Source organism: Fundulus heteroclitus, chromosome 4 (genome assembly GCF_011125445.2).
Source record: "Fundulus heteroclitus isolate FHET01 chromosome 4, MU-UCD_Fhet_4.1, whole genome shotgun sequence".
In the NCBI taxonomy this organism is placed as follows: domain Eukaryota; kingdom Metazoa; phylum Chordata; class Actinopteri; order Cyprinodontiformes; family Fundulidae; genus Fundulus; species Fundulus heteroclitus.
In genome coordinates this window covers 7,728,475-7,800,563 of record NC_046364.1, presented here as the reverse complement: position 1 = coordinate 7,800,563, position 72,089 = coordinate 7,728,475, and the positions used below count along the sequence as shown (strand labels likewise).

General features: G+C 38.1%; 1 protein-coding gene across 1 annotated transcript; it reads right to left on the bottom strand.

Moving 5' to 3' along the window:
• Positions 1-12,903: 12,903 nt before the first annotated feature.
• Positions 12,904-69,414, bottom strand: lrrc4cb (leucine rich repeat containing 4C, genome duplicate b). Its single transcript, XM_036135976.1, has 2 exons — positions 68,260-69,414; positions 12,904-17,906 (listed from the first exon to the last, which is right to left on the bottom strand). The coding sequence occupies exon 2, from the start codon at positions 17,877-17,879 to the stop codon at positions 15,984-15,986; it is 1,896 nt and encodes a 631-aa protein (XP_035991869.1). The 5' UTR covers positions 17,880-17,906; positions 68,260-69,414; the 3' UTR covers positions 12,904-15,983.
• Between the last annotated feature and the right edge of the window lie 2,675 nt (positions 69,415-72,089).

Sequence of the window (72,089 nt, the reverse complement as noted above, 5' to 3'; positions counted from 1 at the left end):
CATAGCAGGGAAAAATTATTAGTTCTCTCAAAATTGGGAGTAACTCTCAGTTTGTCAAGACATTTAATGAATGCTTTGTGTGCATGAGTCTTGTTGCTATGTGCCAGACTCTCTAGAGGACATCTTTGTGTAGCCTGATCTTAAAGCTGTAGTTGGTAATACTGTTGAGAAACACTTTTTGTTATACTGGGTAAAACCGTCCTTCCATCCTGAAAGTAGTCAATAAATTATGCATTCAGAAAATGGAGGTTAAAAAATAAATCTCTGTAGGAGCTGCAGGCCTGTAAAAACTGTGACCAATCCCTGCCATTCGGTCCGAAGAGCAGGGATTTGTCAGAGTTTTGGTCCTGCTCTCACCCATAGATGTTATATAATCACCCCCCTCTGTCCCTCTAGCAGTGTTGCCAACTCCTCAGTAAGGAAAGTAGCTATTGGCTGGTCTAAAAGTCGCTAGAAGTCGCTGAATGACGTCATCACCTAATTTGCATAATCTGCCATATAATGTGATGTGCAAGTTATTGCCGCTGTGGGAGAAATAACGTTGTTAGAGAGAGACAAAAAGTGAGTAAAAACATATATAGAGCTACTTTTTTCTGTCCATTAATGTTTTATTATTATTATTATTATTATTTATTTTTTTTTTTTTTTCTATTAATGTTTAATTTATTGCAATACTAACCCTCCTCCTTTACCCGGGTTTGAGACCGGCAAAATGAACCATTAAGAGACACTATGGCGGAGTTACAATCTTTTTTTAAACTTTTTTTTAACGTTTTCTTTTTTCCCTTGTGGTCCACCAAGGAGCCTACAAATCCCGGTAAAACATGAACATGTGGCTGTGTGAATCAAACGCCGTTATTTATTTAAGATAAAATATTTCAAATTCAGTTATTTATGATCAACCTGTGCCGTCAATCCCGGCGCATGCGCGCTTCATTTGCAGTTTGGACGCTGAGGGTAAACATGCTGTGGCTCTGACTGCAGCGCTGTGAGGGACTCCTGCGGTAGCGGGAGAACGGGGTTGGGAGGGGGAGGCGCCCCACGGCAGCAGCTGCCGCTGGAGGACAAGAATATGAACGATACGTGCTTTCACGTAAGAGTCTCCAAAAGTCGCTAGATTTGTCGCTAGTCGCTTTTTTGAAAAAGAGTCGCTGGAGGGGTCTGAAAAGTCGCTAAATATAGCGACAAAGTCGCTGAGTTGGCAACACTGCCCTCTAGTTCTGGGGGTATCACCTTATCTATTGGTTGTCCCACATGCCAATCATTCTGACGCGCTCATGTAACGCCAGTGTGTGTACGTTCCTTGTCAGTTTCCTTCTAGTGTTTATGTATCCAGTTAGCATAGTGGCTAGCTTAGCAGTTAGCCGTTCATTGTAGTTCCGCATGCTTTTTACTATATACTTTTAACATCGCTGAGAGTCGCAAGTAGCAAATTGCGTGCAAGTTCATGAGAAGAAGAGGAAGGTCTCAGTAGACAGAGATAGGACCAGAGTGGATTTTGGAGATTTTTTTCACATGATCCTCCTGAAGGGAGGAAGAGGAAGGTAAGACGGTTTTGCGCATGAGCAGTCATTCAAAAAGGGACTTTTTGGAAAAAAGAGTTGTCTGTTTTTGTTCACCCTTTATTTCTATTGCTGAGCTCCTGTTGTTGGGGTGTTATAACTAGTACCTATATGGTGTTCTTCAGTCAAGCATTTTCAAGCCACTGAAAATATTTGTTGATTTCGGCCACTTCTTCAATCTGGTGGTGATACATGCCGTGCAGGAGCTTTACCTCTAACAATAATAAAAAAAAAAAAACTCCTACAAAATTCTGATGTTCCTTAGGGCCTTAATTGTTTTCTGTTGCATGGTAGCTGTGATGTTACTGTGTCCTAGGCCTCCTTCCTTCTGCTGGCTGTACAGTGTTAGGGTTTTAGACCTCTGCGCATTGTAAGGACCTTAGCAATCTTAAAATCAACAGCTTCATTCTCCTCCTTTGTCCAGGATGTTATCCTTAATGTGGGTTTATGATGACTGGCCAGGCATGTATCCTTTCCCACGCTTTGTACTTGTAAATAATAAATTATTCCTAATCTGATCTGCGTGATTAAATGAAGGGTACATAAGAAAATAACACGAATACATTCAGATGGCTTATTCCAGGAGGTCTGTAACAGCCCCCTGCAGCTCCAAAGCCACAAGATGCTCTTAAGACCTTCTACTGCGGTTCTTAATGATTTTGGCCAAAAATTACAAAGAATTGATCAGCATTTTGAAAATTAAACGTTATAAATTAATTAAAGCTTTATATAATTTTTTTCCATCTTGGCTACAAACTGTGTGCTTTTCTGACATAACTGTCAATAAAAATCAAATGTTCTATGAACAAAAATGTATAAATTAATTTTCATGCAAAAGTTTGATAAGTTTTAAAAGCAAAACCAAAATAGTTTTTCTTTGATAAAAAAAATCTAAAGAGATTTTCTAAAGAAAAATGTAGGTTACAGTATGTGAAAACAATATACAACATCTTAGGCTTCTTTGTGGCTATAAAAAAAATTAGTCTTTAGCTAGGCCTAAGACAAAACTGGCTTTTTAGGTTATGAAGGTTGCCAATTTTTGACACAGAATTTATTCCTACCATTCAGTATCTTTCCAAGACCTGCCTTTCTCTCAATACATACGTGTGTGTGGCTGGCTTTCTAGCAAACTCTTCATGGTTAAACGGTTGCATTATAAATTTTACTACTTATAATGACATTCTAAATTCTGGTTGAAAAGTCGCTTTTTAAGAAATTGTAAAAAAAGATCTGTCCCTTAGTCTCCTTTAAGGTCCTACCTGCTATTGGTGTTCATTTGCTGTATGTTCCAAAGAAAAGGCTGTATTTAATATTCCATGTATTCCTCCACCACTATTTAAACATTCTGTCCGACGTCTGTCCTCCCACCACTTGTCTGTCTTCCTTTACTTACAGCAGCTGTTGCTAGGCAACAGCTCGTGGCTGCATTACAATATTAATATATACATAAAAATGGTATCAAGCAGTTGGCAAATGGTTATTAGATGTAAATTGCATCATGGGGTAATTCACCAGAGTTTGTATGTTATGTGCAGACAAGGACATCTCCCCTTGTTAGTTGGAGATAGTGCAGTCCTCATCAGTACTCTTCTGCTTTGCTGTTTGTCTGTGGGAAAAAAAAAAGCAGCAGATGAATTACATCCCCACACAATTATTTTTCTTCCTCTGTTCAACATGATCTAATATGTTGCAACTCTGTTATGGTGCAGATATTTGGTGTAATGTGGACGTGTGTGCCCGGTTTTACCTCCAACGAATCTTGATAAAACAAAATATATATATATATATTTAGCACCCATGTTTATTTTTGGTATTTGCAATGTTTGACATCCAGTGTGCCGGTGGCTTCCTGTCATATTCTTTGTTTTTATTCCTTTAATCCGCCAGTCCTCCATCGCACCTGCTGTGACATAGCTACAGATTTGGAAGAGTTCATATCACAGCTCATCTGAATACCAGCTGCCTGCCGGGTTTTGAACAGGATTTTTGCAATTTTAAATATTCTATTTGTCTTGCAACCGGCAGAAGTGTTTTCGAGTGTGTCGATTCTTTTTGAGGAGAGGGTTCTGAGAATGTCAGACAGGGTCAAGTTAGATACTTTGAAACATTACAGAAACTAAAGTTGGTATTTTAAAGTCTTGCTATTTTCTATTAATTTAATGATATTTTATTTCATTAGAATTATTCTTTTCCTGTCGTATCTTACTGGATGTCCTTTTTATCACAATCCGTAATCACTTTCATGCCAGGTTAAGATTGCCCTATAGCCTCCATGGTGCTGCTGTACACATAGTACCTCGCTGCTATTCCTACCATTCTAACACCAAGCAACAACCAAGGCTATTACGTCTGCATTAGGCTGTTCCCTCACAATCTGCACAATTTCCCAATATGTGTGAAAGATTTTTGCAGCCCCACCGTCAGATACGCCACTGACATTTGCTGACACGCCGTGCCCTCACTGAAACATGTCACATTGATGGTAAAACATCACAACCAGAGATTAGCCTAGTCATATTACAAGTGTCAGGCTCAAAAGGCAACTGGTCACTTGAACAACTGAACAGTAAGCTTGTCTGCTGCCAGCCCATCAAAGCTTGGAAAGGGCAGGTAATGTCAGTGGCACTGCCAGCCATCTCTGCCAACACAGGTAACCACCTGTTTAGTATCAGACACTTCTGGTGCATCCAAGCCCACGGCAGTCGCCACTGAAGCAATACACTCATTCCTCAACCACCTGTTCAGGACTCTCAATCACACAATCATGTAGTCACCCCCATTTATCCAGGCCTGCAAGGAACAGCTGTTAATGAATTCTCAAAATGTCAGGCTTTGTCTTCAGTGTCCCACAAAAATCACCTGGGAGTAAACAGATTGCCTATTTCTACCTGACCAGCGCTGGGTTACTTCAGTGTTCAGTTGGCACGGATACAGAGAAGATAAAAGCTCCCAATTCTGTTTGAATTAATTGATAAATTTTCTCGGTCTCTCTAAATTGGCCTTAGGTGGGAGTGTGCATTCCTACAATAAATCATTTAAAAGTGATTTATTGTTGGTTCTTTGGCGCGTTTCTGCTATCCTAACTAACAATGCATTATACACTAGCATAGCGTACTTCAGTCTTCAGTGAATTTTGGCAGGACTACACACTTTGATATGCTGCGTGAGAGCTTAAATTGGCAGGTCCTGCAACAGTTTGTCCTCCACCATATGTGTCAAACTTCTTATGTTAAACTCAATTCTAATTTCTCAGCATCAGTTAAACTAAAAACTTGTTTTATCTGCTTCCTCACAAAACAAACTGAGCTGCTCAAACTTGTCAAAAAACAAGCTTGTACAATGACAGGAAAAAAGTAAAATGTAGGTAAGTCACTGTCTGTGCTTTTAGTGCCATATTTTAAACGTCTACGCGCCAGTTGTCCAGACGAAAAAAAGTCAAATTTAACACATGACAACTAGAAAACATTTCTCTAACTACATGATTGCTACAGTCATTTGACAGCATATATAGTCAAATCATGCAGGAATGCTACTTGGATATAATAAAATGAAGTAAAATAAAACCTTTGTGTGGTGGTGTCCTTTTGGTGCTCTTCAGAGCAAGGATCAGTTTCAACTGGTAAAGAACAGTAAACTGAGGCACTGAAAAAGTGCTGATTCTTCTAAAAAAAGCCTTTATTTAAACATGGCTAAATGGTTAAAAAAGGCCAAGGCATTTCAGATCTTAGGCCTTCATCAGGGTAAACTCGAGCTGGCAGCCAGGGATCTGTATTTAAACTTGTCTGTAAGTCACATGTTCAGACGGGGGCTGGCCAAGTGTCACCTGGTGATATAACCTGGATATTGTGTTGCTTTACAGGTGGAAATCCTTCTCCAGAGATAATCTTTTTGGGTTTACACCCTCAAAGCAACACAATATCCAGTTCTGAATGGAAAACTGGACTTTTCCCCTTTTCTTTGAGGATTATAAATTATTTAACACTTTTGAAAATGGTTGTAAGTTATCAATGTAAAGTTATGAATGCCTCATTGTAATGTTTTACCTACTTTTCTTATGTATATTTTTCATAATAATAATAACAATACATCAGACTTTTTTGGACACTCAACGCTTTTTTGGACACTCAAAGACGATGAACAGAACAGCATATTAACTTAAGTATATTCCTGTTGTATTTTATCAGACACAGGTTATATCACCAGGTGACACTGGGCCAACCCCCTCTGAACATCTGAGTTAGCAACAGGTTTAAATTTCTCTCCCTGGTCCCTGGCAGCCATCTCAAGGCCTAAGAGCTGAACCACATTGTCATTTTTTAACCATTTAGCTATGTTTAAATAAAGTTTTTTTTTTAGAAGAATTGTCACTTTTTGAGTTCCTCAGTTTACTATTCTTTACCAGTTGACAGTGTATGCTTATATTTTCTTGACATTATTGAAATAATTCTCTATGCGCTAGTACCAATGTCTTTTTATCTTCTTTCCTTGTTCAGTCTCAATTATTGGAGACAGAAAACTCCTCTGACATCAGCAGCGACATCTGGATTTTGACGTACGGAAATTTGAATTGTTTGCAGTGTCTTTTTTGCCCTATTTCTGCTCCTCTGTATAATCACCTACCAAACAGACACTTTATTTTTTGAATATATGAAATGTATCTTGAACAGAATGCACACAGTGGTAAGCACTGAGACCACATGGATATTTTCCTCTTCATTTTATACCCATAAAATACAAGACATTTGGCTCCTTTTCTTATCCAGTCATTGCAGGCAAAATGTTTGAAGCTACTTTAAGCACAAAAGCTGCCAAAACTGCCAAGAGATGCCAAAATGCAGAAAGAGGAAGCCATCTGAGCCTGGGACTGTAATTTAAAGTCTTGGCCTACAGCTGTTTTAAACTGGCTCTCCATAATGTTAACTGTAGCAACTCAGCTTTATGATCCCACTTTTGACAGAATTTGTTGAAATATTTGGGGGGGTTGTGGATCAATGACGTAGAAAAAAAAGCTAATGCAAAAACAAATGAGCATTGTGTGTGTGTTTTTTTTCCCCAAGTGAAGTGATTCATCATATTCCACTATTGTCCTAAGATTGTCATTCAGTGTGGGTGTGCAAAATTATCTTAAACTGGCTATGATTCCTTCCACTCTTTAACACATACCGAGTAGTTGCTGCATGGGGACTTTACCATTTTACAGTACCAAGCAAAAGTTTATATTCCACTTCAACATTTCCTCAATTTGTCACATCACAAGCTCAATCGAGTAATTCAGTGAGACTTTTTGTTATAGGCCAACAGGTAATGCACGATTGTGATGAAATAGATGAATGGATGGGCTTCAACTTTCTAACAATGAAAATAAAATCTGAAACAAGCATTATGCATTTGTATTCAGTACCCTTTACTCAGTTCCCCTAAACAAAATGCAGTGGAACCACTTACCATCAAAAGGTATAGATATGGTATATATGTGCATATAGAAAGTAATTCTCAGTAGTAACACTAATAGGAAACATAGGGGGAGCAGAATTGTGCTGTGAGGATTGTTCACCAGAACAAGGTAGCTGCACAGAGTTGATGAGAAGAAGCTAAACTCCGCATCATTGGAAGAAAACCTGTCAGAAGCTGTGTGGATGAGAGGAAATAAGAGGCACACAAAAATCTCTTCTGAAATAAATATCAACAAAGATGACTCAGGCAACACTCCTTGTCGAGCTTACAGTAGAGATCTCTGCAGCGTATGGAAAGTCCTGCGCCAATCAAGAAGTTCCATACATCGAGATCCGTCAAAGTATTGAATACATCAGTAGGGTGTATTTATATTATTCTAAACAATGTGTCTTGAGTAGGGCTGGACGGTATAGAAAAAAACATATCAATAAAATAGAAATGATATTGATCGATGTCGATAATTATAAATAAGTTCAAAACATATATTTTAAGTGCAGCCCTGATCATTTTATGCTGTTGCTTAGCGACCTATTTTTAGATACAGAACACACAAACACTGACTTCAAACTCAAACCTTTATTCAACCAACTTTTTAAAAAAAAAAACTACAAGTTTTAAGACAAGAAAAAAAAAGAATGCGTGCTCTCTGAACTCTTTGAAGGAGGGGGAGCTTGGTCCCTGGGTCTGCGTTTGTATCTGGTTGGGAGGATGTAATGACTGTAATATTAACCTGCATGGCTACAATGTAAAAGGAAGGAAAATATATTCTATTGAACTTTTTATTGACCCTTTTTTCTGCCATCACTATAGTCTATTGGTATTGTTACTGAATTATCGTCCAGCCCTATTCATGAGTATGTGAACATCCTGAACAATCATGAACCAGTCCATGTTTGGTGTCAATCCTTGGCTCGAGTAGTTGTTTTTCTGGCAATCTCCAGCTGTTTTCCACAAGCCTTTAATAGAGGTATTTTCCTACAGCCAGCGTGACACAAAAAGAAACATGTTATCTATCAAATACAGAGTCGACATTACAGAAACGTGGCAAAACCTTCAGCATTTCCAAACTCCACTTCTGGAAAGGTCTACTTGCTGATTTGAAATAACAAGACCATTCATTTCTAAGCTGTTCCTGAACTGGACTTTGTTTGCTACTGAGCTATCAATCCTTCCTTATTCCGAGAACAATCCTTATCAGATTATTCTATGGAAATAACAACAATTACTTTGCTAATTATTTATCTTCAACAGCTGCAAAGGGCTTCAGACTGGAGCAAAAGTTTACCGTCCAGCAGGAAAACAACACCAAACATAACACCAGAGCTACAACAGACTGATTGAGCATGAGCTGTTTTGGCCTCAAATGTGCAAAGCTGACAGAGACATAAGCCTATAGACAGCCTTAATTGTAGTGTGAGGTGGTTCTACAAAATATTAGCTAAGGACGGCTGTGTATAAGATTTAAATTTTTAAAAATGAAAGCCATCATTTAGCATTCTCTTTACAATTATACACCACTTTATGTTGGTATAATGCGTAAAACCCCAATAGAATATGCTGAGGTTTCTATTTTTTATATGATAAAACTAGAAAAAAATTCAAAAGGTGTTAATACTTTAAAAAGGTACTATAAATGTCCACCTCACTTATTTATCTAATTAATCTAGAGTGCTTAAATAAGGCTACACCCAGGCTCCTTAAATGCTACGATGTAGCTCTGCAGAATGTCTCTAAACAGCTGTCTTCAGCAAGGAAAATTCATGTGGAGCTGAAAAGGGAAACAGTTTGAACTTTAAATATGGCTGTGATTGCTCACCATTTAGACTTCTGTTCTTGCTGGCTCCGAGTAACAGTGTTACAATATGTTCAAAGACTGAGATTGGGGACCTTTGCAGCTAGCACAGCCTTAATATCTGCCAAGTTACCAGAAGGGTGCCTGTTTCTTTGCTAACAGTTATCAGTAGATTAATTAGCATTTAGCTAATGATCTATGCATGCATTGAGTTCATTCATGCATACACTATTTTGTCAGTTTATATCAGCAAACATGGATGTCCTGAACAAAGCCCCCCTAAATTCCTATTTTACTAATTGACCTAGTTTTTGCCTAATGTGTTCTGTGAATAATCCACATATTAAATCAGCCTCCTCCACCCTGGATATCCCTCCACGAAATCTAAGTCAATTGTTGTTAAAATAGAATCTGAATTTAGTGTGGGTCTTTCTGAGAGTATCTACAATAGACCCAATTACATCGGTAATGTTGAGTCACCACAAAGAGGTTCTCATTTACTCCCTTATTTAGACTTTTCTATTACTAAAAGAAAAACGCATCACATGGACTTGTGGCAGCGATTGCAAGGAGTCGTGTCTTACAGATTTGCCAAACTTTTTTATTTTTGCATCCTGAGAGCTCAAGGTTGTTCAGTTTTGCTATTAAGTTGTGTAGCTGATGCTCACTAAACTTTAAGATTTCTCATGTGGGAGTTTTAAAAAATAGCCTAGGGCCTGCAGTGCTGCTCACTGCTACCTCATCTCTAACTTAGAGTCAATTATGCTGCATTTTATGAACAGAACTACAGCTGCTAGTATTCTGAGAATTGAGTAATTCCAAAATGCAAGTGATCTATAACCCAGTAATGCAACCGTTTGTTTCCCGATGTTTGTATATGATGAGGAACTGAGCTGCAGCTGCTCCTCTAAAAAAATTTTTTTTCCAAGCATCCCCCCTGTGCCAACATGGCAACTCAGCATCCAAAGACGATAACTACAGTTGTGCCCCGCGTACCTCACTCGCATTCCTCCGGCTGTGCATGCCACTGGTGGGCAGCCTCACCTCTTCCCAATCCATCAACCTTTCACATGTGTAACAGGTGTTGCTAGATGCAAGATTGTGGACAACAACAGTCTGAAGCCATCTGTTTCACAGCTTACTGGTGACCTGTTCACCCTGCCTGTCTTTCACTGAGAACTCGGCTCAGTCAACAAAGCTTGTCTTTCGGGATATTCTTAAGCTTCTTACTAAACAGGCCTTATGAGAGGTGAAATTAGAGTGATAATTATCATGTGCATTTTAAATTGTTGTCAAACAAACTGCCACAATATTAACAAAAGACATGTTATTGATACTGATTAACACTTTGAAATTAAACAGTGGTAAAGATGAACCAAAATAACCAAAAAAGATTTTAACCAAAGGAACAGCATTTTTTCTTTTAAAACAAACAAAGACTGTCACATGTGCACATATCATAGCACATCTTCAACAATCATCTTTAACGTTTATGAAAATGACAAACAAAAGAGAACAGAGATCCAGATTAAAACAGCTACTTCATGTTTGGTCCCAGAAATCAGGGATTTTGATTAAATGTCACCCTATTCCTCAAAGACACACATGGAGCGTGCCTTTGAGCAATATTTAACTTAAATATAGTATTTGTCTATTTTTTCTCATGTTTTACCCGTTCAGTCAGCACAGCCGTAGCATTTACAAACACGTACGAAAGTGGAAATAACAAACCAGTCAGGCAGAAAAGCTGCAGAAAAGTCATCCGGACTGAAGGTGAGGGTATTTATAGAGCAAGCCGGATTACAGCTGCACAGACTCAGTGCTGTAAATTATTCTTTTCAGATTTATTTTGATTTTTTCTCTTTGTGAAACTTAAATGCTTAGCATCACAAACAAAGCAAATGTTAATATCAGCTAAAAATAACTTGAGTAAATATAAAAGGTAATTTAGGAATTATGATTATTTATTAGTGGGGTAGAGCTATCCAAACCAACCTGGAGTCATGTGATGAAGTATTTTTGGCCCATTCTTAAATCCTTAATTAACTGTGATTAACCACAATTTTAGAAAATGTTTTATTTTCTATAGTCAAAACCCAGTTTTATTTTCTTAAAGACCAGTGGACTCTGTAAGTATCTGCAATCACCCCAGATTTTGTGACTGCTGACTGTGCATCCCAAAAGAGACAATAATATCACCATTCAAAGGGTGGCACCAAACACACAATAAAGGTCATTCTAAAGAGCAGAAGAAAAACAAGAATGATACTTTATTTTAAGAAACAAAGAGTGGGGAAATGTGCTGTGTTCTCCAACTAGATAATTTATCTTTATGGGATCCCATGGACACAAAAAAGGGATTGATTTCCAGGGAAGAAATACATGTATCTGTTTTTTTTTTTTTACCATTTTTTCAGTGTTTCTTTTACTATTTTTGCCCCGTGCAACTGTAATAAATAGAACTGTGGCTCTGGATCGAATGTGGGCTTTTTGTCGAGGTCCAAACAGTACACTTTCAGATCTTTGTGTATCCTGCTGCAGATCAGCAGACTCAGGAGTTATTCATACTGACAAATCAAAAGTGAATATACTTGTTTTATTTTTATATTGTACCACTAGTGCCCTTCATTTGACAGTAGACTCACAGGAAATAGGGTTGAGAGAGAAAGAGGGGGAAGACATGCGGCAAAAGTTGGATGTCTGCGTCAAGGACTGAGGCCTCCGAACATGGATCGCATGCTCTACAGCTGCCCGATAATATTGATTCCATTGAATAACAAAATGATAACATAGATGTTGCTTTAAGGTGAAATCAAACTGTAAGCCCCAGAGCGCCACTAATTGTGTAACACAGTTAACTCAAACAGGTATAACATTTCAGTTTGTTTTCCTTTTGCTCCTGCTCTGAGCAGCCATTAGGTCGGCTTCCTGAAGACAATCTCCTCTTATTCTTCAATTTATGATCGCACTGATCGTTGTCTTGCTGCTGCTAAGACACTGACCTCTTAATAGTCCTCCGTAAACCCCACCGAATGAAAGATAATTCTGACAGTGGAGAGATCAGTAAAACTGTTGTGGGTCATCTGGGGGTGATGACAGACCAAGTATGAACCGCCATGTACAATGTTGTTAATTAATGAACCTCGATTGGAATTTTGTTAACAGTTTTTTCGACTGAGCTGTTCTTTGTAGACACATTTATACAGTCAAGGGACAAGCTGTGTTTGTCCGTGATGGGATTTATTTTTTCTATAATACCTGTTTCCTTTCATCTGCAGGCTGCTTTGTGTGTTGCTGGCATTTGATGTGTAGTTGTGTGTTTGCTGTTCTGTATGTTCCACAGCCGCTCCAGTATCTAAAATTTCACGAGGAAAGGCCAAATCATAATATTTGTACTGACAAACATCATCAATATTACATTAATAAGGTTGCACCCCAAGTTTTTGTTAAACCTACACCGAGCCAATAAATAAATAATGTATTTCTAGCATTTCATTTGTGCAAAAACAAAACAAACCAATTTTTCCCATTCATTTAAGAGTTACTTTTCCATTTTTTATTGGCTCTGACATACTTCTGTTTAGCCTTAATGAATCTATTACTTAGCTAATCAGTGTTGGAATTGTCCTTGTGCAGGTCCAACCTTTTATCTCTGTAGCATCTGAATGAAGCCAACTCGATTTGCTCCATTTTGCTGGGCAACTGTTTTGCAAGTAACATTCCCAATGTGACAGCAATGCAACAGTTTCAAAGGCATTTGTGACCGTGAGCAATTTTCTGCCATTTTGGGTGGTGGTCCTGTCAAAATGAAATGCATGGTCTTTGCTATGTTTTTTTAGAATGCCTTTTTGCTTTCAGTGGAAACTGATTAATTTTGTCCAGAAATGTTTCAAAATAATCCTGTGCGCGGGGAGAAAATGAATTTCCCTTTCCTTATGGACAGATTTACTTGCCTTCACAAACTCCTTTTATAGTGAGTCCTATTTTCCTGTTTAGCTTTCTCAGAGCTTCTTCGGATATTCATACGTGTATGAAACACACACAGCAAAATCTTCCACTGTCTTCTCTGTTAATGATCCATTCCAACTCTATAGGAAAAAAGAGAATTGCCATTTTTTTATTTGTATTCATGTACAGTATGAACTACAATCTCAGGTATCAATATTGAACATCATCCTTAGTGAAATTATTTGGACTCCATACAAGCACTCTTTTTTTTTCTTGTTTTTGTTTTTCTTTTTGTCTTTTTTTAACAAGTTGGAGCACATGTAAAATTATGATCTGAAGATATTTTTTTTTTGCATTATGTTTTGAAAATACTTTTTTTCTGTAGAAATTTAGCCATGTGATGATGTTCCTCTCCAAAAAATGAGAGAATGTCCTCACATATGATAACCCTCCCCATATATGGACAGTTGGCAGAATAACACACAATAAATTGATCACCTTGGCCGGGGGTTTGCACAAAAAACTCAGTCTGCTGGTATGTCGAGTCCAACATTCTGCTCGACAGTCTTCCTTCAAATACATCCCAGCTATCAAATGTCTTTCTAAATAAGCCACCCTGCCAAAAGTAACTACCAATACACAGATATCCCATTCATTCTGAAAAAACTCACAAGCTCCAAATATATATAAAAAATCTGAACCTTTTTTTTTTTTTTACTGTAGCCAGCATCAACATTGAATCATTATCCACCAAAAGCATTGTAAAGGAATTGAGCATTGGAAAAAGGAAAATAGTGAAAAGGGAAAGAATGGTTTACTCAGTGTCCTTAGTATTAGGAGCACTACTCATGTCATCCAAAGTGAAGAGCTGCGGTGAGTACTTCCTGGTTCAGCTGCTCTAGCCGGATTTGCATTTTCATCTGTCTGAATTCATTTATTTCTTTCGTTAAAAAAATGCTACACTCCACAGAAATTAAATGGAAAACCTTTGTTGGCACTCAAAAAATTAAAAGCCCTTTAATAACAGCTGACCAGCTATTTGCATGTCTCCACTGGTGTTTTTGATGGTTCATGTTTTGTGATGAGCTCCATGTCTTTGAGCTTTAAAATCCTCCTTGCCATTATCAGATTACAACAGGGACTCCAGTTGGATCAGTTCAAATTACTTATTACTTCCAGTCTCAAGATGGAGGTTGGTCTGGTTCAAGATTATTTTGAATCTAACTCTGCCAATGGTATGAATTAATTTGAGCCTAACTGCACATTTTTGGAAACAACCTCTGGAAAAAAAAGGGTTTTAGTGTTGCCTGACCTAAATATTTTTTTTATCTATTCTTTGGTGATTTGTTTAGAAATATTATAATAATAAAATAAAACATGACAAATTTTGTTTGTAAATGCAATGTTCTGTGTGAGTCAAATCCCACCAAACCCATCTGTAAACAGACATTCCATTAAGCCAGTTTGGTTAATAATTGGCTCAAATTGCGAATTTGCCAGTGGGAAATTAAAATATGCTTGTTGCACAGAGACCAAAGCAAAAGGCATGTCTACCTCTTCTTACGTTCCACATAAGGTCACTGTTTCCATGGCGACGGGCTGATGGCTAGTTTGCCTCCTTATTTCTTATCTATTTTTCTACTTCTCCCACATCACATGTGCAATTTCTGTGTTTGAAGACCTTTCATGACCACTGTTGATATGGACCCCCCACCCCTCCAGACTGCTCCACTCTCGCCTCTACCCCAAACACTGCTCTTCTCTTTTCACTCATACTATCCTCTTCCTTAAGCCTCCTCTTTTTTTTCTAAGACTAAATGAAAACCGCAGCATGTAAATAGACAGGAGGAGAGACAATGTTTTGATGGTCTATAAATGGCGCAACATCAAAGTGTCTTAGTTTTTTTTTTTCTCTCTGCCAAAAATGAGACTGAGCAGGGGTCGTGTCAATATCAAAGCCCACTACCCTCTGAAAGATGTCAGGCACAAAGTCTCATGCTGCTTTCTTATCAGCTTTTCTCTATTAGTCTGGAAATGAACTGCTGGTGCAGATTGATAAGCTATAACTTCTCCTAGTTTGTTGCATGTTCCTAGCTGCTTCACTGACTATGCTAGGCCTGTTTGTTTGACAGGGTCACACTACATTACAAACCCGACTCATTTGCCTTTTTATCCGAACCAACAGATGGACTATCACCGCCTGAGCTCACGTGGCCCTGGGGTGACGGCAAGGTGGCGCGACACCGAGTGGACGTAGATCATTACCAGGTTAACAGGGAGGCTGCAGAGCACAACCTTATGCTACCCTTCATTTTCCTAAGAAACATTTTGCCGCTGTGCAGCACACGTACTCAGACAAAGCAAGACAAATGAGAGACGAGAACGAGTGAAGAACGTGCTTGAGCTCAATGACAAAAAGGCAATCACACAAACAAGTAGAGCGAAAGCAGGGCAGACGTTGACTGGGAAAATGGATAATTCTGAGATAAAAGAAGAGAGGAGGAACAGAAGAAAAATGATTAAGGGTAAGAAGTCTAGAGAAATGTGAGGAGGGAGAGTGGGAGCCAGACCTTAATCTTAATTAAAGCAAAGGATGTATGTCTGTTGTTTAGGAGCCACAGGGGAAATGCACATTTACTCATTTGGCAGCTTTGCTCCACAGGCATGCTGGTTCCACGGTGATATAAACCAGAGCTGTGTCATTAAAAGATCTAATCTCATCGTGAGTGACAGCTGGAATATGATGGTTAGGAAAATAACACCGCAGTTGTCTTGTTTGACGTGTCGTAAGCTTCCTCCATTTTGGACACAGCGATGTCCTTCAACAAATTAACAGGTTAATGGAATCACAAACATTTGAGCGCGAGGTCGAAACCCGCTGTGGTTTTTCACAAGCTGCGTTTTATACAGTTCAGATTCACCTGCAATAAACCATTCTTTCCCTTGAGCAGTATTACACAGAGTGAAAGAGAGAAAAAAATGAGCTAAAAAGCTATCACAAATTGTTTTTTTTTTTTCAGTTAGCCACTAGACATTTTTAATAAATAACTTTTGTTTTTGTAAAGACCCTTTTCAAAGTTTTAAGTTGTCCCTTTGCCAAACATTGATTAAGTGCCGTCAAGATCAACTGTCAAGTCAACGGCATTTTATTCATTTTATTTTTATGTTTTGGTCCGTTGTATTCCAGCCGTAGACTGGTAATACTGGATATGTGGTCAATCTTAAGATCAGATTTGGGTTTCTTGGACGTTGTCTTTTGAACAAGCTTGAATCAGTAAAGGTTCCTGTGTGGCCGAGCTGTGTATGGTACTGAGCATAGGAGGATGATGATAAGTGTTCTTGTAGGTGTTGTAGTGGTTGTAGTGCTCCAACGGGGGAAGCGACAGATGTCTCTCCATAGCAGCAACACCTGCAAGCTCTTCTTCAACAGTAATGACTTCCATGGAGGAGGCAGGGCCATCAGGGTCCTGCTGGTTATGCTGCTTCCTCATCTTGTAGAAAATAACCAGCAGAACAGCAGCCATAAGTGTAATGGCTACAAAACAGCCAATGATAATCTTGGTGGTTTTCATCACCTCGTCAAGACCATTGAGGGCTCCTTCTCCATCAACGTCAAGGACTGGTATGGTATAAGTCCGCTCTGTGGTCCTTGTTAAAACAGGCATACCCTTTGTAGTTGAAGATGGTACCCAGCCAAATGGGGGGAGTGGTGTTTGGCTGTCATCCACAATGGTCTCAATGGTCTCCACAGTGACTGTGGTAAAATAGGTAACTCCACTGTTTTCCACAGAAGTGACATTAAGGACTGCAGAAGCAGTAATGTTTCCTGCTGTGTTACTAACCATACAGGTGTAAGTCCCGGTGTCCTGCATTGTTACGCTGGTAAAATTTAGCGTCCCATCATTGAGTACAGACAACCGTACCTTATAAGCCCCATGTGTTATCAAAGAGCCATTTGGTGTGAGCCAGCTGATGGATGTTAACGAGCTTGTACGACACTTAAGTTCAGCACCCATGCCTTCTGTGACATTCAGATCGCTGGGTGGCTCCACAATAACAGGAACGTCACACTGGAAGTAGCTGTGGTCCAGTTCCCCAATATAACGACCTTTAAAGGCTGAAGGAGAATGACAGCGAGCACAGCAACTGGTATTGGCAGGCACTGTTTCCTTAAGCCACCAGCTGAGCCACAAAATATCACAGTTGCAGTTCCAAGGGTTGTGATGGAGGTGCACTCTTTCCAGGTGATGCAATGGTGTAAAGAGGTCATGTGGCAGAAAGGTCAGGTTGTTGTGAGCCAGGTTGAGTTCCACCATTGACTGAAGATCATCAAAGGAATTTCTCTCTATAGTTTGGATCTGGGCATGCATCATCCACAGCTTTTGAAGGTTCACTAAACCTGTAAATGAGCTGGGTTTGATGACAGACAGCTGGTTTCCTGACATTTCTAGCTCTTCAAGCCTGACCAAAGGTAATATGTTAGGGATCTCTTTGAGGTTGCACATTCCCAAATTCAGATAGCGCAAGTTGGTCAAGTCCTTGAAAGCTCCATCAGAAATGTAGGAGAGACGCTTGAGCTCCCCTAGATCTAACCTTCGAAGTGAAGGAACCCGGTTGAAGGCATAAGATGGTATACTTTCAATGGGGTTGTTCCGTAGCCACAGTTCTTTAAGTTTGGACAAGTACTCAAATGCTCCATTGGGAATTGTCGTGAGACGATTATCAAAGAGCTCTAATGTATTAAGACTGGCCAGCCCATTGAAAGCACCAATTTCAATGCTGCGGATATGATTCTTGCTCAGTTGCAAAATCTCCAAATGGCGTAGATGTTTGAAACTGTCCACCTTGATTACCTGAATTAGGTTATCCTGAAGGTTCAGGTAACGGGTATTGGTAGAAATGCCATCTGGGACATCCCGTAGACCCCGCCGTGTGCATATAACTTTGCTGAACTGGTTGCTGCATGAGCAGACGGACGGACAGGTCTGAGCACGAACGAGCCCAGCCACCACCAGTATCTGAAGAGCCAAAAGTACCACAAAAAGGGGGTTGGACAGTGCCCCCTTCAGCCTACGACCTCTCATTGTCTGGCGTTGGAGGGAGTAGATCATTGTGTTCCGCATTCATAGTTCATTTGGTGCTAGGCTTCCCTGTAAAAATAAAAAAGAGAAAAAATAGTGATCAGTAAAGGTTAATAAAAGGTTAGTGCTGGTGTAGTATTTAATCAAAAATATTAATACAAATGTATTATCATCTGAATGTCTTTGCACTTTTTCCATATTTGATTATATATATGCGTCTTTTTACATCTTTATTGTTTACTTGAATGTTAGATGTGTCTGGTTTTGACTACATTAAATGGTAGAATATGTCTTGTCTTCACCGTGGGATGGTGAGAATCAAAATTTTGATTTCTTTATGTGTCTGCTACATGTGAATAATTGACAATAAAGCTGACTTTCACAAATAATTATCCTTTTTGAGCTCAGTCAAATACAGTTCCTTGTTTAAGTATGTTTTATTTGCATAACAATTTAACAGAACTATCCTAAAATGTAAAGTGGAGTATTTGAAAATCATTGAAATTTTTCTTTTGTTGTTAAACTTGAGCTGTTATTCTATCAACGAACTGCTATAATGCAACACAATCAATAGTAATTGAATAATAATAATAATAATAATACATTTTATTTAAAAGGCGCCTTTCTGGACACTCAAGGTCACCGTACAATAAATGGGAAGTAATAAATCATCATATATGAAAATAAATACATACAAGACCAGCATAAGCCAATCACTTTTTTAAACCATCAATTCACCAAAAATAATGCAACATGGTGTTAAAAATGAATTTTACAAACTGTAGAACTTTGTCATTTGCTTTTGTGTAGTTACTTATTTAGTTAAATATCACCACTGATAAATCACTGAATCCCAAAAAGCAATTTATCCATGCTTAAAAAATAATTTACAATCATTAGTGGTTCAGGAGAAAAATGAATTTCAACTATTAAAGGCTGAAATGCAACATAAGCAAAGATAGCATAAAATATGCAGTTTTTGAATGAGGTTCTTTTAATTGTCAGCTTGTTGCCTTTTTGGTTTCTACATTGATTGATTGTGAGTATTTTTTTTTTCATTAAAAAACTCCACCTGTACATAGATGCGGGTTTATTTTGCAAGAAATCTACAACAAATGACTTGATTTTTAATCATCTTAAAAACATCGGATATTAATTCCACCTAATCAAGTGAAATTAGGATTGATGAGTGAATTCAACCAACAGGTCCAGGAGTATGCCTGAAAATGCTTATGATAAAAATAAACCCAGAGAATCACACACGTAGAGTACAGCCTGTACCTCCCACTTACATTCTGCAGTGCTGATGTGCTGCTACCGCTGCTTATTTTCTCTATGCTTAAAGATGACAACTTATGAATAAATCTATAAGTTCCTTATACCAAACATGTATAAGTGCTAAAAGCATAAAATGTGACAAGACTCTATCAAAATGCGCTGTTAAGTAATTCACACTCTGCAGTGCAGTCCCTGTTTTTGCCAAGATCAGGGCACACTCTATATCACAGCGTAAATGTATTATTTAAAAATAAACATCATGTACTGGGTCCTTCTTGGTTTTCCTGTTATCGGTTAATCATCTCTTTCTGTCAGCCCACAAGCAGAGAAAAAACTGTGTATTATGACAGGTGTTTTCTAAACTGTAAAAATTGTTAACTGAGATGGAAATGCTCACCACTGAGGGTGAGGGGCTGACTTAATCAGAAGAAATGAGTCTAGATGCCTTGATTTTGCTCCAACAAGGCTGCCACAATACTCGTGATGGAACGAGGCTGCAGAGAGAAAAGCCACTGCAGGGGAATCAGATCGAATAAGACCTCCCACTGGCTGGAGCTCATTTTGTCTGGCTGGAATTACAACAAACCCTGCACTGCCACCGAAGAGAAGAAAATGTCAGACATGGCAAACACACTGACAGTGATTATCTGCTGCCAATAAAACATATCAGTTTGCAAATCCACTGGAATGCTAAAAGGGATGAGCCTTGCAAACACTCCAAGAGTAATTTTAGCTTTGGCCACATGCCGTATTCATAATGCATTTAATGCCTCATTACATACGGAAATGGGATATATATCGTAGAAGAAAAAAAAAATCCTCCCCCCCCTTTGTTGGTGCAACACTGCATGGATTAATTTCCATCTAGCTGTGCTCAACATGTGTTCAGAGCCACATCAAGTAGCACATGTAGCTGCTTACATCTAAAACCCTGCCAGTAACATTAAAACACATCCACCCTCACGTTTCAGCTGCTGCACCAACAGCACTGGCTTCATGTCTGTCAGTGGTGAGATTTGCCAAATTCATTGGTTTAATTAGTTTGTTGGGGAAGTGCAAGGAAACACGTTTCAATCAAGGTGAAAAAGGTGGCTGTAAGATGGAGTGATTCAGCTCTTTTAAATTATAATGTCAAATGATCAGAACCTTGTCACTGCTTAGCCCTTAAAAGAGCAACGTTTCGTTTTCAACTAGCAAGATGTGCTAACTTGGACATTCCCACACACCACTGAAGCCAGCTTGGCACAAAAGCATGTAAATGTCCTCCTTTGAGGAACGGAGGAGCCTAACACAGAGAAAGTAAAAAAAAAATCTGTTTCATGTTCTCATTGTATAAATATGAGATAAGGTATTCTAAATCTGTTCTGCACAAATCCAGCTTGTGAAGATAATAAATCTTTTAGGATGAAACAAAAAGCACAAAACGATGCATTATGTATTACTTGCTATGCAGTCACATTTTGATTTTGATATTTTTGCAAACTTGTTGGCATGTTTAGCATTTTCCCTCAGGGTACTAAGGGGCTTTTGGAATCTTTTATGTGCAACAGGATTAGACCAACCCAGTGACAAACACAAGCTTTTGAATTTGCATTTGTAAAATCTGACAAAATAGTTTCCTTTTTTAGAGAATGCATTCTCAAAAACTAATGGTATTGTTATCGAAATAACTCCTTTTCACTACCAGTTATATACAGTGCATATCCCTTCTCCTAAAATATATTTAGTTTTTAATTGGTTCCTTTATGATTGGGGCATTAGAAGAGAAAATAACCTAATGCAAGAAATTAAAAAAGGTTGGGTTGTTGATTAGACAATTACAGATAATTTTCAGTTAATCATATGAATATAAAATTGAAAGAGCGCTGAAATGAAGTGGTATGGAATCTGGCAAGACCTACAATGAAAGAGAAATAAGTCTGTGGCTACTGAGAGGCTGTCTGATGAGCTGAGTATCATCTTGCTAATTGATTCAACACATTACTGATTCATTACATTTGCATACGCTTATTGCATGTCTGCTTTTCAACCCCGTTTGTGCTGATGTTGTAACCTCACAGGCCATCTGGGTCTTTGGAGACCTGGCTGCAGACAATGCAGCCCGCAGACATACGGATAGATGACAATCCTGATGCATCAGTGTTCAAAATCATCATAAATCTTGACTGATTTCAACATGTTTGCATATATATATATGAACATGATATATATATATACATATATAGATCATGTTCATCTTAAGAATTACTAAAATGTGTTAATCTTTTTTACATTCATGCTGAAAACGTCAAGCATAAAGTAAAATTTAATCTGTATATTTGCATTGGACTCTAAAGGCTTTGTGTTAAAGAAGGTCATAACTGTGTTTCTAATTGCAGCATGTCTACATTTTTTTTTTTTTTAAACTGCGCATCCTTGCATGATTGCATCTCAGAAGGTGTATACGGGGGGACGGGGCCTTTTAAAATCTGGCACTGAGGCGAGGTCATGACAGGCGACCATCACAGACACCAGGACTGGCTGTGCTTCTCTCTCCACCCTGCGGTTCTTCTTCATATTGGCCACAGTGCTCTGAGTGCTCGGGTGTGTGGGAAATAAATCTACCACAAGAAGCTGCTGGGTGTTGCTGACTTACTCGCTATACTCGGATTATTTTAACAGGGTCTGGTATTATTAAAGTTATTTCGATATTTTAGAAAATGAAAAACAAAAGTATTTTTATGGGCCTTTTTGTTGATAAAGGGTCATTTGCTGAAGCCATTCCTAAACTATGTCGATGCTTTTAACGAGGGTAAGGTTGCTCAGACTACTTGCCAGCTGTCACAGGGAAAATTCTGTGTCATGTTTACTGTGGTTGTGCAAATCACATCTGTTGTTTTTCTCCAGCCATTTAATCCGGACATCATTTTTATCAGCCACTTAACTTTATCGTTTAGATTAGTTTGGTCGCCTGCGTATAAAAACTACAACTAAAATGCCATTTCACTTGATTTGTGATTTCTTAAAAGGGTGTTCGGTGGTTCTCTGTCTTCTCTGTGAAAAAGCCCTGCTATAATTCACAGGAGTCTAGATAAAAAAAATAGAATGGTGCTGATATGTTGCTCTAAAATCTGGTGTATGTAATGAAATGCAAGTTTATTAGGACAAAAACCGGGAAAAAATAGGAGAGATTAACCTAAAATTCATTGTGTTCTGTGCAGGTGAAAGAAGCTACATTTCTCTTCTTTAAGATGATGAAAGTAAATCAGCACCCTTGGAAAACTGCACAGTACCACTGTCAATACATAATAGATGGAGGTTTTCATCATCCTGACTTCACAGATAATACTACTTTTGGCAGAATTTGTAATGTCTTATCGAAAGACGATTTACATTTCTTCAGATTTGGGTTGATTAAAAACAGTAACAGAAAAAATAAGTTTTTAGTTTTTGACAGAAATAAATTGCCTGAATTCCTACAGAGCTTTTGGGGGGAAAGAAAATATTTAAAACAGGTCTTTTTGTACTCATGCAGTGTTGGACAAAAACCCATAGGAGGAACCCTGATTCACAGCTGAATGTTTTCACACACACACACACACACACACACACACACACACACACACACACACACACACACACACACACACACACACACACACATTGTTCATTTATATTCCCAAAGCTGTCTTTATTTATTGTTTTGTTTAAGGCGCAAGAATACTGAAGAAACAAAAATATGGCATTTCACTTTCATTTTGGTACTGTTTACTTTATGTATTTAAAATCCACAAAAAAACCCTCAAAAGGTGCAAGAAATAAAAACAAAGCATCTAAATGCATTGCATTGTACCATTTTTAATGAGGCATTTCTCAACTATAGTGTGCCTAATTTATTATTAGTCTTTTAGTACGCTGATTGCAAGTTAAACACATCAAGGATGTTTTGTTTCATCAGTTTAAAAAGCTAGAACTGATAATAATCCTCCTGAGGTGGTGCAGTTGACCCTCTGTCCTGATCCAAACCCCCAGTGCCTCCAGGGGCAGCCAGGGTGAAGCAACAGCAGCACTTTCTGAAAGCACAATTATTCTATTCAAAATCAGGGTATTTAGGAGACCAAGTTCATTTTCTGCAGATTTTAATGAAAGTCATTAAACTGAAAATGGACAAATTTGAGAGCAATCAATTTGCCATCTGGAATTACAGCCAGATGGACAATAACTCTGTCCCAACACCTACAGTGTAGACATTTTTCAATTTAGCATTAGCTATTATGTCTAAAAATGGATCAAACACCATTTTTATTCATTGCCTTGTGTCTGATGAGAACTGGGACACGATTGTCAGCAAGTCAGCAACTTTGTCTTCTATATATATTTTTTTCAGATAAAGAAAGGAAAAATAACAAAAGCAAAAGGCTTTGAAAATGTGTGCAATAACAATTTTAGATCTTACTTTTGAGAAACTCATCAAATTAAATTAGTTTAAACAAATATTACATTTTCAAGCCTTCCAGCTACCTAACCCAAATTGGATTTCTTGGGGGTCAAGTGACCAGGTCAGGCTTTTTAGAACCAGAGGGAAAACTCCCTCTGGTTCTAAAACTGACCCATATCTGATTGTTTTCAAGTCAGATTTGATCCTCTTCCATCTGTGGTTCTGAATCTGTTCTGATCTTTTTGAATGTAACCCCAGTGGGAACAACCAAGGCAGATTTGATACCATTTTGACGTCACTTTCAATTGACATTTGTCACAGCTTTGCACCAGCGGGCTGGAAGTGATAGCAGTTAGCAATAGCAAGACGGACGATGGGTGACTGCCACAGCACTGCTCAATGGAGGGACAGCGAGATCTTAGACCTTATACATTTGTGGAGCGAAACTTCTTTTCGAGCCAAACTGTAAGGCTCAAGCAGGAACCGTTTGGATGAGGGACATAGACGAATATGCACGGCCGTGCAAAATTCATCTACAATCCTACACACAGAGGACTTTATAATGCCAAAGAGGTTTTCACTTGTTGAAATCCATTGTATTGCATTTCAATGGGGGCAGCGTGTTGCGATCATCCCCCATTGCAATGTAATACAATGGTTTGCAATGAATGCCCTGCATTAGGAGTTGAGACGAGAAGTGCTGGCATATATAATTAAAAGTTGCCCACGAAATCCTGAAGTTCTGAATGAACTCGGTTTCTTGCACCACCATTCCTGGCTGCGTCCCTGCATCCACACAGACCTCTATGCTAAACTGGCAGCCACAACGCAGTAAAATACCAGAATACATATACTCATTCTCTTTTCATCCGTGTGTTTTCCCCTCTTCAATCGCTGACACAATAAATGACTTCTGCTGGATAGTTTAAACCAGGGATGACCAAACTTTCTGAAACTGAGAGCTACTTCACCAGTATTGTCATACGAAGGGCTACCTGTACTGACCTTTGAACTACAAGAGTCCGAGCTCACTTTAACTTTACATAATATAAATGTGCTTTTAATGCTTTTGTCTTTTATTAAATATATCTAAATACAAGTATGATTTAAAAGTTAGAGCAACTGAATAAAATAGCATTTTAAATGCAGCTCAGTGGAGGGTTGTGATGTTCTTTATTTTTTTTACATGCTTGTGGGCACCACATATGGTCCTTGGGGGCTACCGGTGCCTGCGGGCACCATGTTGGTGACCCCTAGTTTATTCCATAAAACCATATTTCTTTTATGTTTCCTGGACCGACATTGTTGCTGTTTTTTTTCACATGTGGGTCAGTTTCAGACAATTCACACTGGAGTCAGATATAGGCAACATTTTAAACATAATATGAACGACCTTGCAAAAATATCAGATTGCAGAGAAAGAAAATCGGAGTTGATCATTAAGTGCCTTTCAGAACAAACAGCATCATTATGACCAATGCAAAACACCAGAAGAAGTTTGGCATAACGATCTGGGGAAGTTCAAAACATTGTTAGGCTATGGAACAATATCTCAAGCTTTAACATGAAGCCCTGTGCTATCTATTATGCAAAAAAGGAAAGTGTATGGCACGTCTGCCAACCCACCAAAGCATGGCAGCCTACCTAACTAGATAAGATTATGAGCGCTGATCAGAAAAGGAGCCCTGGTAACCCTGTAGGAGATCCACAGCTCTGCTAGGAGAATCTGTTGACAGGACAACTGTTAGTATTATATTCCACAGATATGTCCTATATGGAAGAGTGGAATAAGGAAAGGCGTTGTTGACACAAACCTAAGACAAGCCATGTCTATGGTTTGTCACTGGTCATGAGGGACAGAAAAAGTATATGAGAGCAAAATTAATATTCTTGGCCTACATGCAAAACACTCTAGGTGGCAGAGAACTAACGTTCCACGTCGATCTGAACACATTATCTTCCGACGTGGTTGTGGAAACATCATCCTTTTGTGTTTTATTTCTTTCTTTCTTTTTCAGGCAGGGACAAAGAAACTAGTCAGAGTCTCTGGAAAGGTGGATGGACGTAAATACTGCATCATTAATAGACTTGGAAATGCTGCACAAACTTAAGAGCGGGGCGGTGGTGTTCAGGACAAGGGTCAGATTAAAACATATTCATACATAGAATGGTCCGATCACAATCCAGAACCCAGTCCAACAGAGAAACGATGATCATACTTAAAGATTTATGTTCACAGACGCTTCCACTCTAAACCGACTGAGCAGGAGATATTTCATAAAGAAAATGTGTAGGTTTTAGTCTTTCGATGTGCAAAGTTGGGAAACACCTATATCCACAGTCGCAGATGTAACTTCAGGAAAATATGGTGCTACAAAGGATTGACTGAGGGAGGCTGCAATCCACATGCACAACCATAACACTTAAGATTTTCATTTAGCAAATTTACAATTTTCCTTCATCTTCAAAATTATGCACAACTTTGTGTTCCTCCACTTTAAAGGTTAATTTGTAAGGGGAGGAAACAATATGTGTTAAGTAGTATGACTATTGTGGAAAGGCACTGCACATTATACTATGCAGAAAGAAATAATTAGATAAAGGAACCCTTATAAAAAACTACAAAGTTTTAGAATATGTAAAAAATCAATAGTTGCTTTCTTTAAAAACGAAAACAAAAAATCTGACATTTTACCTCCACTCCCAAAAACATTTTTTTCCGCTAAATAATAAAAATGATGCGATACCTGATAAAGTTGACATTAGGTTGTTAACTTTTTAATTTTAATTATCAGTTTTGTGCCTTTGTTCGCTCAAATTGGCCAGTATAGAAGGGAGACAGAGCAAGAGGGTAAAGAGACACCTTTCTAGTGTTAATTCAATTCCTATTCACGTACCATCTTATGGTGCCTCCATTATGATAATTACAGAGGCTAAATAATCTGCAGGGACCTCCATGTTCAAATGCACTTTGCAAAGGCTCTGTCTACTCTCTGCAAAGGGATTAAGACAGGGTGCCCTGGGTGGCAGACTGGCTGAATGCAAGGGCGCTCTTAGTATTCGTGTCACTTGTCTGGCCCACCAATCTGCTCCCATGACTGAGCTTCAAAAAAGAGATTTGCAGGATTGGCAAACTGTAAGTGGAAGGGCATCGCAGTGGAGTTGAGGCGGATTAAACTAAATGAAAACATGGCACCGTGCAGTATGTTAGTATGACTCAGCCAGTAGTGACAATCTTGTTAATTGGCTGCGCACATACTGTATCATCTAACACTTTTACTGTAAAGCAATTAGTTTTTTTAGTGATCAGAAAGCTGAGGAACACTTCTAATAAACCAAACGGTGAGGTGCAACGAAGGCACATTGCCTCTCCTCTAAAGAGACAGTTTAAAAAAGGTGTGTGAGGTAAGGTAGGTAAAGTAGCACAGACAGCAGTATGAGGAAAAGACAAAAAACTACACAGATCCTTTTCACAACGGTTAGAAACATCACTAATTCAAGATAAGAATTGAGAATGAAACTTGTCAAACTTGCTTTTCTTTAAAGGATGGATTTTTAAATGTTTACTTAGATTTCACATCTCAGCGATATCAATTTTTCATTTCATGAACAACCAATGAAACTTGGATCTTTATAAAGGCGTAAATACCCTGATAAAAGTGATTTCTCTTCCAAGCTGTAGAAAGCAGGGATCATCTTTTAATGACTCAACACCGCAAAATGTTAATGTTTCATGACTGGGGATGAAAGAAAAGGAATTTAAAAGTTGCCAAGGTTTAAAAAAATTCTGCCTCTCTGCAGCATCGTAGTAGTAAACATGGTAATACCGTTCAAATGCCAAGCTGCTGGTTTCCAGTGTTAGAGCTGAGGGACAGAACCGTGCTGCATTAAATATGACAAAATAGCACTGTAGCTTCAATAGCCAGACCTGGCAGGACGCTAGTCCCTCCAAAATGCGGAGTGCTTGAAGGGATTAGTTCACTGAAGTGTCCTCTGTTCAGTCACAGTTATTTGCCAATGCATTCCAGCCATTCTAGTTTGCAAATTGACTGAAAGCAGAAGTTGCAGGCAGCATCTTTTTGTGGAGCTCTGGTGCTCACACTTGGAGTGACAGGATACTGACAACAAATGACACAATACCCAGCGCAGTTATGTTTTTTTTTTTTTTTTTTTTTTTCTTTTTATGATTGCTGCCTACAGCCTCTTATGCATGCCTTTCCCTGGATTCCGCCCTGTTTATTCTAAGGTGATAAGTCTTTCACATGTCTTCAAGTGGCGCGATGCTGAGACCAGATGGTATGAGGATTATTTTATTTTATTTTATTTTTTTAACTGCAGGTTGAGTCAGGTTTTGATTTCTGAGCATGGTTATGTGCAATTAATAAGATTTGTACTTTAGGGAAAATTTTGACCTCAAACAATCACTTTTTGTGTTAATGGGAAGCATGATTATTATCAAAATGTTTTGCTTTGCAAATAGGTTCTTACTTTATTGTTTTAGTGCCAACAATGCAACATGTTTCCAAGCTAACTAATTAATGATGTTAAATAACCCTGATTTCACTTTTGATGAAAATACTTCTGATTGTTTATTTCCATAATCAAGCAGCCCTAAGTAAAAAAGAGTTTTTACTAAATAAAGCATTGTATAATTCCTCATCTTTTCCAGCAATTTTCATCCTTTTTTCCTTGTGAAATTGATTGTCAGTAAAGCTTAGGATAACATCTGTTTGTATATATTAGAAAGCTATTTTTTTCTTTCTTTGACTGAAATATAAAAATTTACCTACTTTTAGTATTTCAAATCAATTTAAATTTAAAGTGCATGGTTGGAAACAGGTAATTAAACATGACTCTTGTATTTTTTTTAGTAAAATAAAGCAAGAAATAAATGTTTAAGCTCCTCACATGGCAAAATAACATTTTAAAGTTTAACAAGTTTTATAAAAATTTTTCCTAAACATATAAGCTAAGAGGGAAAGAAAATCCATCCTTCACTTTTCCTAGTTGTGAAATGCATCATTGTGAACACATATTGTTTAACATAGCCTTTTAAGGAGCTCCATAGTGATGGTGTGGTTAGCAATGTAGCAGGAAAGTCCTAACTTTGACTCTTTCCTAAATAAGGTTGATATTCTCCGTGTGATATGAATTATTCCGGGTACTCCGGCTCCCTCCCGCAGTCCAAAACATGACCCTTTAGGTTAATTGGTTACTCTAAAATGAGGAAGATCATGTGTTCATGGTTGTTTGTCCTACAGTAAGTGTACCTATGTTGCCCTGTGATGAACTGACAACCTGTCCATGGTGTATCCTACCTCTTGCCCAATGACCACCGGAGAAAGGCACCAGCCCCCCCCAAGCCCCCCCCCCCCCCTACACTGTAAGGATAAGCAGGTTTAGACAATAGGTGGAAGGCTTTGAAAAAAGGAGGGGAAATGACACTGCACCTCTGATTAAACATGGGTGAATAATTTTGAGACTTCCAGTCAGACTTACATCTGTATGCACTCTGAGGCCAGACTGCAGCACTCATAATCATGTTTAGAGTTTTGCAAAATGCCCAAGATGAAAGCTGCAAGGCAGCACTGCTGCTGTACAGATAATGGCTTTTCCTCAAATGAATTGACCTCTACAGCATCGTCTAAAAAGCATGTTGCTTGTAATCAGAGAGATCCCATAAAAGGTATATGGTGTGCACCTGCAACAAGATCTCTATGTTTTGCTAATTAACAATACTATAATGTATTAACTAATGCATTTAAAAATAAACTGCAGTAACAAGTGCATATAGATTCTTCAGTGCAACGTGTTAAAACAATTAGAAATAGAGGTTTTTATGCCCATGTGTATACAAATAGACTGGAAAAAAGCTGTTTAGTAGTCCACTGTGGGAAGCAAATAATTTCCTTCATACCAGCCGCCAAAAAATAATAAATTACAGGTTCAGGTTTTTCATTACATTACCAAAAGATTTAGGTCATAACTCTGTTAACGTCCATTATCTTTTTCACCAATTTAACAGGTCTTAGAGGAAAATCCAGACATCTCTTTTACTTGTCACACTCCTCAGGCTAGCATTGGGGATCCTCAGCCCTTCCCCACCCAGAAAGAATGCATAGCTCCCTCAGCATGTTCTGAGCTTTACTGGGATCTTCTCCCTGTGGAACATTTCCAGAATATCTCCAAATGGAGTTGTCAAGGAGGAGTCCTAATCAGTTGACTGAAATACTTCAACTGAGCAGAGAGCTCTGCTCAGATTACAGGGCTCATTACTTTAACTTTAAGGCAGAGCCTGAGCCCTATATGTAGGAGGCTCATTTCCTCTTGTATTTGACATCGTTTTCTTGTGGTCATGATTCACCTGAATCGTCCTGATGGCTTACGGGTGAGTGCTGCAATGCACATAAACAAATAAACTGAGATCCCTCTTCCTTTTAATGGAGAAGAATCATTAGAACAATGCTCTTAGTGCCACTAATCCCCGAGATGATTAGTCACCTCTCATTTTATACTGCAATAACTTGTGAACATGTTCCTGCAGGACCACAAACAAAAATACCTTAAATGATACGTTTGATCTGTAGATGCACAAAATACAAGGAAATATGACAATTAAACTCCCAGAACTGCAATATCGTTCATTGTTCCATCAACTTTGTAAAAGGGAAGCTACTGAAGGTCCTATCAGCATTCCAAAACAGTTTTACTCTAACAAGTAGGATGACTTATCCTGACCGTGAACATGCAGATAGGCTATCTATGTAGTAAAACCACATCTTGATACATGTTGGTGTTATCTTTCTTAAAAGAAGAATTTAATTACTTTTTGTGGGTATGTAGTTTTTTTTTTATCCTGCTTGGAATACACTGAAGGTCTTTACATTTTCAGAGGTATTGTCGGTCTCATAGATACAGAAATCAAGATAACACTGCATTATAAGAGCTGTGCTTGTTTGATTATTTACCACAACTTGTGACTCTGCTTATGTTCATTTTTTTGCTATTAAAATGGGTTCATCAAATGGCTTAGAGACTTTTTTTTTTTTTTTAGTTGACTTTCATAGCTGAATGCTTCGAGGCGTATCATGTGCAAGGTTACGTGTTGATGGGGAGGATCTACAGCCATGCAGAGGACTGTGCAACCCTGCAATCCCACTAAAAATGCTAATTGTTAAACCTGAGAGCATGGAGAAGATAAATTCTGGTGTTACTAAAAATACTTTACTACAGGGGATCTCTCTGGACGTCGCATACAACAGGAACAAAACCATGGAGTCAGAGGACATGCTAACAGTGGCCACAATTTTCAGGGAGAGAAAAAGACGTGGGTCTTTAATCTAAAGACAATTTTCTTAAAACGGATCAACCAAGCCACAATAAAATGGTCTAAATACTGTGAAAAAACATTTTTTTTTCTCACTGCCTGAAATTACTCTAAGCCTTTTCTCTTTTTCATCATTTAGGATAAAACAATTCCACTTTCTAAATTCCGGCAGCATCAGAATTTTATTATATTCTTCAAATTCCGTTGTTTAAACACTCCAAGACCTTTAAAGAATTAAGGCCAGATGATGGTCATGGCTTTGTGAGGTTTTAATTGACCAGTTCACAGCATTTGAGTTCAATGCAGCCACATTATGTGCACACGCGTCACAAGCCGCATAGCTTTTTTTCCACAAACACACTATTCCCTGCTTTGAATCGTCTTTCCATTTCCAAAAATCAGGTAAGACACCAGGAAGTGAGCTATGAACTGCAACAAGCCTGGATCATGCTTGGCTTCCATTTCCAGATGCCTGAAGGTCCCACATTCATCCACTCGAACAATTACCTGCAAAAAATATATATAATAACGTGGGAATGTACAGCCATCAGGTTATTCAGGGAAGAGAACAACTCCGTGTCCCAGGGATGATTGTGTTTTGGTGCAAAATGTGTGAAATAAAAACCCAGAAGAGAAGCAAAAGACCTTGTGAAGATGCTGATCGAAGCTTCTGAGAGAGTGTCATTATTCAGAGAGAGAAAGGAGTTCAGCCCCAACATGGGCTGAAAGGCCACTCAGTGTGGAATTACCCTAAAATCAAAATAAAAAGCCAAATTACAGTTTGCAAATTTGCTCAGAAACAAAGACCCGGAATTCTGGACAAATGTCATGTTCTAATGAAACTAAAATTGAAATGTTTGGTCACACCCACCATTAACACATTTGCAGCAAAAAAGGGTGAAGCCTGAAAACCTGAGAGCACTTGAAGTATGCGGGTGGTAGCATCAAGTTGTTGGGGCATTTTTTGTTGCAGGAGGGAAATGTGGATTGATGAAGATAGACTGCAGGAAAAAAAAACAATTTATAAAAATATTTAAGTGGCATCTTGATACATATTAAGGCATAAGGCTGGCAGTTAGAGTTTGGGAACCCATGGGTACTCCAAATGGATAATGATCCCAAGCAACAGCCAAACGTGTTACAATGTGACCTAAAGGAGCAATAAGCAAAATTGCATTATTCTACATAAAAAAAAATAGTGATGTGAAGAACTAAAGGTATCTTATTAGGTATCTATGGTATGACGACACACAGCTTCTCTCTGTGTTGTTCTCCAGTCTCCTGTTTACGAAGCTGGGCCGCCTGCGTCTGCATGTCCATCCAATGTTTAAATGTTTAAATGTGTAAAACTTCGTGACCTATTTAAGCAGTTTATGTAAAATGTACAGTTTTCACTGTACTTGCCGAAGAAATCACCCCTTCTTATCTTTTTTCTTCTCTTAACTTTAAATCATGCAGCATCTGTCTGTCTTATTTCTTTGCTTATACGTGGAATTTATAACCAGAAGTCATTTATTAGGTTCAGAGTTAATTACAAAATGAAACTCATTTAGTGCTTTGCTTAGTTTTTTAATATCATAACTGAAAAAAATATCCCATTGTTGTTCGGTAGCTATTTCTGAAACAGATTATAACAAATGCAGCTTTCTATTGCACACAACATCCAGCAAAAACCGTTAATGCTTCAAAAAGCTTCAAAGCTTTTCTTTTTGTACTAAAAGAGCAACACGTCTTAACTTTTATCAAAGACTGGGGCAAAAACTAACAATGGGTTAGCCAAATGACGAATAAAAAGAACAGATGCCTACCCCCATTGGTCAAGTATGCTGCTTGAATAAAGAACGAGTCTCCAATCGATCCTCAAGCAGAGACTCTCTTTTTTACTTTGCTGTTTCTGGGGAGATCAGGGTGTCGGGTCATCTTCACAGAGAGTGCCTCTGGAGATGTTGGTGAGTCTGCAGGGAATTGCTGACTTGCTCAAGGGCAGGAGAAAAGCTGCTTGCTTATTACAAGTGCTTATCGTTTGTGGTTTCAACTGGAAAGCCTTTAAAAATGTTCTATTCAGAATATTTTTCAAGAGCAATTTGCAACAAGAAACCTGCTGCTAGACCTTTATTTGAATTAAAATTAGAAGCACCATATAAAGATGTCCTATTATACAGATATCTTATTCACCTGGGCCTCTATATTGAACAAGAGAATAATAGGTACTTCTCACTATTTCACTTTAAGTATATACCTGCCATGTGCCTCATATTCTCTTATGGTTAACTTCCAACCACAGGTACTTATTACTATCTCCGAGTCGCAAAGGTTTACTCCGAACAATGTTGTTCTCGTGTGATATATGTTGTCATCTCTATGTGCAAAATTGTAGAACAGAATACTCCAACCATTAAACAACTATTCTCTTCTACTGCAGCAACTTACAGCTTGAAATTAAATTCCCTTTGACCAGATTACTATAATTATCCACCTCACAATGAAGGGTGAGCAGAGGCTTAAGGTCTGTTTAAAAATAACCACCATCCAATAAATTTGGACTCAATGAGTGATAGCTGAAGAGCATACGTTTACTCAGGGGAGTGATTTTGATTTTTCCCCCTCTCCCGCTCCACTTTTACCCCCTCCCTTTTCGGCTCTCTCTGATAATCTGCTTTGATTAATCAGCAGTGAATGCCTGATGCTTAGTGGGAAATTGTTAGAAAATCAATCAGAAATCAGAAGTAAATGTGAGTGGATGCCTATAATTCCCTAAAAGCTGCTTCCACATTCTGCCATAAAGGTCCAATCCTACAACGCTAAGAGGATGGCAAATCACCAGCATTCGCTTCTGTGTTGTTCTTCTAGTGTACAGATCTGCTGTATTTTTTGCAGCATGAGCATGACCTAGATGATCGAGACTTATTTTAATGGTAGAAGAGGAAATGCATTCTATCCTAAAGTAAGCCAGCTGGTGAGCAGACTAGCTCTGGTGTGCTAAACATTGGACTGGGTTAGTTTTCTCTTTGCTAATAGCTGATTGATTATGTGTAGTCACTGTTGACAGCACACAGTAGGTAGTCCATTTTTTTCTGTCATTATTTGTTCATGACTAAAAGTCACAGCTGGCTGGCTAATAAGCTGGTGGTGGTGTTTATATTTCCTATTAAATCTGTTGTTGATGTTTTTATCAGCACCTCTGGTAAAGATGTGTAAAAAGCCTGATCATTAATTCATCTTTCACTGCAGCAGCAAAGTCTCACAGAGAAAACTCTTAGAAAAGTCTAGCCTTATATTTCAGCTCATTTGTGAGAAGGCAGAGAAGGCAGAGAAAATAAAAAAAAGGTTGAATTTGTTATTTAGAAAAGCAGTGATGCCACAACTATTTGTATTTGTGCTTGTAAAGCTTTAAATAACTTTCTTTTGCTAACTGGACGTGCTGTCCTTAGCCTTCTGCAACATTTCTGACTATTAGAGCATACGGAGACAGGAATCTTTGAATGATATAAAGCTATTGTGCAAACATGGCCAGCATCCTGGGTCCACTCCTATACTCTCTTCCCTTCACCTCACCACATAAGCTTTCATTTGGGATTTAGCTTTGGAGACTGAGATGTCTATGAAACAAGGTAATAACAGTGTCTAGCAAACCCTTTCTGTGTCGATTTGGTTTTATATTTTGAATCAGCATCCTGTCAAAAGACCCAGGAAGGACCCATTCTCGGTTTACTTAGACAAGTCACGATATTTCTATTTAAAAGCTCCAATTAACTCAGAGTTCATGCAGATGGATTCTAACACTGTTTAGGGTCTTTGGAAGAAAAATAGGCCAACAGCATCACAGATCCTTGATCATCCTTAACAACAGGCATAAGGTACTTTACCATGTATTCTTGTTTCATGCCAAACCCACCATGAGTTTTTGCAAAGCTCAGTATTGCTTTCAATCAACCAATGCACATTGTTTTATTTTTATAACTTCACGTGTTTATGATTGCAATCATTACAAAATGAATTTGACTACAGCCTATTAAAACTAGGAGCACTTTGGTATGTAAATAATTTAATTTTGACCTTTCATTTGATTACATTGATTTAGAATACATTATTTTCTAAATAAATTGGAACAGTTTGCCTTGTGAAGTTCCTTGATGCCATTTGTTTTGTTGCCTTTTAAATACGCTGAACTGAACTGAATTCATGGTGAGACAGAATGGGCTTTTTTTCTAGGGTCAGGCCCCCAAAAATAGGTTGACATGTACAGATGGTTGGGATGGAGCCTTGGTGATCCCAAGAAGCCAAGCAATGGATCTATGTTGTAAATTATTTAATAGTGAAATTTAGCTGTTTTCTTAACCTTCATCACCATCCTCCTCACTAGCTATGTTTATGTGCACAAAATTTCACAATTACATAAAAATGTATTCGGATTATATAATCGGATTGTACCGTTTACATGAGCACACAATCAATTCATCCAATCATAATGTGTGTTTTCTATGCAACTGGCTTTATTCAGAATATAACCACTCTGACAAATTCCCCTAAAAAAAAAAAAAAAAAAAACACACCAAAGAAAAAGTACTTCTTTTTTTATTTGAGATTATAAAATTGTATTTTAATATTATTTTATTCTAAAACTTTTTACACATTTTTGTCAGGAGTGCCAAAAGACATAGCTGGTACTGTAACTTGTCTATGTTTCGATGTAAAAACATAGTCAGTGCTGTTCCTGTGAATTAAGATAAACTTGCTGACAAATGTATTTAATTTCAAGTGTGAACAACAGCACTACTTTAACCTTTTTGACTGAATCAGTTGAACCTGTTATTGCAGTTTTTATTTGGGAAAGAAAAAATGAATGGTCCATGACTAAAACAGACATATCTTCCAATACGTAAAGTGTTTAACCTTGAGTTTAATTTCAGGACATAAATATCCCCCGAATTACTTTCAAATGCAAATAAACATTTATAGTATATGCTCCATCCCTGCCTGTGGTAATTATTGTTTACCTGAGGCAAATTGTTTTTCTCCCTGTGCATTTAAAGTGGCTTCATTCAGATATCAAGCTCACATAATACTATGCCTGTCGCTGTTGTGTAATTTTAGATGATTACTTATCACACATAAAAATATAAGTAAATTTGAGATTAATTTCTGCCCTTGCCTTTTCATTTTATGTCACTATTAATTTAACCCATTTATATACAGTAAGCACCTTCGATGAGTATCTTTTTGATCCAAATTAAACAAATTGCCTCCTCATCTTATTCATCACTCCCCTTTCATTTGATTTAACCAAACAGATGAATAGATGCTCCTCAACATGTGGTTGACAGGATATTAGAAGTCAAGTATCGTTAGGAATTGGTGCCTTTAAATGAGGGCAAAGGAAAAACTTAAAATAAGGAAAAGTTGTTTAAAATGTTCATGGAAATATTATACTCCTTTTTTTACCCAACTGATTTAACATGTGTGAGTTAATTATGTGTAATGCTTGCCGACAAATGTAATAGTATTAAAATATAGTTATGTGGCAACTGAGAGAATCAGCTTGACAGCAAGCTGTTTTTTTAATTCATATTGTATAAGTTAAGCTCTTTCTGCATTGAATTCCATATTGTTTTTATGATATATTCACTTATTTAATGGCTTCTTTAGTTTTTACTGTGTAGTCATAGGTGCCAGATGTAATAAGACAACTGAACCGGTTATCTGAGTACAATGAGCATGATGTGACAGCTATAGCATTAAAATTCAAAAGATTCAAGACTAATAAAACAATAGTTTTTTTTCTTCTTTCAAGCCAAACTTATTACAGAGCTACATTTCTGTGCACTTTAAGATTCTGTGCACATACTACAATCACCCTCACTTGCTTCAAGAAAACTTACATTTATTGAGCCTCCATACACAATGATGAACAGTTCTTGTGGGTTTTTTGATAAGAATGACTTTGGATAAGGTATGCAAGATCATGTACAGCTTACAGATGACTGGCAGGATGGCCGGGCTGGCTGAGATGGCCAAGTGAGAATGCACAAAATGCGGTGTGCTTGGGGATAGAGGCTGGGCAGTAGAGCTGCTTTGTCCCACTAATATTCATCCCTGGCATAACCAGATGGATTATTTGCATATACAAGTATGCACACATAATGTATATCTGTCAGTAAGAGTATACTGTGTTTTTTTGGTTTTTCCTTAGGGCAGCCTGCTTGCAGCTAACATCCTTTCTTCCAGATGGTTTTTCAGCAGATCAACCAGAAGATATGCAACTGCTTGATCCAGGCATGTCTGAATAATCCTCGTGAACTCTGCTATCTGAGCAGCAGCCCCTCCATGTCCTGGAAAATTAGTGCTTCATTACCAGTCTACGTAGAGCGGTCATTTCCCACCACCTCCAGGAAGTACCAACTTTGACGGCACTCGCCCAGCAAGCAACACACCCACTTTCTCTGAGCAGCAAGCAGTGATGTGAGGCAGAGCGTGATAATTTCTGATCAATGTTGAGACAAAGTGGCTCTTTTAGCACCTAATCTGCACAGCGACAGCAACTGTTCTTTTTTAGTACCATGCTGAAGTGGCTCTAGGGCGTCTCCACATGAGGAGAAGCGGCTTCACAGTGAAGGCAAGCATCTTTCTTCCAGGTTGGAAAAATAGCACCAGAAAACAAATTGTATTTCATAAGAAATGAATATTCTATAGTGCCAAAGGCAATATTTTATCATATATATGCCAATAGTTTACTTTGGAAGATTTTTAAAAAAGCATGATGTAAAATATTTAAGACATTCCATTGGTCTATACTTCTACAATACATTGAAGAGGTTTTTCTAAACCTACAAATCATGCATCTGAAAAAAAAACTGCTTTAAATCACCTCTGGATTACATCATGGCTGATGAAGGAATTTGTTTATTTGCACATTTAGAAGCCATAGAGTGACTTTTTTTTAACCCTCACCCTATGATCAATTAAAGTCCAATTTTCACTCTAGTTTTAATCTGCCAAATGCTGCATAGTGTTTGCAAAATATTCTCTGCTTCTCTCTAAACAGTTGGGAGCTTTGTATGTTGTTCACAGTGGTTGTTTTTCCAAAAACAGCTGCCAGCTGTGATCCGGATCCATTTTTCTGTCCAGAAACCCAAAACAATGACCTGAGGGACGCTGCAGTTCAATGAGAGTTCCCCATTGTCAGCAACTCTTGTCACATTATACAAACAAATTCTACAAACTGCATCCATATGGCAAGTAACCATAATGACAAAACACCGGCAACATGGGTGAAATACAGCAAATATAGCTTTTTTATGCTTCATACTAGTCATAAACTGGGGCTAGGTCTGTGGAAATACAGTAACATAATAATGAGAATAATAATTAAAAAGAAGATTTCCTGACTTGACAAACTGCAAGTAAATTGAAATTAGCAAAAAGTATCAACCAATTTTTTCTATAATGAAATTAATATATTTGCTACAACCAGTAGTTTAATTCAACATTAGTTGGTATTCTGGTCCCTGTCTATGACACTTTTGATCACTTTTTTTCACCTTTACAAATATTTTTAAAAAAAGTGACCTTCAGTGAAATTATCTATCCACATTTTTTCCATATATGTCACTTTAAGTGCACCACAAATTTGGAGACTATCCAGTGATCCACTGGGTGAAAACCACCATGGACATGTTTTCATTCTATCACAGCGATGACACATATAGACAGGAAAACACATTTACACCTACGAGCACTTTAGACTCTCCAGGTCACTTAACTCACTTGTAATCGGACTGAGTGCTACTAGTGTATCTAAGTGCATGCCGTTTCTCCCTCTGTTCAGAAGAAATCAAAAGCAAATGTTGCCCTTTTTGTTTTTTACACATTTCTCCAGAATATTTAGCTGGTAGAAACTGTACACATAATGAATCTCATAAAAAAAGATAAACAACTAAGTAAAATAATATGTTTGATAAAAGCATAGTTAAGTAATCAGCAACAGAATTAACTCACAGTGTCCGGAGGCTGCAGTAAATAAATAAATGCATGAATATATAAATAGATTTGGACAAAGAAAAAATAAATTCACTGCAACACCTTTCTAGTGGGCTATTCCTGATGACTGTTACACATGCCGCTGCATCACAGACTGCCAAATGGTGTTTTTTAAAACCCTACGGCAGCATACATATGTGCAAGGTGTCATTTTGAGTTTGTACTGGGACACATCAGCCTTGGCCAAATCAGACGCCAACAGCAAAGTGCTCTGCTCATTTTGCAGTGGTTCTTTATGAATAAAGCATACAAACAAAGCAAGCTGGTGGGTATTTTAGTGGCTAGACTTCAAAACAGGAGTCATATGAGCTGACTTCCAAAGCAGACTCATGGGACAACACTTTTATCACTTTGTTTTCATGTAAAGTTTAGTGCATCAGACTGTTGGTTTATTAACAGAGAATAGGCCATTTATTTAAAGAAGCGACACTATCAAGTTATAATTTAATGAGAAAAATCAAAGTTTAGTCATACATTGTATCTAACATTGTATCTGACAAATTAAAGACTTGATGTAGTTGTTACAGTTTGTAAATGAAAGCAGGCTCATTTTTTAGACCCTTTTAGCATCAACCTACAGTGGATCTACAATGTTTAGAACCCTTCTTAAAATGTCAGGTTTTGTGATTATAAAAGATCCCTATGTAACAAGGAATAACTTTAGAACCTTTTCTATCTTAAATGTTATTTTAGTATTTTCGGCTGAATTCAACTGGAAAACAAAAAGAAAAAGGGAAAAAAATATGTCAGCGAGGGAAGTGTAAAAATAAAATAAAAAGTACAAAAACCTGATTACATATGGTTGTAAACCAACACTTTTCTGAAGCATCTTCTGATTCATTTTCAGCATTCTTTATTTTTTTTTATCTCACACCTATCATAATTATATTAAACCTAATTAAAGTAGCAGTAGGTAACTTTTCTAAATATGTATTTTTTACATAGTTGTTAAAACTGTTGTAATGCCCTGACAGTAAAATATAAGACAGATTATCTGTGAAACAAATAAAGCTCCTCTGGCTCCTCCCTGTGGTCCTTCTGCCATATGCAGAAATCTCCCGCTCCCAGTCAGAAACAACCAATCAGAGCCGGGAGAAATGTTAATCATTGCGTGTAATCACCTCTTCCGTGAACAATGCATACTGTCATTAGAGCTGAAGATCGTCAATGTACTGCAGATGTGCTGGTGATGGAGAATTTGAGCCTCCCCCTTTGTATCAGCGCGGCAGATACAAAGGGGGAGGGACCTGTAAGGTGTGCTTGTTCAAATTTTCAGACTGAGTCCACGGTTTTCTCAGAACTAACCTACCTAATGTTTTTTTTTTCCTGTTGGACTTTTTGAACCTTTCCACATTTGCATCCTTTAATTGAATTTATAGATTACAGAAAGTTCACAAAGGATCAGAAGGATCTCATTTTAGAAAGATATAAAAAAAAAACAAACAAACAAACAAACAAAAAACAAGGTAGTAACTAGTCAGGGTGGTTGCCAAGAGGCTGACTCTAAATGAGCTGCAGGAATTTCAAACAAGGATTGGGTGTGTTCTACATGAATGTCACATGTGGGTCTAGGCTAACAAATAGCGTTGTGGAACATGGCTTTTCTTCTATAGAGAAAATGGCCAGACTGTGCTAAAACCTTCCAAAACTCTGGCATTTGTTATGGTCTGCAGAAACTAAGGTGAACATTTTGAGAAACAATTCTAAAAGCTAAGTTAGACTTATAATGTTGAATATTGCCATAACAGATCATTAATCTTTGGGGTTTGTTTTCTTTAACTGGAGCTATTTTTTTTTATCAAAGTGAAACTATGAACAGTTCCAATTACCAGTTTGGATCCAATGCTGATAACAGAGAAGTTCCTTTTTGCAGCATCATTGTAAGTCCAAGCACACAAATTTACATAAAAATGACTTAATGAGACAACATTAAAAGTTTTGAAACAGATTTGACAGAAAAGCACTTGTGCTCACCTAAAGAAGAGTGTGACAAAGAGATGTCAATGCAATCGGAAAGATTCGGAAAAACTTTGTAGAGCAGACTGATCAAGTAGCACTAAGTCGAGATGTGATACGCTGATAGTTTCAAACAGGATTAAGTGCACAAATGCAATATAAATATACATTCAACAAAGTATTGGTTTAATGATGCGCACACTTATGCAACCAGGTCATTTCACAATTTTGTTTACTTATTTTTTTCCAGCAGAATTATTTGTTTGTTTGTTTTTTTCAATTTAATTACACAGAATAAATGTGATATAATGGAAAACATTCTGAGATGATTTATCGTGCTTTTAAACAGGTACACGTTTGAGAGTATATCTCTAATCCAAATGTCTTGCCAGCTTTTTCTTTTGTTAATTACGTCACCTTTACCACTCAAATAATTTGTATTTGCATACTGCAAAGAATAAAACAGTTCACATGGAAAAAAATATTTTTACTCTTGCAAGTTGATTTAGATGACATTATCTTTGACTTCCCAAATGAAGGATATTGAACTCTTCCTGTCCCCTCTGGTGAAATGTGAAGCATGCAACATCAAATAGAAGAACCTGGCACTGGTAAGTGGGAGAAATATGCAAAATAAACCAGACATCATCTTTGCTTCAGGACTCGACATGTTTGTACGATCAGGGAGCTGCAGTCAAACTTGCAATCCTGTGCATGTAAAAGGCAATGTTACATGATGTTCCCCACATTTGTAGAGAAAGAGTTTTGATGTTAAGCATTCTAAGCACATATAACGTATTGTCTCTCCTGGGCTCTCTCTGCATGTGTGCAGCTGCACTTCACCTTAATCCTAGAAGCTTTTGCCACTCTTATACCTCGAAGCACCTTTCTCCTTCTCCCTCACTCCCCCGAGAACCACTATCCATCTCCCTTTTTCCTGGAGCCTTTCTCTGTCTCCCTCCCATTCTCCACTCTCATCACTAAATAATTCCTTACAGAGGAAAATCTAATCAAATCTCAGTGAGAGTGAGAAACGCTGAGAGATGGGGAGAAATTGTGTGTGAATCAGACTTGGTAGAGGAGGGTAAAAGGGACAGTATCTGAAAGCAGCATTGGCAGTGTGTGAGAGGGTTGTAGAGTGACAGACTTGCTAGTGCATTAGCAGTCAGAGCACTTAGTATGAGGAATCCATTCATTATTCATTAGCTAATTGACCATGTGTAGTAATTAAAATGAGAGCTTGCTCTAAAATGGAATGAGCTATGATAGACTGGTTTCCTATGTACAATATTTAAATAAGCTGTTCTCATGCTTCAGGGTTTTATAAATCATGTTTTCATGTTTAAATGCCTCAGCTTGCTTTGAGGACTGCTTTAGTGTGGTACGCACATGGGGTAACAGTTTTCTCACATGAGGATGAATCTAAAACATAGTATACAAATGTGCAATGTGACCTATAACTACCAAATAACATATAAGTAACAAATTGTTGCTTCTGGTCTAGACTGAAAATCTAATAACAATTTCAGTTAACACAATAAATTAATAGTCATAGGCATATACATTTAATAATTAGCCAGATGCATTGGTTTGCATGTCTTTCAATATTTGTTTCGCAATATGTGCAAAGAAGTCATAATAACAAGTACATTTTAAAGCATGATTTAATAAACTGAATAACAGGTTTGCATGTGTTGGCCTGTTTCTGATAAGATTGGAGTCAAAGTAGTTGCTACGGATGTCTGTTGGTACGGCACGTTTTTGTTTACAGCATTAGATTATTAATCTCCCTTGCAGATGTAAGATCAATGGTGACAACTTCCAGCTTCTTTTTTGTGTGTAGTTATTGATAAATACAGATGCAGACATGTCACCTTCTTGGAACAATCACTAGCTTTGTATATAAATGAGATTGCCTTGTGTACATACTTAGAACTGAAGACCTTTTAAAAAGGAGATCCAGGGGTGGCATATACCTACTGCATGCTGTGTGGGTTGTTTTCTGTAGTGTCACGAGACCCGACAAGGGTGAAGGCTGAACATTGAAATTTAAATGGAACACATATTTGTCCAACCTGATCTGACACACTGCATGAAAAAAACACATTCTCATTAGCATTGCTTTGGGCTCTTGTTTTCACTTGTTGAAATTAGCAGCACCATAGCAACATGGAAAATTAAAAGTCAATTAGCAGTCTGGTTGTGGTGGACACGCAACCGCTGAAGACATATTTGGTCAGTCAATTTAGGAGACAAAAAAGGCATTTTCAAACAACGCCCTTAGCAAGTAAGGACATAATGGCCATGGCTTTTCAGCACAAAATAAAAACCTCTGTTATATCAGATATTTCCCCAAAAATGTAACTGCATTGCCTGCCAACAAAAATGTTTCAACTGTAAGGGTCCTCCTGGTTTGCATTGTTACAACACACTGTTTTACTTAAATTCTATAGTGCCCCTGTGGAAGCTAAATGTAATATACGGCAGGCTGTTCTTGCAGATTCAGGCTTGCAAACATTGCTAACACAGAGCTGATCTTGTTGCTGCCATTTTCACGGTTTAAAGTTCTTCCCTTGACCGTATGAACTCTATTAATGTGTGCCCAGTGATTGCTCTGTTTTACACTTTAGTGTTGCAATGTTTTTTACAAGTGATGTTGCTTCTCACATAGTCATTAAAGACTGTTTTTCAACTGGGGTTTTGGGCAACTGGTGTCATATCTACAGGGCTGTGTGCATGTTGGAATGTGTGTGTGTGTGTGTGTGTGTGTGTGTGTGTGTGTTGTGTGTGCGCGCGTGCATGTTCTTGTACTTACAGCTGGGTGAGAACATTTTTTGCTCATTTTACTAGTAAAGTGAGGACCTTTTTTCGTCCTCACTTTTTTCTGGGTAAGGGGTAAGGTTTAGATTAGGATTAGGCCACAGAAAGGCTTAAAAATGAATTGAAGTCAATGGAAGTCAACGCATCGTCCTTAGTTTGTATTTTAAACAAGTGTGTGTGTGTGTGTGTGTGTGTGTGTGTGTGTGTGTGTGTGTGTGTGTGTGTGTGTGTGTACTGATACTTGCAGTTGAGTGAGAACATATTTTTCATATTTTACCACCAAAGCGAGGACTTTGATGTAAATTGAGAACCTTTTTTTTTGCATAATGTTTAAATATTAAATCAATTGTTATAAACATTTACCCAGTTCTTGAGGAGCCTTCTTACTAAATAGTTTTTTACTCTAACTTGACTACTTTCTTGGTTGGGTACTTTTTACTTTGACTAAAAAGTATGTTGAAGTAGTGCTATTCTTACCTGAGTAAAAGTTCTGCCTACTCTACCCACCTCTGGTCTCCAACCAAACCAACATGACAACTGGAGATTTGTACTCCAGTCACTTTACTGGGTCATTATCACTTATACAAGCAAATATTGCAACCAGTTTCTGTTAATCTTAGACCAGAGCATAAACAAAGCTTTAGAGATTGAAGATACCTAGCTCATGTTAAGGGAAACCAAAACATACAACGAAAATGTAAAAAAACAAAATTGGATTAAGAATGGAATTTAATTATGTCACTGGAAATTAAATGTTGTTGTAACTCAGATCTGGACTTTGACTAGGCCATTCCAGAATATAAATAAGCTTTGACCTAAACTATTATTAATTCAGGTCTTCGTGCGGGCAGTTTTTCGCAGCCTTTAATATGTTGGTTTCAATGTTTTCCTTGTATTTACTATTAACTTGCCAGCCCTGTCTCCACAGAAAAAGGCATACCATAGCTTGATACTGCTACAACGTTGTTTCAACATGAGAATGGCATGTTGGGGGTTATATGCACCACAATCTTTTAGTCAAGAAAATGGAATTTAGATGTCATCTGAGTCTTCTTTCACGTTAGCACTGTGTGCTATATGGCTTGTGAGAAATTGCAAAGGGGATTTTTATGTTTTTTTTATCAACAGAGATGTGTGGAGCACGCCAGCTGTAAAGTGCTCTGGGGTCTTCAGGACCAGTACAGGTCATTTAATAACTATAACGGTAGCTGCCTTTTAAACATATTTTCCCGCCTGAGCGTTGGATCTCTAGAGGTCCTCCACAGTTACTGTGTTCCTTATTGTGGACAACCATGTCTGAGTATGTTTGCAAGTGTTGCCTACTATTTTCATTTTCAAATGATTAATTGAAACGCGCTCTTTGAGATGTCAAAAGCATGGCATATCATAATCCTCCTCATCCAATTGGCTTTGAACATCCTCTCTTCCTAACCCAACTGTTTGCTGTGCTGCTTGGTCTTTATAATAATGTGTGTTCACTAATGTAACAAACCTCTGAGACCTTCATAGGTAGGATAGGGTTTAATCCTACTATCACAAGTAAGATTAATATTATACACAGGAGGACTCTGCTCACAAATTAGGGGATTTCTGAAGACAATTGTTTGGATTGGATCTTTTATAAGGAAATCTGAGTGATGGGGACAAACAAATGCATGTCACACTTTTATTTGTTTTAAAAACACTTTAAACAGTTCATAATTTTATTTCCAATTCACAATCACTCGGCACTTTGTATTGGGTCTATTGCATAACATCCTAATAAAACACATTGAAGTTTATGTTTGCAATGTACGAAATTACAAGCACAAATATATTTGCAAGGCAATGCACATGATTTGGCCAGTCTACATAAACTTTGATTGAAACCAAAATAATGATTGTTGCTCTCGTGCAATGTTTTTTAGAGAAGCAACATTGTCTCCTCAGCCATAGCCAAGATCCATCAGTGTAGAAACCAATAAGTTTTCTATTATGTCACAGTATTTGCCCAGGCTGGAGGGCTTGAGACCAGTCTCAAGGACAAAACTGGTCTCAAGACTGTTTTTTCCTGATGTCAGGCTTGGTCTTGGTCTCAGAATGTGATGTCTCGGTATAGGTCTCGGCCTCGATTGGTTGTGCCTTGAGAAATTGAGTTAAGACCAGCTTGAGACTATAGTTTTTGTCATTCATATTAAAATATAGCTCCTTTCATCTTCACCCCCTCCCCAACAAACAAAAAACATAAATAAATAAATTGAATGTGACTTAGAAACAAGTCCGGACGCATGCAGCCATTTCAGAAAAACAAACAAAAAAACAAACAAACAAAAAAAATATTTTATTGTCACTCATTGACAATAAAACTCAATTCTTGTTGCACTTAAAAGTTTAACGTACCAGATTGGATAAGAGCATTCGATTCCCAAAGTTAACAGAGTGTGTTTGTGAGTCCACCTGCTGTCTAGCTTTAACGGTGCAAACACCTGCAGTCTGACAGCAGAAACATTTCCGCACTCTGCTGGTATTAAAGTTACACAATTTTGTCCGCCTTCACCATCAATAATTGAGAGGATATAAACGGGTGAGGGGAAGGAGATCTAGTTTAAGTATTTAGTATTTGATTGGCATATATTATGAATTAATCTGATTTAAAGAAGAATAGGTTGAAATGTGTTGATTGGTCAGGGGGGGCAGAGAGCTGTTCCCTGAGAATATTTAAATAGCCAATGAGAAAGCAGCTTGAAGTCATGTGGTTTTAAATCTCCTGCACTGTGAGTGTTCATCCTAGCAACCTCACTGAAAACCTTATCTAAATGAAGCGAGTCATTCTCACTGTTAGATTAGAAACACTTACCAGTAATATCAGCAATCATTAGGTCTATTAAGTTTTGTTATATGAAATGTCCAACCTTATTGTGCAAAAGTTAATTTTAAACAAAACCATCTGGAAACATTTTTCCAGAATGTTTTACTATGTTTTTACTCAAGTTTTACTAAAGTTTTTAATTTTTTTTTCAAATCAAACAACTACTCCGCAACATCAGCTGTGAATTCAGGTCAGAGACTGTGTATCAATGTGTGACTAAATTTATATATATAAACTTACATATAATAACTTATATATAAGTTTATTATGGCAATTATTAGTTTAACACCAATAGGTTGTTGTGGTTGAGCAATTAACACTTTTAAATAAATTTATGTATTTTGGGGTGTATAACATTTTATTTTTTCCATATATATATTTTATTGGGTTATAAGGGTACAATACATGTCTTTTCATGAGGATACGTTTCCCCTATCCCCAACTCCCCTAAATTCCCAAACAAACAGAATACAGTGAGTAATGTTAACAATGAGCGAACATGACTCTCTCTCTCTTAACATTTTAAAAGAAAAAAAGAAAAGTCCCAAAATAGTTGTCTGATTCTAAAGATATCACCTTGGTCTTGGTCTTAGTCTTGGAAGGTCTGGTCTTGGCCCTGGTCTCAGAAAAAATGGCCCCGAGAACTGAACAACATATGTCTCCTTTAAGCTGTTTAGTCAATGGTCCAGAAGTGTCTCTTTAAGCAACAATGGAACATAATTTAACCCTCTAACTCACTACTGCGATGAATCAAAGTGTTTATCTTTCTGTTTTTGTGGCATTCTTTGATATTAACTCGTGTTATTGGTTAACCTATTTGTCATTTTAGCCTCTGCTTACTCAGCATAATTGATGTATTAATTTGTAAAGTCACCAAGAATATCCTTTTGGATTCAGCCATGAAATGTGCTCATCTCCTCAGCCAAAGCAACAAACTAAAATAACATTAATATCCACTGTTTTCTTAGTGAGGTCAATGTTCATCCTGCTTCTAACACACAATAATAAATTGTTTTGGCATCTGGGTACATTTGTGGCCTTGTTTGTTTCATTCAGGAGCACATATTTATGTAAAGATCATGCCAATGATAAAGCCAGTCATAATGAAAAACTGTTTTTTTCTGTGCTTTTTAAAATATTCATCTTTGAATGATTACATAATTTGCTTTTAAAAGCACTCCGTGTGTTTTAGATCTTAAAGAAACTAAAAACCTACGCAGGGTTTAACTCAAAAAAATATGTTTCCGCTTTTCTAAGACCTGCAGTGAAATAGCTTGTTTGGAATAAACACAGGAACACCCTTTGAACTTTGCAGAAAAACGCCAGCAGCCACTGAAGAACATTTCAGAATAATCATAAAAGAGCTGCGAACGTACATAACACTTTTCAAACCACTGAAATAAACCCATCTGTAAGCCAAAGGCAGAGTAAGTGGGATTGTTATTCCAGTATAAAAAGCACTTATAAATGAAACAGCACAACTTTTTTTTCCAGACAGATCACCAACAAAAGTATGGGCCAAAAGAGTGTTATGTGTTGCTGGTGTGTTTAGGAGCATCGCGGGATGGGGGGAGTATTTCAATGAATGTTCAAGAGCACTTCAGCTACAGTGTCAACATTTTTGGGGCCTTTTGTATCTGTAACATTAACCATACTTTTCCACTATTATCAGGATAAAATATGTTGCAGGTTGCTCAAAATTCTGAAAAGCTTTTAAACAACACTTTTTTTTTTTACAGAGCTTATGTAGTGTGGGTGTATCTACCGTACTTTTCCTATAACATTGAATTAAGCAAATAATAATTTAAAGGCGTAAGCTTGAGAAATCATAAGATCATCTAAAGAATACACAAATGAGCCACATCATTAGGTTAGATCTGGATTTTGGATTTCAGTGCCATGTAAATCTAAGCCTCGTGTAAATTTTGGTGCATTTACCTTTAATATACCAAAGTCCACATCAGAGGTAGTATTTTCCTTTTAGTGGAAACAACTTTGGAAGAATCTAAAATGTCTCTTTTTGTGTGTGTTTTTTATTTGCAATCTGAATTTAGAGTCTTTTACAGAACTGCTTAAACTTCAGCCAGGAAGTAGAAGTGGAGTTATTCAATCTGTCAATGTTTGGTATTATGTTAAGAACTAATGCATCCAGGCTCTTTAAACGTCACTATTTTTAATATATTTAAACTGTTATCTGAAACAAAACTCATTTACATCTGTGGTCCAATTTCTCTTTACCTGCCTTTATTATTTGTGTTTTTTTTTTTAAATCTTATGTTCTATTCATTCATGCACAGCACTTTGAATTGTCTTGTCACTGAGATGTGCTATACAAATAAACTTCCCATGCCTTGCCTTTGTCAGGAAGTAGTTCAAAGCAGCTCAGTTCTGCTTAACAAATGCATTTACCCCTCTTATGTTAATTGATCCTTTGCCATATAGCATGTAGTGGCTTGAGCCTTAGTTCCAAAGGACAAAAGCAAGACATTCATAAGGGAACTGAAGATTGAAAGACAGCAAAAGATGTTGGCTTAAGCTACTGTTGCTCTTCTCCTCTCTCTCTCTCTCTCTCTCTCTCTCTCTCTCTCTCTCTCTCTCTCTCTCTCTCTCTCTCTCTCTCTCTCTCCCTCCCTCCCTCACTCTGCCCTGGTGTAAAAGTGGGTGTTCATCCCGTGAATACAGATGGCATTACACAAGCAATCCTCTAAACGACTGAGACAAGCTAACATGCTGATGTCTGAAATGGCCTTCCTCTATCTGCAGTCCCTTTACAATGTCAAATGCCTATTTTCATCTTATGCAGCCAAGAGCCTCTTCTAAGGGTGGAGCTCAACAAAACATTTAATCCAGTCTTTTTTTTCCTCCACTCTTGGCTCCTCAGTAAATCTATTACTTTGCTTTTCCTATTAGCTGTGATATTAGTGAAGAAGTGGAAAAGGCAGTTCTTATGTAGATAATTGGAGAAACTGCTTAAAGCGGTGTTAGGGAATTCTGCAACAAAGAATCAATGTTTAATAAAAAAAGATTGCTTAAATGCATAGTAATCCCAATAAAAGCGAATGGTGTTGTGGTATCCCGACATTCTCCCTCATGCTTTGGTAATAGACAGAACAGAACTAAACACCATTAACCTTGAGCACAGTGGGCCACTGACAGACCAAATCTTTGTGGTGCAAAATCCATTTTAGAATTACTGTACTGCATCTACACTGACACTGCAGTATAAACATGAAGCCACTTTATAATATCATAAATCTGATCAATTAAGACCACTGTTTCCATTGTTTTTGCCCATGTTATCCAGTCAAGACAACTGAATGGGCAGTTTGTATGTTTGTACGATTACGTGTCTGTATAACGTGAGAGCCAAGGCACAGACTTGTGCAAATTGGTTCAGGACTTATTATGTGTTGTAGCAAAGACAAATTGAAACTGCGATAGAGACATGAAAGAAAATCAATTTAACCAGAGCTGCATTTGCATCATGTACAATGTAGTAATTGGAAAGAAAAATATCAACAGCTTTGTTATTGAGAGCAACAAGACAAGTGTTTGGATTTGGCTGCACAAAGCCATGCATATTGCTAATTTTAGTTTGTGGTGAAAAAAAAACATAGCCTTAGCAATTAAAAGTTGAAGACAAAAGACTGAATTGAATGCACTTCTTTAGCACAAACAAATCAAGGTGAAGACATTTTACCAACAGGCTGTGAAGATTTTCACATTCTGTCTGTGTACATTTCCGTGCGTGCAACTGGGTTTAGATTTAGTCCCAGAATGCAGTTCAATTTGATAAAATGTATTTGCAGAACTGTTTTTTTTTTTTTTTCACATCTCACCCAGGTCACCAACTTCTTTTCTTGCCTAGCTACTGCTCCTGTCTGTTACTGCTTGAATCTTCTGATAGTGCACAAGGTCTGCTTGCTCAACCAATAACATGTTTGAAGGTTGTTAGTTTTCAAAACGGCCACCTCCTCCAATGTTATGGAGAACTGTCAACATAATGATTTGCCTCGGCATTACATGTGTCGTTAATTGGATCTATATAAACAAACTGAACTGAAACTATTTTGATTCTAAGGAATAAAAAAAATCTGTATCTCTGAAGCAAATTAGCACTGAATGTTTACTGAACACTAGTTTCTGCAGGGGGGGGGGGGGAGTTTATACACTGGCAGATTCTTTCTAAATCTTTTTTTAATGTTTGTGACTATTGTGTTTTACATGTTAATGTGTAAACCTTTAAGTGGCTGTCAAGCTGATGGGCAAGAATGTCAATATTAAGGACAGAAAATCCATCTGAAATAGCATCTCTGCGAGTAGTTGCCTGTCTCTTCAAAAAAATGCATAAGAAGGTGTTTTTTCTCCCCAGGATTTAACTGCTTGTGTCAAAGAAACTTCTATTCAGACTCCACTTCAAATATTCATATGTTCAGCTAATAAATATTTACACATGAATACAAACAGCCCAAAAATAAAATGACTTCTTGCCAGTAAGTTGGCAGTAAATTGAAGACCAAGACAGAGCACAGTTGTTTACAAACCACTGTCTTCTATTTCACAAAGCCTCAAAGCTTGTCTTGAATTGAGGGCAACAGCTGTTGTGTAAACATGACAAATACAATGAAAGTTTCATATAATGACTCAGAAACTGTAGAAACCAGAGATAGGGTAAGGAGCGGCTATACGTTACTGAGGCAAGGCTACGTTTAGTGACAGGAGAGTGCTTGAGAACAAATTGCTGAGATGTGAGAGCCTCGGTGTCAGAACGAAGAAGAGAACCGCTGATCATTCACTGAGCAAACAGCTTGGTTCAAGCTGATGCCTATTGGTCATCACAAGGCAGGCAGAACTGTGAACCATGCTGGCAAGGATCCACTCCAGTGCAGACACCATTTGAATTCAGCCACACAAAAACTGACCAATCTGGCTGACCTGAGGTCAGCACCCAGCTACTCTGGCTCTGGTTCTGAGTAGCTGGCATCACGTTTTCTTGAGGCAGAATGCCACATTTGAATACTCCTCTCTTAAAAAATGTAAACATTACTAAGAAAGTAATGTGTCCTAACAATTCAAATGAAAAACAACCGATAAGTTTGGGTATTAGATAAGACCAATTAAAAAAATAATTTTACCGCAGAAGTGTTAGGGGAATGCCGTGTTATGTTCTACACAATTTCAGGGCAGCCTGCGGACTTGACAGCTGTTGAGCAGAAAGTCACTGACATTCCCATCAAGGAGGGTAGGTCTGTATCCAAGCGTACTAATGTAGAGGCTAGTGGAAAGAAAAAAAAGGATGCAGGAAAGGGTGCACAAGTAACAGGATTAACCACAGGCTTGAGAAGATTCAGAAAAAAACCCTCTACTCAATAATTTGAAGGAGATTCACAAGGTGCGGACTGAGGCTGGAGACTGGCCTTTTCGTACATCAGCTACAAAAAAAAGCCATTTCTTGCAGCAAAGATATAGTGGACCATTTTTTGAATAACTGCACGTGTGCAAGACCATCCTACCTGCTCTTCTGCTCCTTGGGGGGACCGTGTGAAATAATCTCCCAAAATTCACTCTGGTCTTATTTCTTTCCTCTGAGGCCTTCCTGTTCTTGTCATAAACTTGAAAGACAGTTTTCCTCTTATAACTCTCAGTCCTTTTCCTAAGCATGAGAGCAGCGGAGCAACAATGAACGGCTAACACCGAAGCTAACTGGAAGCTAAAATAAAACACTAAAAGAGCACATGCACAGACAGCAAAAGGAAGCTAGCAAGGAACTTGCATGCATACTGGCATTAGGTGAGCGCATCACAATAATCGCTCTGGAACTCTTAGCCGAAATAAGATCGTCCACTATACCTTTAAGCCACTTCTGCACGAAATACAATTTCAGAAATGTCTTGCTCAAGGATAAAAAGGGCTGGACTGTTGATCATGGATCCAAAATTGTTGTTTTTTGTTGTTGTTGTTTAGAAGAAAGCAGATTCATAGGTTCAAGAGTCTGGAGGAAGAGTGGAGATTAACAGAATTCAAGTCGCATGAGGTCCAGTGTGAAGCTTTGGCAGTTACTCATGATGCTGGACATGTTGTTTCACTGTGTTTTAGTTTAGTTTAAAGCTGCTGATCTAATTTTCCAGCAGATTTTGCCTGCCCACTCTGGCAAAAGTAGCACTACCAAGTTTAATGTCCATGGTATCACTGTGCTTGAATGGCTATCAACCTCATCTGACCTAAAACCCATTAAGAACCAATGGGGAATTGTCAAGAGGACTATGGGAGACACCAGCACAACTACCGTAAAATTGATTGGCTGACGGCAGCTGATAAAGCAGCCTGGGCTTCCTTAATACCTTATAAGAGCCAGAGGCTTGTTGCCTACATGCCATACCGCATCGATGCAGTAACCAATGAAAAAGGAGACGAGTCAAAGTATAAGTGCTTATACTGTGCAGTACATGGACACACATTAGGATGCAATTTCTGCATTAACATTTGTTTTGGTTTGCTAAACTAAATCAACATTTTTAAAGCATAAGCCATAATTATTGAAAGTAAAATAAAAACACACCTTAAATATACCAATGTACTGTATTTGATATGAGTTTATCCACTGATCAACATCCAGTAGCTCTGTGCCAAACCGTAAATGACTTATAGTCCACTAACCAGAAAGAGTTTTAAATAGTCACTCATCCTCCAAATGTCTGCACAAGTTTGTTTTTTTTAATCTACGGTTTGATGTGTCAAACATACTGGACACAAAAGATTTTTAATTTTGGGAGAAAAAATCAAAAAGATTGTTTAAAGAGACTTTTACACAGATAAGGTGTCTAGTTTAGTTGCGACCACCCCAGTGTGGATGTGTTCTTGTGTAAATAGGAGACACTCTGATCACCTAATGGGAGAAATGTGCCATCATTCCTCACTGTTACGATAATAGTTCACAGTGATCAATCTGGAGTTCCATATGTTTTTTGTGGATTTGTTGTATTTGATTTTCTTCCATTGTCATATTTAATGTGTCAGATCACCACTTGAGTTGTAAGGTAAGCCAGGGATAACCTGATTTTACACAAAGGATTTCAAATGATAATTTAAATTTTTTGAAGAGAGAAACATTGAAATCAGCCAGTCTCTTATCAGGAGAGAAATAGCTGTTTTCTCCTAATAAATAAAATCAGAATTTTTTAAATCAGGTTATCTTAGTCTTAAAATTAGTTTGATGATTTGAAACATTTAAGTGGGACCGAATAAACTACAGTAGGATAAATCTATAAGGGGCAAATATTATATATTGCACGGCACTCTAAATTCATAAATTATCAGATCTAATTTATTTTTATTGTGTGCCCTTTAAGAATAACCTTTTCAGCCGTTGTTGAATGTTTAGCTGGTATTTTTTTTTTCATTTGCCCATACTTTGTTAAGAAACAAAGCAGTTTAAAAGTTTTACAAAGTTTTCTCTTATCCTGCACACCACACATAGTTTCTCTCACACGTAAACCGAGTCACACGTGTACAGGTGCCTCCTGGGGCCTCCTTGCTCTGCTTCACCGTCCTCTGGATACTCTCAAACAGAATATATGTTATGCTTTCGGGCTTGGAACAGGGCCAGACTCATCTCCTCAATTTTGGGTCATAAACAAGGCCTCAGCCCAAGACTGCAGGGTCTTTTAAAACAGGGCTCAGCTTGATTGGACACACTTCTGTTGCTCCCACCCGACTACTAGCAAGCCAGCTGATCAGAGAGGCAGAACAAAGCCGTTCTCTTACAAGCCAGTCTGCACTCAACCTCTTGTGCAGAAAACAGAATGCAATTGCACAGAAGGAAATAAAAAAAAATACAACAGCAAAAAAAAAAGGCCTTCTTGCAGATGGTGAAGAAAATGCTGTAACCTTAACAGTGAAATCCCTGTGCCACAAAAAATCAGCAGGAAATATTCAGCATTAGTTGCTCATTTCAGCAAGGACATCAGCAAACAAAATTCTGAACCATCCAGTTGGCCTTGACAAGGTGGAGGAGTTTAAAGTGGAAGAGAGGTTTATGAGGCCCTACGCATTCTGCATACAGCCTCAGCCTCACTCACACTGGTGTTTTGAACGTCTAATTTGTCCATGAATATTACAACGTGCACCATTTGGCTCATGAATATGAAATAGATAGAACAACAGGCTCTCCTCATAATCAACAGTCAGCACACACAGTCCGTCGTCAGCTCTGCAGCACCTTTTTCTCTGGTGCATATAGCCAATCACTGTCGATCAGAGCCTTTGCTGTATGCCGGTGTTGGGGCAAACTGCCTTTGAACACCATGTAGATGCAGTCTTTTGTTGCCAAGGACAATTTAAAGGTTTGCAAGCATGCTATATCTCTCTCTGTTTCACTTTTTTGTCTCTTCGTCATGCACAGACAGTCTGTATTTACAGTGCGATACCCTTGATCCCTTAAGAACGCCTTTTTAGTATCACAGAGCAAAACACAAAATGCGATTGTTATGTTTTATTTACTGCCGACGGATAAACAGTAAAGCTTTCTGTAGAACAACACTGAAACATGATGCAGAGCAAAACAGCTAATGCACCACCAATCTCTACCCATCCGTTTACCCCGCCTTAAGCAGCATGGCTCTAATCCAACATGGCCATATGCCCCTTAGCCGAGCTGCTCTGTGCTATAATAAATGACTCATGATACATAGTCGACATATCATCACTGTCCAAGAATGACAAACCACTACTGGATGATACTGGTCGGCAATCTAGTGAGTGAAGGTGATGCTTTTTTTTTATCAGCCACACATTGGCATATTTCAGTTAAATGAACAGTACATTTATGTCTGTCTGTGATGAATTCCTGTCTTTGCTAAACTGTTGACTGTGTGACAAAGCAATCAATACTTTTTTATCCATGCTTTTGATGGGACCATGCTTTGATGAGACCATATTTTTCAGATATGATGGTCTCAGATTCCTGAATGAGAAACTGATGTTTCTGGCTTGGGTTTTATGAAATGAAGGAATTTGTCAGAGAAATTACTGAAGTTGAAAGTAAGATTTATATCTTTGTGCTTTCTAAGATGTCTGGACTATTTTATTTGTGTCGTTACTGTTGTGCATTGTTAAGTTTTAATTTCACAAGAAACTATAGGTAATATTCTGACGAGACTGCCTTATCTCCAAAACCTTTCCATGTTTTGGTCAAATTAGAACCACAAACTTCAATAATCTTTACTACCCCTTATGAAACCACTTTTTTTCTTTTCTTTTTGGAAATAAAAGAAAATATGGCTTTGCACATGTAGAAAATCTTTGCCTGTGCTCGACAAAACAGCTCAACCTCAGTCAGGTTGGATGGACAGCATACATGAACCCAAACTGTCATGTTTTGCCATTGACAGCGGCATTCTAACCATATAAGTGTCCTTTGAGCTAAGCCTTTCCATTGACCTTTACATCTGTAGCTCTGCATGTTTTGGGATTGACATAGCAGAAGATAACCCTCCACCCCAGTTAAATATTTTGTAGCCTCTAATAGGTTGTCCATGATGAAGAACACATCATCCAAGCGTTGGGTGCCCAATACAAAATTTACACTGGGCAGGTGTGGTCAGCGTTATGTGCAAAAATAGTCCATCTGACCAATGGGTCTTCTTGTGTATGTTTGCTGCATCCCCTTCATGGCTTTGTTTCAACAATATATTTCTTCCTGCCAGCCCTCAAAAAGGCTAGAATTGTGTAATGGACAACTAATAGTTCTCATGTCAACACATTCTCCCACCTGAGCAGTGGATCTCTGCAGCTCCTCCAGAGTAACCACGGGCTGCCAGGCTCAGGGCAATCAAATTAGGTGGTGAGGCATGTCTCGATAGGTTTGTAGTCCCTCCATATATGTTTATTACATTTTAGACAAAGTTTATTGGCCTAAGCCTGCTATGAACATTCCTGCAACTTTATCCTTCAAGATAATGTGTCTTCACTAGTGTCCTCCAACAGACCTTAGAACAGCTGTACCTAAACTGAGATGAAAATACACACATGTCGATGAATCAGGCGAAATCTGAAAACAGTTGGCTGCACTTGATATTATATAATGGTATCATTAGACCATTAGATGTTGCGTCAATAAGCTGGTTTTATAGAGCATTTACTCAGGAGAGCTAAACAGAAGACGTAGAACACGCTGTTATTTATTTTGGCCTATCTTATAAAATCACGCCGTCTCTTGATCAAATGTGGTCTTGAAACTGATGTAAGTAAAGGCCTCTCTCTCAACAGTGTTAAACTCAATATTGAAGACAGTGATGCATGCTCATCCAATCACTCGCCGGGACCTGTTAAATGAAACTGCGGCACAACAAGCCGTGGGTACAGTGGTCAGGCAGCACTGTCTTCTTGATCATTATTAATGGGCTCAGAAAGTGTGATAAAGATGACTCCCTAGTTTGTGTCAGTATTTCCTGCCTGGATAATTAAAGTCCACGCTGCAGGTGCTAGTTAGATGAGCCAGCAAAAATTTTGCTTTGGCTGTGTACTACACAGAAGTGTTTTACACTCACTGAACCTTAGTGATTTACCTGATTATTGTTTTCATTACTAATTAACATCTTGAGTACTTTGTTAATTAATTACGTGTCCAGTAGGCAGATGGTCATAAGTGTTGAAAATTATTTTTTTTGGTTAGACAAATCTAAACCAGGCAAGGTATGATCTTCTAACTTGAAGCCTAATCTTTACTTATACTGTAATAGGAACCCTTAGCTTTTTATTTCACTGGTTTATATAAAAAGAAAAAAAAACAAGCAAAAACAAGTAATTAAAGCCTTAAAACTCATCTTTCCTTTAGGACCATATGTTGATCCAAGGTGGCTGATGTGCGAATGTGAAAGGGCTTCACTACCATCTGGAAAGGCCAGGGATTGACCCGCTACCCTTGCAATTAGGGGTCAAATGCTTTATAAACCCTATTCGTGTCAGTGTATGTGACTTATGGCTTTCTTCGCAGCAGGGACAGAGTGCAGTGAAATGACAAGCAAAATGTGTAAAGCTTGACACCTAAAATGTCCATTTACAACTCACTTGCAAGAAATTAAGACTGTGAGCTAGATAGACATGAATCACCACCGTTTTAGTTTGTGTCTTGTGTTGATAGAAATAACCTCCTAAAACGTTATGTTTGGTAACTGATCAAAAATCAGATGATCCTATAATGAACTGTATTGAAATTTTGAATTGCTGTTATTTTGTTTTGCTAAATAACATACAAAGCAATTTTTTTCTATGTTAAGTGGTAAAGCCTGTTTTGTTCCTGGTATCTGGGCTGTCTTAACACTATAGTTATCTAAGGCAGTGGTCCATGAGTGATTTCAAATCTAAGGTCAAATATATAATTTTTCTCTTTTGAAATGAAAGAAAAAAATATTTTTGTGGAAACAGTGAGACATGCCAAAAATCTGTGCATGACAAGAGGATCATGATGTTCTTGCATTATTTTGTGAGCCCCTCAAATACCACAATTCAGTAGGTAAAATAAAGCGTCACCACAAAGGGGTAAAGATGTTGCAGAGGAACAACACACCAAGGAGACAATCTTGTCATCCCTGCAATTTTCCCATCTCGCTTTAGTCGTGTTTGGCTTGGCACCAGTTACCGGGCCTTTTATCTTTGCCAATCAAGCCAATCTTGTGGACTCTAGTAACTACAGTCTGCGGTGTTTGCCAGAGCCCTAATGAACTAGATATTAATTTCATTCTTACACTGACTCAGTTAACTCCCACCATGAATCATGAATCCCTGTCTATTCCTCATAAGTTGTAACATGAAAGTCCATGCACGCATATCTCTAAGTGGCATTAAGATATTCACACACATCTAAGCTAAATGAACTGGTAGGAGATAAAAATGTACATCAAAAAATGTGGGGAATTAGATAGATTTGCAGGGAGTTAGAAAGAAAGAAAGGGCGAGAGGAGGGGGGCACTGAACATGAGAGAGATACAGACTCATCATGCCAGTCATCACTTCAGTTATTATCCCTAATTCTCGAAGGGAATATCTTGGTAAGGCGGAGTAAATTCGATGCTGATAAGCAGACAATGAGATTTGCCTGTGCCATGAGGCAAAGCCCTTCCAAGGGCTTCCTTTCACCTACAGTGGGGCTCAACTTAATGCATCAAATAGCAGCAAACTCACATGGCTCTCATTAGAGTTTGCTGGATTCTGCTTTGTTGTTGCAATTTGAAGGAGTATTTCCAGGTGCTGCACAAACTGTTGGTGGGATTTGACTCGCTCCTCTCTGCCCTCTGTGCGTCTCAGTCTAATTAGCACCATAAACCCGACCACAAAATGTTATAGGCAGAACTGTGACTTCTCACATTAGGACATCCCCCACGAAATTTCTGGTGTATAAAGCCCTGGGCTGTGGGTAAAGCCAAAGCAGTGAAGAGTTCAGATTTTCACACAAAGAGGCAAATGATGCAACGCTGTTGAAGGTTTACAGTTTTAGGCACACAGCTTCAGCAAAACTAATGTCTGTTGGCCAGTCAGTTTCCTGATTCAATATTCTGCCAAAGAATGAAACATCACTTCAACTGCTTGCTGGATTGGCACTGGAATTTGTGCAAACACAATCTGTTGAGGATCAATCTGACTAACCTTGGTGATCCAAAAACCTGCTTTCCTTTTGCAGGGTTTGAAATTTTTTTAAAGCCTTAAAAAATAACTAGATTTATTTTCATTAGCCTGAGGATGAAAAAAAAATCATGGTAGTTTCACAACACCTCAACATTCTTACTTATCTGTGCCATTGTTGAGTACTACAGGTACACGGCTCAACTTCAATTTTCAAAAAGCATAAAGGGAGGGAAAACATCAGGGAGGTCAAAATGCCAGGGGCATTTGTAGTGTATAGAAGAGGATTGTTGTGAAACATAGACATTTCAGATTAAGACTCACAAGGTCGCTGCGGAGGACTGCAGATCAGAATGTGTTTTACAATAAAAACTATTTTATATGTATGACTGTTGCAAGACCTTTGTTCTTGTCAGACTCTTGACAACATCAACATTACTCCAACATATTTCTCAGTGCCTATGTAAAGTTTATCTGGTAATCTAATCTAGAGTATTACTTGAGTCTCCGCAGACAGACAGTGCTTTCCTAGATTTGCAATGTTTTGGCAAAAACCTGAATGCTGAGAACATAATGACCATGCAGATGGACTGAGGAAGAACTGCAAGGAGAAATAGATTCATGGACATTTTTGCTTTCGATTCCATCTGGAGGTCTGGTATTTCAAACTGAACTTCCTGTCCTCCTTTAGAAAGAAACCTTTCCAAAACTAAGGAAACATAAATAGAATATAACTGCATGATGACATAATCATTTTATTGTTTATCTTGTGAGTAATTTGATTACTAAATTGACAAGAATGAAGTTGTTAAATACTTTAAAATCTTATACTTAGTAATAAATTATTTTTTATTTGTTCTGAAATATCAAAATCAAATAGCTATATGTTTGAAAAATGTACCTTTGTGGCTACTGAAAATGGGAAATACAACAGTTCATGCTATTAAACTAAGAAAGATGTACGTTAGCATTTATGAGTTGGAAAAGGACAGAGCTTTTTAAGCTTTCCCATATCTGAAAAAAAAAAAACAGTGAAAATGTAAGTTTAAAACAACTGTGACGAGCATGGTTGTCTTGTCTCTATACCCAAAGACAACTATTAGACACAATCTACAAGCAAAACAGTTGTTTGGAAGGCATACAAGGCAAAACCCTTCATGTCTTTATATCAAAATCATAAACACGAGGTTTGCCAAATACCAACTGGACAACTAACTGAAAACATGCTACTTCTCAGCAATAGACACTTAAAGTGGGTTGGGTGCGAAACCAAGGATGAACATGTGGAAGAGCCCCACAGGCTCAGTGTTAGAAATAGTGGATGTATGATGCCTTTGGTCTATGTCTCTTCCAAAGAAGCTTGGAACCATATTATGGTATCATTAACTTGATAAAGTACCAGGGGTTTTGTGGACTTTACCAGTAAACTAAGAGCTGTTTGTCATTTAGTCTTTTACCTGCATAATGATCCATAACGTGTGGCCAAATCAAAAATGGTTTATCATAAGCAAAATTAAACCACTTTCATGACCTTCTATAACTGTAGACTTAAGTCTTTCAGAAAACTTCTATTGATGAGCTCAACAGAAGAGCATAACAGAGAACCAAGGACTCTGGACAGTATAGAGAGGTTGCTCTCTCTTCATCCTCATTAAATATAGCAGGAGAAAGTCAAGAGCTTTATATTTTTAAACTGACAAAAGGTGCTACTTAAAAATAAATAAATACTGCAAAGATGGAGTGCTATGAACAATTAGCTAGTAGTCATGATTCAACAATAATAGAGAGATTAGACAAAATGGCATCCATGAGAGAGTTCTAAGTAACTACTTGTAACTACAAACAACCACTTCAGGAAAAAAGAAATATGTCAAAGGATCTGGATCATAGTCCCAAAAAGCATTTTAATGATCCCCTAGACTTTTGGAAAGATATTCTGTGGAGTGATGGGACAAAAGTGAAACATTTTTGGAAGGTGCGTGTCACTCTTTATCAAAAATTCCTGAATAAGCATGTTCAGCCAACAGTTTGTAAATTTAAAGGTATAGTGGGGGATCTTTTTTTTACTTCGAGTTCCAGGGGGGATCACCTTATCTATTGGCTGTTCCACATGCCAGTCATTGTGATATGCTCACGTAACACCAGCTCGTTCCTTGCTAGTTTTTGCCTGATGGCTGTACATGCGCACTTCTAGTTTATGTATCCAGTTAGCTTCAGTGTTAGCCGTTCATTATAACGCCGCTGCTCTCAACGTATGCTTTGAACATGGCTGAGAGCCGCAAGAAGCAAACCACGTACAAGTTTATGAGAAGAAGAGGACGGCCTCAGAAGAAATATATAAGACCAGAGTGGATTTGGGAGATTTTTTTCACACAATCCCCCCCTGAGGAGGGGAAGAGCAGGTAAGATGGTTTTGCAGATGCACAGTTATTCAAAAAGGGACTTGGGTGTGTCTCACCTACATTTCCAGAGCTAAAAAGCTCATGTAGCTTAAATGTACATGCTCAGCTTTGTAGCTGAGCTAAAAAGCTCAGCTACATTTAAGCTAAAAAGCAGCTTGATTTGGCAGATTGAATATGAACCAAAGCAGACAAGCAAGTTCACTTCTGCTTGGCTAAAATAAAAGCAAAATTGAGTTTTCCAAATCACCTTCACACATTCTTTCCTAGCGGTGTAAAACCCTCATTGTCAGTTACAGCAAATGACTGATGGCAGCGGAGGATGGCTGTTTGGTTTAAAGGAAAATTACTTCTCACATAGGCCCAGTTGGTTCTAGATAGCTTTTTAACCTTTAAAAACTGAAAATGTCATTTGAAAATTGCTTTTTGTAGTTTTTCAGGTTATCTTTGATATCAAAATTTGTCTGATGATGTGAAACATTTAAGCATATCAACAAAGAAAAAAGGGAAATCTGTAAGGGGCAAATACTTTTTCACAGCACTGTGCCTATATTGTAATATTCAACAGCATGGAATTATGCTATTACAATAAAAGAGAAACAAAAATACTAACTTTTCGCAAGCATTTGAAAAATGGAGCCAATTAATTCCCCCTAACATGTGCTTTGATTTGCTGCTCCGTTGCTACACCTCCAGGTGTGCAAAAGCAAAAGGAGTTTTACCCTATTAAATGACTGCAGTGGGGTGTCACAGTTTAGCAAAAAATAATTGTACCACCCTTGGCTCGGACTGGCTAATTGTTTGTGTTCATGTGGCACAACCTGACCATTTTTAAGGTAAAACATTGAACAAACAGTAACACATCTATCTTTCATACACGTAAATGGTGTTAGATTGTATTTTGTATTTACCTGAAATATACTGAATTTAACAACTACATTTAAAAAGACATTTTGCGCATAATTATCTGAAGTCATCTAAGAGCTCTTCTTTAACTTTTACATAGAAAACAACATGCTGAATGCTGAACGATTAAGTGTGACATTTTTTTGACTCTGAAGTTAATTAATGAGCATCTCCAGCTATCAGCTTGGGATCAGATCTCTCAGATCTCTCAGCATCCGCGAGAATAACTCCGATGATAAACAGCTTCATCTGCTTTCTTGATTGCCGCTTTGATATGTCCTAATTTTATTGAAGTTGCTGCACTTAAAAAAAGTTTCCAAATCATAAAGATAAATCCATAAGATGGTTGTAGCAAAATAAAAATAAAAAATAAAAAGCATAATTGCCCTCGGGGTATTGTTTACTGTGATTATGCATTCTTCAGAGCAGGGGGCGGAACTCAGCTGTGCCACACATCACAACACTGCCATATCTAGTATATAATCACAGAAAATAATGTTGACTTGTGCATTATTGCAAACTGTATATGTGTGTAGGTTGTTGGGAATCTGTAGAGAAATCTATAAAAGGTCATTATGGCATTTGCAGAAAGTGGCTGGTTGCTGAAGAGGCAGAAACATGGTGCCTGTCGACTGAAAATACTCTTTCTATCAGAGCGTCTCGCTAGAGTTGATTGCTGGCTTCTGCTGCAGGCCACTGCAGACACATGGTACACAACACAGATGGTGAAGTAAGGCACCAACAGTCGCAGTCAAAACAATTATGACATTTGTGCCATGAGTTATATTTTTTTGCAGGCATCACTGCAGCAGCTTCACACAAGTCACATTTAATTGTAATGAAATAGCACGTACAGTAAGCGAATGCTATCTCTTCATACATCACTACACTTATATTTGTTGATTTGGAAAAGCAGAATTGTGAATGACACAGAGCGGGATTCACTGAATAATCCCCTTTCTGGTGCACAAAGGCATAACTTAAGCTGCTACAGTGAACACTAAGTCTCTCTCCAGCTTGGCATGCCTTGGACTCTTTCACACCCGAGCGGTCCAACTGAGATCACCCTGTCCCTTGACTCGACACAAACACATGTTTTCTAGAGGTACTACTGGAAAGATAGCAGGAGCAATCTATCAAAATGGAGCTGGCTGGAAGTCAGTCCAATCTCAAGGTTTTCCCCACTCACTTCTTTATGTCACAAGGACGCATGCTGCAAATACATGTGTAAAGGCGAGTCATTTTTCCATATTAGACAAGTTTAAAACGATGCATTTTTGATTTGAGCTGTTTTTCACTTTATTCAGACAGAACATGAGATACAAATTAGCCCTACTCCCATCCTCGGTCTCTGATTCACGCTGCAATATCGTAAATCATGGGGTAACAGTCTAAATTGATGGAACAACAAAACAGGTCCTGCATATCATAAAGCATATTCCTCAAAAGCTTTGACTGCCACCATCAGTCACAAACTGTGAAAGTGTAATGCAGAGCTCGGTGGAAATGAATCAGCATTTTTAGGTGTTGACAGGCTGAAACCAAAGGCTTTCAAAATCCGGCATTAATCCACAGTCAGATTCTACGCACTACACAGTTCAGCAAAAAAAAAAAAAGCCACTTGGAGTTCACGCCAAACTACAATCAGAGGTATTTGGGATTGATGGAAGGTCGATCATTTGATAAATAAAAGTTATGTAATAGCAATAATTATTATATAAGGTATTAAGCATGAGCCCGTAGAGGATCTTACGGTGAGATAAACTTAAGTAAAATACCTATACTTTCACAGTATCATTGTATTTATTTATGTAAAAATGTTAAACTAAATTATATTGTGAACTAATTTCCTTTTAAAAATGGAATAGATTTATTATCACCATGATAATAACGTTTACTATAACATCAATTTATTTTTTTAAACTTGAAACCAAGACTGGAGTAAAATATTACGATTAATATTAGTTTCGTAGTGCTTGTTTTGCAAAACATTACACTTTCCTTTTCTGGCCAGCTGACTGCACAGCAACATGTGTGTGTGTGTGTGTGTGTGTGTGTGTGGGGGGGGGGGGGGATCACATTGTCACTTTTTCGGACATCCCATTAAAAGGACCCTAAACCATGAAAACAGTATGGGTGGATCGTGTCTCAGTTTTTAAACAGTAAGCAATGGAAACCCTGATAAATCTCTATACCAATAAATAATCCACGTATCAATGGTTGTGTGTCACTAGACATTTGCTCATATAAATTTCACAGAGAACTCTAAAAACATCACCGTTTCATAGAATCAGGATATTTCAGAACATTTTAAATAAAAAATGTGTTAAAAATGTAAAATTTCTTCCTTTTAAACAAACAAGCAATTAAAAAAAAATACAATTTACATATTATAAAACATGTATTAAAAGTATGATGCTTGGTGCTCACTTAGTTTCAGTACAATTCAATCGTATTTGTCTTTCTGGTAGGTACTGGAAAGGCGTAGGACCTAACTTTCTCCCAAATGACCAGCTGGATGCAGCTCCAGATGGGGAAAGGGTGGTTCTGTATCACTCACAGTACAGGCACGGAAAATCTCTGGTCACCTCTTTAGCATGTCATTTAACCACTGTAATAATATAATGGAAATGTATAACAATTTTAAAACTACCTGTGGAAAACCTTGAATACACCTTGATACTGGTCATGCAGCCCATATCTGTTAGATATAATCAAAAGGGATTCAACTTTTGACTGTTTTTTTTTTTTTTTTTTTTTTTTTTTTTTTTATAAAGCAAGCTAAGAAGTGGGTCAAACTGCTGTATCTAAATAAGAAAGACCCATAGTCTAAATACATGCAGTAACCACATCTGGTGGATCCCTAAATTGGTCACAGTGGACCAGAACCAATCCTAGCTGAGACTGAACAAGAGACGAGTTACACCCAGAACAGGTCTTTATTCCAAAGCATGGCTTAGTCACAGAGACAGACATGTGTTCTTTTGTCCAACATGTGGCAAACTGACCTAATCTGTTTGACTTAAGCTCTGGAAAAAAAATAAAATAAAATAAATAAATAAAGTAAAACAATGCACATGACTTTAAGTCAGGCGCATGGAGACAGAAAGTGTCAGTGTAAAGCCTCTTCGTCAAATTCTTACAGAATTGTAATTGATAAACCCACAATATCACTTTTTAACCCTTTTTTTTATAAATCAACGTTTGACCAAAGAATATTCTCCTTTTAAGGTTATTCTTTAACACGCATCAAAACCATCAGTGCCAGGCGCTGAGCAAGTACAGTCAGCAGACTTTTTGAAAATGTCAAACTGAAATTAGACTGAGATTTGGCTGCAGCACATGCAAACTGTCTTTAACTTTATCTCAATGACCCTATAACATGAGGATATGGGTGGAAATCAGCCAAGAATACATTGTGTAACTATATTCAACATCTGAACAAAGAAAATTTAACATGGGAGCAACTGGCCCTCAATGTTACTTGACAATTAACATCCCAGCAGGCTCAGCGTTGTGTGTGAAAACCCTGGGCAGACCCAGTTGCTCATTATTTAGACTCATGTGGCTCTATTTTAAAAAAAAGAATGCATTTTCAGAAAAGGTCTGATTGTTAAAGTACACTTAGCCGGGGCCTCTATAATATATATATTTGGCAGAATTGTGTTTTGTGATGAATACAACAAAATAACTAAGAAGTTTTATGCTGTTTTTCAAAAGGCAAGAAAATGATGGATGACACAAAACGTCTCAGCTCACAATATGTGTCAGAGGAGTAAAGATAGAGCATATCACATCAAATTTATGGTGGAATAATATTGCAGAAATCATAAATTTCCCTTTTTGCCCAGTAGATAATGCAAGAACAAAAGTCCTGTTTAGACGTGAGGTAAAGCCTCACATAGATGAGTCACCGTTCACCCTGTTCTCAACCAGTGGTTGACTACATGTGTGTCACGCATGAAGAGAAATTCATTCACCCAAGTGCTCATTTCCCACAGTGAGGGCTTCTGTCGGGGCTGCTGTAGTGAGCAGCCCTAGTGTGGTTTGTCTCCATTCAGTCCCTTGGCAGGCAGGTAAATGCCAAACCTCCACAGCGTTTGTCAGGGTGATCACAGTCCTTGTGTTCAGCTTTTTCTCTCCTGATGAATGAACAATTTAACAAGGTGATAAACTCACAAATTCAAAGACTGTAACAATTAGCGGGGTGGTTGCTGCATAAACTCAGAACTCATGTTTTCCACACTTAATGGCCAAAAATTCTCAGCCATCCAGAAAACAACACTTATTCCAGAAACTCAGCAGGCATACATCCCTTCAGTGAACTTCCTTTCTTTCCAAGAACATTTAAGAGTTCTGTGTGACTCCTCAGGTGGCCAGTTGTCCTACTGAGAGACTAACAGGTGTGTGGTCCTTAGCACTTACAGTGCATTTATGAGAAAATCTATCACCAAGCAAACATCCCTGAACAAATCCTATACCACATTTATTGAGAATAGGGTATAAAAGGAAATGTTACACATGTAGTAGTAATCTGATATTAAGCATTTTCAGCCCTGAAATAGCAAATATACTGTGTTTTTTTTGTCATTCTAAATTATGCAGGCTCACATGGGTAACAGTGTACCATTGGCTGACTCTTTTGCTTAATATATTAAAAAAAAAGATCTAACTCACAATTCTGTTCTCAAAAAGCTACGGCAATTAGACTTGCTCTTAAATGGAGATACTGCAGTTTGTGTCAGCTGTGCTCATACATGCATGCAAATATCGTGGTAACCAGCCCTCCTCACTCAGAGCGTGTCCTTCATTTTACAGGCTGGCCGTAAAATTGCCAGATGTGAATATGGTAGGGCACACTTGAGGATGAGTCGGTTACGGTTTAAGTGGAAAGCCTTTGGTTGCAGCAGCAATTTCAGTTGCAATGTCAGTGCTGTAAATGCAGGACTCTCTTCAAGCCACTTCAAGCAGAGCTTTTTCAGCACCACACACTGATGGACAGTTCCCACATGGATTTTTTTTCCCCCTACAAGGCAGCAATGCCAAAGCAACAATTGCTGGATTTGACATTCTACATTTTAAAAAAAGGCAACCTGTTCTTGTGGGTAACCTTCTCAAGCTGTGGTAGGGAGGGGTGGGCGGTTAAGGGGGGGGGGGGGGGGGGGGGCAGCTCTTTTTGCTTGAGGTACATTACTCACTTGACTAAGGTTTTTGTTTTAGCTACGCTGGGTCAATATGCAGAAGGACAACATTAAATAAGACGAAATAAAATAAAATAAAATACAGAGTCATACCGGAGCAGATTGTTTTGTTTGTTTAAAACATTACTCTCTGCTCCTCAAACTCACAGCGCCCTTCACATGGACCAGCCAGTTCACCTGGCCAATCCGGCGCCCCTTTTGCTGCAAACGTGTATGCTGAGAATACCTGAACTGAATTTGAATTACCATATGACGTAGGCCTTTTTCTATCAGTAATGTCCTACTGGCAACAGAGACTAATACCGACTCACGGTCTCTATCAAGCGCTCAAAGAGAGAATTTGTTGCAGCAGTTACCTTTCAAACCCTCTTATCTTTATCTTTATCTTTATACACCAGTCACAGCTATTGAAAGACATCCCGAAGCTCACTGTTGAGAGAGGATGCGACAGATTCTTAAACATTTCCACACAGATAGATTAAAGACGCAAAAAAAGTATGTATTTGCATCTAGATGGATCAGCTAAGCGCAAATCGGGAGCTTAAGTGGCTATGGGAGATAGTTCCGAACAACCGAAAATAGGCTAAATGGAAGCAATTTGAATGAAATACTTACGCATTTTTTCGAATAAAAGAACTCGAGGGCGAGAGCAGTGCAGGAAAAATCATCAGGGCCCCCGTCCACGTTTTCAAGATTTGCAGTATCACCGAGACACAAATCTCCATGTGAAAAGGGGGGCTGGAGGCTGGAGGCTGCTGCAGTCCGCGTCTCTCTCGATCACAAGTCAAGATGCTCGGCTGAGAAAAAACGCCAAACACTCAGAGAGAGTTGCGTTCATCTGCGGTGCGGTCACCATTCTAAACCCTGCTGTAAGCTGTTGTAGCCTCCCGATCTTGAAGGTATTCCTCTGGACTGTGGAGAAGGAAAATCCTGCAGGTTTTTTTTTTTTTTTTTTTTTTTTTTTTTTTGAGTGTGTGTTTTTTTTAAGGGGGAATGAAGTCCGCACACAGGCCGCTTCTTACCCTAAATCAGTCTCCCAGACGAATCCACAAAAAAAAAAAAATTCTGCCAAAAGGGCAAAAAAAAAAAAAAAAAAAAAAAAAAAACAGTCACGAAAATATAAAGTTAAAAAAAACCGAACTGTCAGTCTATGGGTATCTCAAATCAGTTGTTCCTTACAGCATGCCAGTCAACGTTTACCTATTTAAAGCATTGTGAATAAGGTCAGCGCAGCGAGAGATGGAAAAAAAAAAGCATCCAACACAGAAAAACCTTAGAATGCCTAATGGATCAAATTGAGGATATCCGTCCCACTGCAACCATCAGACGCTCCGCATCAGGATAAATGGCTTGCCATAGGCTACTCTGAAATTCGCAGAGCATATGGCACACAGCGTTTTCTGTCAAGTAAAACGGGGAATATTCTACGGGGTGAGATCTCTCATCTCCCCGTCAAAGCGATTCGGTTTATCGATCACATTAGTGTTAATTCCGCTTGTCAGACAGCATGGGTCCAGTCCGCGCGGTTTAGGCTGCAGCCTCCGTGTGTTGCAAATAAAGCGGCTTTTTGCCAGCGGCTCCTAATGGTCCCCCAGCTCGCTGCCGTCCATGACTCGAATAGCGAGCGCGCTCAAATCGTCTCCGGGCGCAGTGCTGCCGTGCGCGCTTGTGACTCACAGGCGTGGATGTCTGTTGCGCATGTGTTGGCGTGCGCGCCGGTCCCCTTATTGCCCAGGGACCACTTTCACTTTGACCAATTTGCCCGCGCGTCTAGCTGCCCATTTAAATCACCCAGCGGTCATTAATTATCAGGGATCAATAGCGTTAATGTATAAAGCGTGGATCTGATGTACTCAAATATGCGTCTGTGTGTACCTGGAGTGCGCGTGCGCGTGCGATTGCGTTGTTGATGAGGTATGGTTGCCACCTACAGGCGTTATTCTCTATTCAGTCATCTAAAACGGACTATCTCCACAGTCAGTGTCCTCAAATAAATTCCCACTCATCATGTAGGGGTATTATCACTCCTCCGCGTTGAGCACTGACAGATGCACGTGTCCGCCAAGATCAGGAAAATCTATCATTTTATATGTTTGGGTTTAAGCTATGGGGCCATTACATTACATCATTTGCTGTTTTTTTTCAGCAAATATGGTTTGTTTTAATTACAAGCATCGCATGCAACACACTATCTCGAAGCAGATTTCAGTCAGAAAAACACAAAACACGGGGAAATAAGCCTCACACACTACAAAGAGCAGCGAGGCGCACAGGTTGGCGTTGCCCTGAAGGTGAGCTTAAGTGAATTGAAGGTGGACAGAAAAGGAGTGAGGTTTCATTTGAACTGAGAACAGCCTGCCTCATTAGCAGACATAATGAAGTAAAACTTAGTCATGTGTTAGAAACACCTCATGGACTCTGAGGGAAATAAGCCACTTAATACGTCTGACAAATAGAGTAAAGATGGATTTTAAACTGTCATAATGTCCTCCAAAAAACTACAATTTTAAAAGACAGACGAGTGGCAGTTTTTGTACCAAACAAAGAGGTTGCCCTTGCATTGCTTTTAAAAATCAATATGAAACAGATTAGTTACTGCATGTAAGGGTCAGGTGTCCTTTCACCTTTTTTTGGCTCAATGTGCCATACTGTTGAACCGCTACCCTGCTTACTCATGCTCGGCGACTTTCAGACCACACGTCTGTCTTAAAAAGATTAATTGTTCTACTCAAAATTAAAATTACAAATCTGATTAGATCTATGATCCTTGGACTCAGTGATGCACCTGCTGCATTGTGATTCAATCTGTTTGGTGTGGGCTCGGTCCTTTGCTACTCGTCAGCGCTATATCATGGGTAGACTTCCAGCTTGCCAACAACTGGCACCAGTGAGAAGAGATCTCCTAACTCTCTTATATGTAAATATTAAACTGTATTTAATGTCAGATTAAATATGTATTATGTTGTCATTTACATTTGCTGTCTCCTTCTGTGTGGTGTTCTCTTTTTTGTCTATTTTTAGATCTCTTGTCAGCAGTGGGTGGGCTGGGATCCTGTTTTAAAGTGTTTTTTGTTTTATAATAAGGCACTTTAATAAAAGCATTTTGAGCAAAAAATAAATAAATAGAATTCATAAACACACGTCCAGATGTTCCCAATGTGAAAAACAACAACTGTTCTTTAAGATTAATTTAAGTTTGTTATCTTTTTCATAGAGTACTGTTTATGCACCTGACAAAACTAAGAAGATCTAGTGTACAGGGGACCTAGCAGGTGTTAATTTATCGGTTTTGTAAAAGGTTTATCTAATATGAAAAATAACAGATTACAAGTGGTCTTTGCAAAACCATTAAAATCATACATGTTTTAAATTCTGCATTAAACAGAATGACAATACAATGAGCCTATCTCCTGTCCATGATTTCAACTTGCTGGCGGCCAAAGGAAACAAAGGAAAGTCAGACAGAGATGTCATCCCTTTAGATGAGTTCAGGATGAAATTACTACAAATATTATCTCAAAGCAGTTCAGAAGCATGTCCAATTCACATACATGATAAGTTTTTTCCTCACATATTTCTTCTGTTTTAGCTTTTTTGCCACAGCTAAATGGATCAGATCATCCGACAATTCTTCTACAGGATAAAGATAAACTAAATAAATAATATAAGCAGATTTAAAATACTGATTTTATTTATCAAGTGGAAAAAAGCTAACTTGACCTGTGTGAGAAAGCAATTGCGAGCTAAACCTAACCACTGATTGTGCCACCTTTGGCAGAGATGGCTGCTCTCAATCATTTGGCATTACTGGCAATATTTCCTTTACCTTGCTGTGATGAAATTTTATCCCATTTCTCTACATATAATTTATCATATTCAGCTCCAATGGAGGGTTCTCAAACCTGAACAACCTTTTTAGTGTCATTATACAGCATCCTAATTGTATTTGATTCTGGACTTTGAGTAGACCACTCCAACACATTTATTTTGTTAAGCCGTCCAGAGGTCGACTTGCTTGTGTGCTTTAGATAATTTTCCTGCTGCAGAACCCAACTATACTCGAGCTTATGGTCATAAATTGATTGCTGGAGATTCTCTTTCAGGATTTAAGATAAGCCTCTGTGTTGTTTTTGGTTAGCATTGGGTTTGACTTTTTTCCTTGGATGCCATTTATGCCCGATCTTTATATTATCGTTAAATCATGAACACTGACCCTGAACATAGCAAGTGGAGCCGGCAGTACTTCAGTGGACGTTCTGTTGTTTGTGACCTTGTGGATAAGTCACTGATAGACTCTTGGAGTAATATTTGTAGGCTGGATTCCTCCTTGGAAAGTTTACCACCGTTTCTTGTTTTCTCTGTTTGTGAGTAATGCCGCTCACTTACAGTATGATTCACCAGACCTCAAAGCTTTAGAAATGCCTGTGTGACACACTGATTTAGGT

Bases quoted from the DNA above. Each gene is read 5' to 3' on its own strand.
- lrrc4cb (XM_036135976.1), bottom strand. From the start codon at position 17,879: ATGCGGAACACAATGATCTACTCCCTCCAACGCCAGACAATGAGAGGT.